Source organism: Coregonus lavaretus (genome assembly GCF_964263955.1).
Source record: "Coregonus lavaretus genome assembly, chromosome: 3".
In the NCBI taxonomy this organism is placed as follows: domain Eukaryota; kingdom Metazoa; phylum Chordata; class Actinopteri; order Salmoniformes; family Salmonidae; genus Coregonus; species Coregonus lavaretus.
Window position 1 is genome coordinate 32,350,817 of NC_139990.1, and position 60,948 is coordinate 32,411,764.

Consider the following 60,948-nt stretch of genomic DNA (forward strand, 5'->3'; position numbering starts at 1 on the left):
AGCCTGGTCCGGCCCGTCCCTGCTCCCCGCACCAATTCTGTGGTGCGCGTCGTCAGTCCGGCACAGCCCGTGCCTGGGTCACCGGTGCCTGGTCAGGTACCGGAACCGCCTCCGAGGAGGAATGCCCACCCGGCCCTCCCCTGTTCGGTTTATGTTTGGCGCGGTCGCAGTCCGCGCCTTTGGGGGGGGGGGTACTGTCACGCCCTGGCTCTGTGACTCCGTTATGTTGAGCCAGGGTGTGTTGTTTCTATGTGTTTTGTGTTCTAGGCTGATTATCTAGCTCATGTGTTTCTGTGTTGGCCGGGGTGGTTCTCAATCAGAGGCAACGAGTATCAGCTGTTGCTTGTTGTCTCTAATTGGGAACCATACTTAGGCAGCCTGTTTTCCACAGTGTTTTGTGGGATCTTGTTCCGTGTATGGTTTGTGTCTGTTACCTAGGACTTGTTGTTTTGTTTCGTGTGGTGAATCAAATTAAAAGTATGTTCACTCATCACGCTGCGCATTGGTCCACTTCCTCCAACGATCGTGACATAGGGAGAGAACAGACTCGAAAGTCAGACATACAAAGGTCAAATAAAGTGTACCTTACAAGAGTTTAGCCTGGGTATCCGACCTGTATGTACTGTCATTCCACTCCTTGACACTCTTTGTAAAGAGGTACATTTTGGTATTTGAACCGGTTCCGGTTCCGGTGGCATGCATTGAAACTCATGGCTGTCTTGTGGCTTTCTTTTGCAAAATAACTATGAATTAACAGACTTATTTTCAAATAACTGTCAACATATGACATCATATGGGACATTCACTGTATTACAAGGAACAATATCAGGTCTATTTTGTTCCAGTAGCTGGCATATTCTGTCCATTCACAAAAAAATGGCGGCTCTCAACACCAAACAACAGAAAGAGGCCACTACTATCCGAGAGATTGTTCATGAAGAAATTACCTCTTTCCCCGACTTGCAATTAAAACCGATAAATGAATCTCTTGCACTGCTAAGTTCTAAAGTGGATACCTACTCAACTGAAGTGGAAAGTTAGGAGACAGCAGCCAATGTTACAGAGGGGCGACTCCATGACCTGGAAACATCCCGAACCAAGCTAGAAGGGGAAATCAATCTCCTAAAAAAGAAATTAAAATCACTCGAAAATCATTCCTTTAAATTCAATGTGTGTGTCACAGGACTTGAAACTGGTGTGGAAGCGGGCAACCGAACTTCCTTCATGAGCAATATTTTCTATGAACTGTTTGAGCAGGAGACGCTGGGTCCCATGCCGCTGATAAATATTGCGGGGTCCTCTCCGAAACGGATCTCAGTGCATGATTGTATGAATCCCCAGTTTTGAAGTCAAACGGCAAATTGTTCAGGGGTACTGACATTCATTGCCTTCAGAAAGTATTCACACTCCTTAACTTCTTCCACATTTTGTTGTGTTACAGCCTGAATAAAATAGATTAAATTCAGATGTTGTTGTCACTGGCCTACACACAATACCCCATAATGTCAAAGTGGAATTATGTTTTTCGAAATTTTTATAAATTAATAAAAAAATGAAAAGCTGAAATGTCTTGAGTACATTCAGGAGTAAAAAAGTGCTTAAGAAGTCACATAACAAATTGCATGGACTCACTCTGTGTGCAATAATAGTGTTTAACATGATTTTTGAATGACTACCTCATCTCTGTACCCCACACAGACAAGTATCTGTAAGGTCCCTCAGTGGAGCTGTGAATTTCAAACATAGATTCAACCACAAAGACCAGGGAGATTTTCCAATGCCTAACAAAGAAGGGCACCTATTGGTAGATGGGTAAAAAAAAGTAGACACTGAATATCCCTTTGAGCATGGCAAAGTCATTAATTACACTTTGGATGGTGTATCAATACACCCATTCACTACAAAGATACAGGTCTCCTTCCTAACTCAGTTGCCGGAGATTAAGGAAAACGCGCAGGGATTTCACCATGAGGCCAATAGTGACTTTAAAACAGTTACATAGTTTAATGGCTGTGATAGGGGAAAACTGAGGATGGATCAACATCATTGTAGTTGATCCACAATACTAACCTAAATGATAGAGTGAAAAGAAAGGAGCCTGTACAGAATAAATATATTCCAAAACATGCATCCTGTTTGCGATAAGGCACTAAAGTAAAACTGCAAAAAATGGCTGTGGCGGTCACGAAATGTCGTCAGCCGGTGATTGTCAAGCAAATAACTGTCGGTCTCACGGTAATTGACCGTTAATTAACATAAACACATTTAGCATCTCCTGGCTTCCACACATAGCCTACAAGCCACTGATGCTGACCTTTGGAACATCTACATTTAAAAAGTCTAATAAATCCATGTAATATTGTCACGGTTTCGGCCGAGGCTGCTCCTCCTCCTTGTTAGGGCAGGCTTCGGCGGTCGTCGTCCCCGGAGTACTAGCTACCACCGTTCGATGTTTCATGTTTGTTTGGTTTTGTCTGTTTGTACACCTGTCCCTTGTTCGTGTTTGATTTTGTTTCCTATTTAGTTATCGTGTGTTGGGTCAGGTGTTATGTGTGATTGTTATGTCAGCTGTTAGCTGTTGGTGGGTTTTCCTCTCATGTTGTTTGTTTTTTGAGAGTCCGCACTGCGTGCGCATTTCTACTATTTTACGCACTGTTGTGTGTGTGCGTAATTGTTCATGCCTCCCGGTTGGGTTGGCCAGTTACCTGTTTGGAGTTATATTTTTGGATCACTAAAGTCTGTTGACGAACGCCCTTGTTCCTGCGCTTGATTACTCGCACCACATCCACACTCAGCATTCTTGACAGAATCACACATCACACCATGGAATCAGCAGGAGCAGCCTCGCCAACAGACATCATGGAGGACCGTCTTCGTGGGCAGGAGGACAGGATCAACCAGATCGGTCACGCCCTGGATCGGGTGATGAACACTCTCCACCGATGGGAAAGCAGCGGGGTACCCACGCCCCCACCTTCCATCCCCATCGGTCAGTCCTCCTGTTCCCCTTCCGGAAACCAGCGGGATTCGGCTCTCGCTCCCGAGGGCGTACGACGGCTCCGCTGCCGGGTGTCAAGGGTTCCTGCTGCAAGTGGAGCTCTACCTCGCCACCGTACACCCGGCGCCCTCGGGACACGAGAGCGTCTCCGCCCTCATCTCCTGTCTCACCGGCAAGGCGTTGGAGTGGGCCAACGCCGAATGGAGGAGAATAGACGCCGCTACTATTACCTATGCGGAGTTCTCCCGCCGCTTCCGTGCCGTGTTTGACCATCCACCAGAAGGGAAGGCGGCGGGGGAGCGTCTGTTCTACCTCCAACAGGGGATGAGGAGCGCACAGGATTTTGCTTTGGAGTTCCGGACTCTAGCGGCAGATGCAGGGTGGAATGAGCGGGCCCTCATAGACCACTTCCGCTGCAGCCTCCGGGAGGACGTCCAGAGAGAGTTGGCGTGCAGGGATACCACGTTGTCGTTTGACCAACTGGTCGACATGGCCATTCGGCTGGACACCCTGCTCGCCACCCGTGGACGTCCCGGGTGGGGGTTGCCCATTCCACCCTCCGGCACCTCCGAGCCGAGCCCTATGGAGCTCGGAGGTGCTGGCGCTAGAGAACGGAGGAGTAGGAACCCGAGGGGGGCCTATCCCTGCACCAACTGTGGCCGGGGAGGGCACACCGCGGCTAGGTGTTGGGGAAGGTCCCCCAGTGGAGGTGAAGGCAGGCCACGCATTGGGGAGTCCTCCCAGGTGAGTAGGCACCCTACTTACCCAGAGCTTTCTGTCGTTCACATAACCTTGCCTGTTTGTTTTCCACAGGTTGCACCTCGTTCCCAGTATAAGGCGCTAGTAGATTCAGGCGCAGCTGGGAATTTTGTAGATCGCCAGTTCTGTGTAGAGTTAGGGATTCCTCTCCTTCCCGTTGATAAGCCTTTCCCTGTACATGCCCTAGATAGCCGTCCGTTAGGATCTGGGTTAATTAGGGAGGTCACAGCGCCCCTTAGGATGAAGACGCAGGGGGGTCATGATGAGACGATTCAGCTCTATCTGATTGACTCTCCTGCGTATCCGGTGGTGCTGGGACTTCCCTGGTTGATTACCCATGATCCTACTATTTCGTGGCGAGAGAAAGCTCTTAAAGGGTGGTCTGTTCAGTGTGAGGGGCTATGTCTGGGTGTTTCCATAGGGGCGACCTCGGTGGAGAGTCCAAATCAAATGCCCGCACTGCATATTCCCCCCGAGTATGAGGATTTGACACTGGTGTTTAGTAAGACAAGGGCGGCGCAGCTGCCGCCTCATAGACATGGGGATTGTGCGATAGATCTCCAGTTAGGAGCAGCACTCCCGCGGAGCCATGTGTATCCCTTGTCTCAAGAGGAGAGGAAGGCGATGGAAACTTACATCGCCGAGTCTCTGAGACAGGGATACACACGGGCCTCCACTTCACCCGCTTCCTCAAGCTTCTTTTTTGTGAAGAAAAAAGATGGAGGTTTGCGCCCGTGTATTGATTACCGCGGTCTCAATCAGATTACGGTGAAGTACAGTTATCCACTTCCTCTGATTGCGACTATGACGGAGTCATTACACGGTGCTCAGTTCTTCACAAAATTGGATCTCAGGAGCGCATATAACTTGGTGCGCATTAGAGAGGGCGATGAATGGAAGACAGCATTTAGCACGACCTCCGGTCATTACGAGTATCTCGTCATGCCATATGGGTTAATGAATGCTCCCTCAGTCTTCCAATCCTTTGTAGATGATATTTTCCGGGACATGCAGGGGCAGGGAGTAGTCGTGTACATAGACGATATTCTGGTGTACAGTTCTACCCGAGCTGAGCATGTAGCCCTGGTGCGCCGAGTATTGAGGAGGCTGTTGGAGCATGACCTATATGTCAAGGCAGAGAAATGTCTGTTCTTTCAGGAGTCGGTCTCCTTTTTGGGTTATCAGTTGTCTGCGTCAGGGATGAAGATGGAGGTTGACCGGGTGTCAGCTGTGCGTAATTGGCAAACCCCAACCACTGTGAAAGAGGTGCAACAGTTCTTGGGTTTTGCGAATTATTACCGGAGGTTTATCCGGGGTTTTGGACAGGTGGCAGCTCCCATAACGTCCCTGTTGAAGGGGGGTCCGGTGCGCTTGCGGTGGTCAGCTGAGGCGGACAGGGCTTTTGGGAGACTGAGGTATCTGTTTACCTCGGCGCCGGTGCTGGCGCATCCGGATCCCGCTTTACCATTCCAGGTAGAGGTAGACGCGTCTGAAGCCGGTATCGGGGCCGTTCTCTCACAACGGTCTGGCACACCACCTAAACTCCGCCCCTGTGCTTTTTATTCTAAGAAGCTCAGTCCGGCGGAGCGGAATTATGACGTAGGGGACAGGGAGCTGTTAGCCGTGGTACAAGCCCTAAAGGTGTGGAGGCATTGGCTTGAGGGGGCTCAACACCCTTTCCTCATTTTGACCGACCACCGTAACCTGGAATACATCCGGGCAGCTAGGAGACTGAATCCTCGCCAGGCTCGCTGGACTATGTTTCTAGCCCGGTTTGTATTTAAAATCACTTACACACCTGGGTCCCAGAACGGGAAGGCAGATGCCCTGTCTCGGCGGTATGACACGGAGGAGTGGTCCGTTGAGCCCACTCCCATACTACCAAAGTCTTGTCTGGTGGCACCGGTGGTATGGGAGGTCGATGCAGAGATCGAGCGGGCGTTACGCACCGACCCAAGTCCTCCACAGTGTCCAGTGGGTCGGACGTACGTTCCGCTCGAGGTACGCGATCGCCTCATTTATTGGGCTCATACGTCCTCCTCATCTGGACATCCAGGTATCAGCCGGACAGTTCACTGCCTTAGCACTAAGTACTGGTGGCCAACGTTAGCCAGGGATGTGAGGGTTTATGTCTCCTCCTGTTCGGTGTGTGCCCAGTGTAAGGCGCCCAGACATTTGCCCAGGGGTAAGCTACAACCCCTGCCCGTTCCGCAACGACCCTGGTCCCACCTCTCGGTGGACTTTGTTACAGACCTTCCCCCCTCACAGGGGAATACTACCATCCTGGTCGTTGTGGATCGGTTCTCGAAGGCTTGTCGTCTCCTTCCCATGCCGGGTCTCCCTACTGCCCTACAGACCGCTGAGGCTCTGTTTACCCATGTCTTCAGGCATTACGGGGTACCCGAGGATATAGTGTCTGATCGAGGCCCCCAGTTCACCTCCAGAGTGTGGAGAGCCTTTATGGAACGGTTGGGGGTTTCGGTGAGCCTTACCTCGGGTTACCACCCGGAGCGTAATGGGCAGGTTGAACGTGTCAACCAGGATGTGGGTAGGTTTCTGAGGTCATATTGCCAGGGCCGGCCGGAGGAGTGGGCGAGATATGTTCCCTGGGCCGAAATGGCACAAAACTCTCTCCGCCACTCCTCCACCAAACTAACCCCTTTCCAGTGTGTGTTGGGGTACAAGCCGGTTCTGGTACCTTGGCATGAGAGCCAGATCGAGGCCCCTGCGGTGGATGAGTGGGTGCGGCGCTCGGAGGAGACGTGGAACGCTGCCCACGTTCATCTGCAGCGGGCCATCCGTCGACATAAGACGAGCGCCGATCTCCACCGCAGTGAGGGGCCTGTGTACGCACCTGGAGATCGAGTCTGGCTCTCGACCAGAAACCTGCCCCTCCGCCTGCCCTGCCGGAAGCTGGGTCGGCGGTTTGTGGGGCCGTTCAAAGTCCTGAGGAGGTTGAACGAGGTGTGTTACAGGTTAGAACTGCCCATTGATTACAAGAATATTAACCCCTCGTTCCATGTGTCTCTCCTCAGGCCGGTGGTAGCTGGTCCACTCCAGGACTATGAGATAGAAGAGACTCCTCCGCCCCCGTTGGACATCGAGGGGGCTCCGGCGTACACCGTTAGGTCCATCCTTGATTCGAGACGCCGGATGGGGGGTCTCCAATATCTCGTGGAGTGGGAGGGGTACGGCCCGGAGGAGCGGTGCTGGGTGCCGAGGAGGGACATATTAGACCTGTCTCTTCTGACCGAGTTCCATCGGGGTCATCCTACGCGCCCTGCTCCGCGTCTTCCTGGTCGTCCCCGAGGCCGGGGTCGGCGCACGGCTGGAGCCGCGCGTCAAGGGGGGGGGGGGGTACTGTCACGGTTTCGGCCGAGGCTGCTCCTCCTCCTTGTTCGGGCAGGCTTCGGCGGTCGTCGTCCCCGGAGTACTAGCTACCACCGTTCGATGTTTCATGTTTGTTTGGTTTTGTCTGTTTGTACACCTGTCCCTTGTTAGTGTTTGATTTTGTTTCCTATTTAGTTATCGTGTGTTGGGTCAGGTGTTATGTGTGATTGTTATGTCAGCTGTTAGCTGTTGGTGGGTTTTCCTCTCATGTTGTTTGTTTTTTGAGAGTCCGCACTGCGTGCGCGTTTCTACTATTTTACGCACTGTTGTGTGTGTGCGTAATTGTTCATGCCTCCCGGTTGGGTTGGCCAGTTACCTGTTTGGAGTTATATTTTTGGATCACTAAAGTCTGTTGACAAACGCCCTTGTTCCTGCGCTTGATTTCTCGCACCACATCCACACTCAGCATTCTTGACAAATATAGCCTACACCTTCACAATAAATCCATTATTTATTTTAGACAGGTCTAAAGAAGCATGATATGAAGAAAATGTATATTTCAGAAGAACAGAATAGCATACTCTGAGTTGTCATTATGTTAGGTCCTGATCTGGCTATGCCAAATGGCTGTGGGCTACACTAGTTCATTTAGCAGACAAGATTTGCTTAGAATTCCGTGGCATTATTTTATAGTATTGTGATGTGTGATTTCGAAGGAGTCAGGCGCAGGAGGGTAAATCACAGAATAACAGGATTTATTCCGAAATACAGAGTTACGCAGTAATGCGTCAAAACACTCCAGTGTGCAAAACAGGCACACTGGAAACAACAAGGCACACAGGAAAATGTCCCGGCGATACAAAATACAAGGAGCTCCACTGAGCTTCTCTATCCTCCACAATAAACAATCACACACAAAGACAAGGGGGCAGAGGGAACACTTATACAGGTACTGATGAGGGGATATGAACCAGGTGTGTGTAATAAACAAGACAAAACAAATGGAATGATGAGATGAGGAGTGGCAGTGTCTAGAAGGCCGGTGACGACGAACGCCGAAGCCTGCCTGAACAAGGAGAGGAGGCAGCTTCGGAGGAAGTCGTAGACCACTACAATGCACACGGTGGAGGTAGTGTCTGGACTTTCCACCGTGGTTGCACCAAAAGAAACAAATAGACACCTACCCTGACACTGTCGCGACCACCCCGTGAGAACCCTCTGCGGCCATGAAAAGGTGGGGTTGTGTAGTGCTAACCAGGGAAGACCTAACACAACATGGAAATCAGGAGACTCAATAATAAAAAAGGTGACTTGCTCTCTATGGGTCTCGTGCGTAACCATAGTGACTGGTGCTGTAACTTCCCTAACGATCCCAGACCCTAATGGTCGACTGTCCAGTGCTAGAGTACGATACTCCAGGGCAAAGTCCTGCACGGTCCTCGTCCCCTGCCTCAGGTGGACCAGCCGCTCGCCCGCCTCTCTACCTTTGGGCAGGTGATCGAAGACGGCCCTTGAAGAGGCGAGCGAACTCCCCGTAGTTGTTCAACGCGGCTCATCCTTCACTCCAGAACGCGTTGGCCCACTCCAGGGCTTTCCCCGAGAGGCAGGAGATGAGGGCGGACACCTTCTCCCGCTCCGATTGAACCGGGCTGATGGTCGATAGATATAGATCCAGTTGTAGGAGGAATCCCTGGCAGCGGGCAGCTATCCCGTCAAAATCCCTTGGTCGGGATATATGAATCCCTCTTGGTGCTGGGGTGTGGGTGGCTGGATCCGGTCGCTCAGCTGGTCCCGAAAGATCGGGTCCTCTCCTCTCCAGGCGTTGGACGACCTGGAGAACCCGATCCATCGCTTCTCCCAAGCTGGCTAGCATCGTAGAATGCTCCCGGACCCGCGCCACGACTCCAGACATGTGCTCCTCTCCTGCTGACTCCATGAACGGGTGTGTGATTCTGTGATGAGTGATTTCGAAGGAGTCAGGCGCAGGAGGGTAAATCACAGAATAACAGGATTTATTCCGAAATACAGAGTTACGCAGTAATGCGTCAAAACACTCCAGTGTGCGAAACAGGCACACTGGAAACAACCAGGCACACAGGAAAATGTCCCGGCGATACAAAATACAAGGAGCTCCACTGAGCTTCTCGATCCTCCACAATAAACAATCACACACAAAGACAAGGGGGACAGAGGGAACAGTTATACAGGTACTGATGAGGGGATATGAACCAGGTGTGTAATAAACAAGACAAAACAAATGGAATGATGAGATGAGGAGCGGCAGTGTCTAGAAGGCCAGTGACGACGAACGCCGAAGCCTGCCCGAACAAGGAGAGGAGGCAGCTTCAGAGGAAGTTGTGACAAATATGAAGAATACAATTGAACAAAGCTGAATAAAATAGAAAGGATATTTTCTCCAAACGATTTGAGGGAGTGCACACATGCAGCTATTCTGGGTGGAGCGGTTAACAGAGAAATAGGTATTCCTATATGCTTAATTTAGAGTTATGAATGTAACTTTAGCTGTTCTACAAATGTTGGGCTATATGTTTTAAAGCTGCATGATGCGACTCTAATGAGGATTTGAAAAAAGTTGCTTGAAAGGCATGAGCTCTGCTTAGTTTTTTTGCGCAGGCTACATCAGCCAATCATTCACAATCTGACAAGCACTTGATAATGCCTAGAATTTCACGGTGGCATCCCCTTTGTGTGGCCGTAACGCACCCTAAAAAGATCCATGCCTTTTGCGGCCAGTGGCGGTTGTGCCCTTCTCCCTGAGTGCTGCACGCTCCATCAAGTGATCGGGTCTTTCTCACAGGCTACAGGTGAAGACAGACATATCGGGGATGCAACTACGCATGACCTTATCCAATTCCGAGGTACATTTTGAAGATATTGGAAGAACTGTCCACATTTACCTTTCGTCAGCCAACAAGATGAGAAGGCATAACGAACAGCAAAAGCACTAGCCTATGTCAATCTACTATCCCCATAGTAGAAAAGTCAACCTATTCTATTCTGTGCGAGAAATAAATAGTCCAAACATAGTCTGGGACAGTTGTGGGATGTGATAGATCCCAAATTAATACAACCTTTTTAACGCAATGTGGCTGACGCAACAGATCAGAATGTTTAGCTTAAAATGCTGATAAACTATTAGGCTATTTCTTCACATTATAAGCACAGTAATGTGCACATGGTAGTAGGCTATAAGCATGCATGTTCAATTAACGGAAAACACCATTATCAAAAGTGACCGCAAATGCAATTATGCATGTAATGCTTTTATTATAAAGGTGCATTTCTATGGTGAAAATGATCTTCCCCAAAGTTGAAACTCACGCGCTGCTTATGTATGCCAGTTAGGCTCTACACTCCTTGTAAAGCAGATTAATGTGCTTAATTTTAAGAAGTAATTTGGCCACTTTAGTTGTGATACAAACCTTATTAAAACATAAAGGCCCAAGGGTTAGGCTACATGAGGTGTGCGACTATGATTAGAAAAAGTCGCAAAAGAAAGGCATTGTTTCTTATGCTGGGCATCATTCACAAGTGATAATATATAATTCACAAGTCGTAGGCTAATATTGTCACCCATTAGACTATACTTGATTTAATCTTGTCTTTACATATACTAAATAATATATATGTGTGACATTTGTTTTGATTTAGAATGGACCATTATCATGCTCCTGTATCGAAACAGGGACAGCGGGAAAAAATACATGTCATCTATGCACTTAAATAGCGAATGGAGGATGCTTTTCCCCGTGGTTTATTTTCATGCCAGCCAGGTAGGCTATACTCCTGTTGTAAATATAAGCAATGTGCTTAATATTAGGAAAGTTGAGAAATAAATATAGTAGGCCTAGCCTATAGAAAGCTGATGGGATCCTCCTCTTTTTAGTAGAGGCCATCACTCTGTTTTCTCGCGCAATTGCATAGCCTATAGAAATGTTGTGCAACATGAGCTCATGGGCTCTCATTAAGTGTTTGATTAGATTTTCGATTACATTGATGTCAGAGTGATTAAAGGGAAAATAGAGTGCTGAGTACCAGGCAGTTAGCAAGTTTGGTAGGCCACTAATGACCACCAGCAGCATCAGAGCTTGGAGACGCCTAATTACTGTGACTAAACGGTCACATGGAATTTGACTGCCTTCATGACTCGTGACCGCCGGTGTGGCGGTAATATGGTCATGGCAACAGCCCTAGCCATGCATCCTCCGAAACACGACCCTGCCAAGCCGCACTGCTTCTTGACACACTGCTCGCTTAACCCAGAAGCCAGCCGCACCAATGTGTCGGAGGAAACACCATACAACTGGCGACGTGTCAGCATGCATGCACCCGGCACGCCACAGGAGTCGCTAGAGCACGATGGGACAAGGACATCCCGGCCGGCCAAACCATCCCTTAACCCGGACCATGCTGGGCCAATTGTGCGAACCCGGGTCCTACCAAGTGGCGTGGCGAGAAGCTGTCTCCGCACCACGTGCTCTCACCACTGGTGTCCCCCAGGGCTCAGTTCTAGGCCCTCTCCTTTTCTCCCTATACACCAAGTCACTTGGCTCTGTCATATCCTCACATGGCCTCTCCTATCATTGCTACGCTGACGATACACAACTAATCTTCTCCTTTCCCCCTTCTGATAACCAGGTGGCGAATCGCATCTCTGCATGTCTGGCAGACATATCAGCATGGATGACGGATCACCACCTCAAGCTGAACCCTGGCAAGACGGAGCTGCTCTTCCTCCCGGGGAAGGACTGCCCGTTCCATGATCTCGCCATCACGGTTGACAACTCCGCTGTGTCCTCCTCCCAGAGTGCGAAGAGCCTAGGCGTGACCCTGGACAACACCCTGTCGTTCTCCGCCAACATCAAGGCGGTGACCCGCTCCTGCAGGTTCATGCTCTACAACATTCGGAGAGTACGACCCTGCCTTACACAGGAAGCGGCACAGGTCCTAATCCAGGCACTTGTCATCTCCCGTCTGGACTACTGCAACTCGCTGTTGGCTGGCCTCCCTGCCTGTGCCATTAAACCCCTACAACTCATCCAGAATGCCGCAGCCCGTCTGGTGTTCAACCTTCCCAAGTTCTCTCACGTCACCCCCCTCCTCCGCACACTCCACTGGCTTCCAGTTGAAGCTCGCATCCGCTACAAGACCATGGTGCTTGCCTATGGAGCAGTGAGGGGAACGGCACCTCTGTACCTTCGGGCTCTGATCAGTCCCTACACCCAAACGAGGGCATTGCATTCATCCACCTCTGGCCTGCTGGCTCCCCTTCCTCTGCGGAAGCATAGTTCCCGCTCAGCCCAGTCAAAACTGTTCGCTGCTCTGGCACCCCAATGGTGGAACAAGCTCCCTCACGACGCCAGGACAGCGGAGTCACTCACCACCTTCCGGAGACATTTGAAACCCCACCTCTTTAAGGAATACCTGGGATAGGATAAAGTAATCCTTCTACCCCCCCCCCCCAAAAAAAAATAATAATTGTAAAGTGGTTATCCCACTGGCTATAGGGTGAACGCACCAATTGGTGAGTCGCTCTGGATAAGAGCGTCTGCTAAATGACGTAAATGTGCCCTTGAGCAAGGCACTTAACCCTAATTGCTCCTGTAAGTCGCTCTGGATAAGAGCGTCTGCTAAATGACTAAAATGTAAATGTAAATGTAGTGACGCCTCAAGCACTGCGATGCAGTGCCTTAGACCGCTGCACCACTCGGGAGGCCATGTATGAATTCTTTCTAAATGCACTTAAACAATGTAAACTACGCTTTGGTCCTATTGTGGAATCCATACCATTACTGATATCATGGACAGTAATGGTTTGAGAACATTCCAAGACTGGAAAGATAGATACACATTACCAGGCAAACTACTTTTTTCTATATTTACAATTTAAGTCAGCTATGCTGGCCTATGGAGTCATTACATTACATTTTTACATTTTAGTCATTTAGCAGACGCTCTTAACCAGAGCGACTTACAGGAGCAATTAGGGTTAAGTGCCTTGCTCAAGGGCACATTAACGTCATTTAGCAGACGCTCTTAGCCAGAGCGACTCACAAATTGGTGCGTTCACCCTATAGCCAGTGGGATAACCACTTTACAATTTGGGGGGGGGGGGGGGGGGTTAGAAGGAATACTTTATCCTATCCCAGGTATTCCTTAAAGAGGTGGGGTTTCAAATGTCTCCGGAAGGTGGTGAGTGACTCCGCTGTCCTGGCGTCGTGAGGGAGCTTGTTCCACCATTGGGGTGCCAGAGCAGCGAACAGTTTTGACTGGGCTGAGCGGGAGCTGTGCTTCCGCAGAGGAAGGGGAGCCAGCAGGCCAGAGGTGGATGAACGCAATGTCCTCGTTTGGGTGTAGGGACTGATCAGAGCCTGAAGGTACAGAGGTGCCGTTCCCCTCACTGCTCCATAGGCAAGCACCATGGTCCCTTGGGAAACCCAACTACCAAACCATCCAATGATAGGATATATAAATAAATTATCTGGACTCCCGAAAGGACTGATCTCGATAATATATACTGAACAAAAATATAAATGCAACATGCAACAATTTCAACGATTTTACTGAGTTACAGGAAATCAGTCTGATTTAGCTAATTCTATAGACACCAAAGGAGTCTCCAGAGTTAACCAACCCTGTGAACGGGTTCGATAACTTGTAATTTTAAATCTTAACAGTGAAGTTAGGTAAATTGGAAGCTTGTAAAAAGAAGTGTGCAATGATGTGATCTATGTTACTTTAAAGAGGTCCAGACAACCTTTTGGTAAAGAATACAGTGATGAGTAATAAAACTCCTGTGAAAACGAAGGGCGCTATGATAAACAGCATCCAGGGGTTTAAGAGTAGTGGCAGCTGCACTTTGATAAATAGTATCACCATAATCAAGAACTGGTAGAAAGGTTGACTGCACAACCTGCTTCATGCTGACTAGATAGAGTCAAGATCTGTTTCTGTAAAAAAAAGCCCTCTTTAAAGCTAATTCATATGTTTTTTTAAAAACGTTAAATCGTTGTCAATCCAAATACCAAGGTATTTGTATGCAGGGACTCGTTCAATTATAGAACCATCCGATGAGTGAAGATGTAATCCATCTGAGACAATCTTACGAGAACTTGAAAACAACATGTATTTAGTTTTGCCCGTATTAAGCACGAGTTTTAAATCAGTAAAGGCTTCCTGCATAGCTGCAAAATCAGACTGTAGCCTGGTCACAGCCAGGTCAGCCATCGGCGCAATTGCGTACATAATAGGATCATCAGATTGACCAATAGCATTTATACAAATAGTGAAAAGAGCAGGTCCTAGTATCAACCCCTGCGGAACATCTTTATGTGCTTCAAGAAATTCAGACAATAACGATGGCCTGAGTTCTGTCACTAGTTCTGTGTTAACAAACCTCCAAACGAGCTTCAATGCCATACAACAATCCTTCAGTAGCCTTCAACTGCTCTTAAACACTAGTAAAACTAAATGCATGCTTTTCAATCGAACGCTGCTAGCACCCGCCCACCCGACTAGAATCACCACTCTCGACGGGTCTGACCTAGAGTATGTGGACAACTACAAATACCTAGGTGTCTGGTTAGACTGTAAACTCAACTTCCAGACTCACATAAAGAATCTCCAATCCAAAGTTAAATCTAGGATCGGCTTCCTATTTCGCAACAAAGCCTCCTTCACTCATGCTGCCAAACATGCCCTCGTAAAACTGACTATCCTACCGATCCTTGACTTCGGCGATGTCATTTATAAAATAGCCTCCAACACTCTACTCAGCAAATTGGATGTAGTCTATCACAGTGCCATCCGTTTTGTCTCCAAAGCCCCATACACTACCCACCACTGTGACCTGTACGCTCTTGTTGGCTGGTCCTCACTACATGTTCGTCGTCAAACCCACTGGCTCCAGGCCATCTATAAATCACTGCTAGGCAAATCCCCGCCTTATCTTAGCTCATTGGTCACCATAGCAGCACCCACCCGTAGTCTGCGCTCCAGCAGGTATATCTCACTGGTCATTCCCAAAGCCAACACCTCCTTTGGCCGCCATTCCTTCCAGTTCTCTGCTGCCAATGACTGGAACGAATTGCAAAAATCTCTGAAGCTGGAGACTCTTATCTCCCTCAATAACTTTAAGCATCAGTTGTCAGAGCACCTTACCGATCACTGCACCTGTACACAGCCCATCTGAAATTAGCCCACCCAACTACCTCATCCCTATATTGTTATTTAATTTGCTCTTTTGCACCCCATTATCTCTATTTGCACATAATCTCTTGCACATCTAGCATTCCAGTGTTAATACTATTGTAATTATTCTGCACTATAGCCTATTTATTGCCTTACCTCCATAACTTGCTACATTTGCACACACTGTATATATATTTTCTGTTGTATCTCTGACTTTATGTTTTTTTTACCCCATATGTAACTCTGTGTTGTTTTTTGTTGCACTACTTTGCTTTGTCTTGGCCAGGTCACAGTTGTAAATGAGAACCTGTTCTCAACTGGTTTACCTGGTTAAATAAAGGTGAAAAAAAAAAAAAAATAAATAAACTAAGATAATCATGAGACCATGAGCAGGTGTCAGAGCCCAGGCCAATAAAGGACAAATTGTTCATTAAAATAACATGATCAACAGTATCAACCGCTTTTGACAGGTCCACAAACAAGGCAGCACAATTCATTTTAGCGTCTAAAGCACTGACAATATCATTAACAACTAATGTGGTTGCTGTGATAGTGCTGTGCCCTGGCCTAAACCCAGATTGATTTATATCCAAAATACCATGCTCAGATAAAAAAAGAGTGAAGATGCTTATTTAGCTAGACATGGAAGCCTGGAGATGGGACGATAATTATCAAGATCACTACTATCTTCACCCTTATAGAGTGGCAGCACATAAGCAGTTTTCCATACTTTTTGAATATTTCCTTAAATTTAAGATATGGGTTACTGAGCCAGCATGAGGGGGGCAACAGACTTGAGATTGACCCAGTTCCAATTGGTCAGCCCCTGTGGATTTATTGGTATCAATAGCAATTAAGGCATCAAGGACTTATTTTTCTGTGAATTGCCTAAATGCAAAAACTTTACTACCATTCTGCAAAATTCCACAATCAACATTTAGCCCACTCTTAGAGATAATAGGGTCAGACGCTCTTTCAAAAAGATAGCCCGCTGAAAAAAATGACGATTAAATGCATCAATGATGACATTTCTGTCCGTAATTGGGCCAGAGTCTGAATTAATAGGCGTGTTGGGAAACATGGTTTCCGGGTGGGGAGGGAGGATGCGGGTGGGTGGATGAGGACTGAGATTTGGGATTATTTTTGTATGTATTTCTCTGGAAAAAAAGAAGATAAAACTAAATAAAATGTTAGTCACAAAAAAAATAGGTAATGTTTGGCATGAGTGGTAAGGAGTGGAATGACAGCACAAACAGGTCTGGTACACAGGCTAACAAGAGTGTAAATGAACAGTCAATGAGACTGCCTGCAGTTTACATTGGCATGGGTGGTGGTGCAGTGGTGGCAGTTATGAGTATAGAATACTTCTATATCCTCCGAAGAGCACAACAAGAACAAACCAGAACCAACAAGATTAAACATAAATTCCTATTTTTCGAATGTCATGCATTTTGTGGTATTTTCATTTTTGTCATCCATGTAAAACAAGTAGGCCTACAGTATGACATATGCATCAGCAGTGTAGCTATTATTGTGTGATAACCATAATGTCCAATAAATGCAAATTGACTTCATATTCAACACATTTAGTTATGAACGGAATGCATCTCTGGTAACTAGTTTGTAGATCTTTTGTTGATAAACAGATGTATAGGACTGCCCATAGACACAGTCAATTGGTTTCTCCCTATTGCTTGACTGATGAGGCCCCTATGGATACACAAAGCATCTAGCTCCTCTTCCGCTGCAATATCCCAATGGCAAAGCAGACAGCATCTACTCTCCTGAGTGGCGCAGTGGTCTAAGGCACTGCATCGCAGTGCTAACTGTGCCACTAGAGATCCTGGTTCGAATCCAGGCTCTATCGCAGCCGGCCGCGACCGGGAGACTCATAGGCGGCGCACAATTGGCCCAGCGTCGTCCAGGGTAGGGGAGGGAATGGCCGGCAGGGATGTAGCACAGTTGATAGAGCATGGCGTTTGCAATGCCAGGGTTGTGGGTTCGATTCCCACGGGGGGCCAGTATAAAAAAATATTTAAAAAATGTATTCACCAACTGTAAGTCGCTCTGGATAAGAGCGTCTGCTAAATCACTAAAATGTAAAATGTACTCCGCTCATCGAGGCCAATGCCAACAATTAGTCTGAATGGGAGCAGGCTGAGGAATGAAGTTCATCAGACAACATGTACAGTATGTTTTGCTTTGTGGGTCATGGTGGTTCAATGCAACTTGGTCATTACTTCAACTATGAGTCAACTGCATGGCAGTCACCTTCCGGCACTTTAACTTAACAGCTGATTCTGGGTGCCCAGATTGCTTTCCAGTTCTGTGCTTGACACCAAGAGTCCCCATCAGAATCTGTCCATGTGAATGACAATGCAGTATAACTGAAATACAAATGTTTACATTGACACTGACTGCTTTCACATTGACAGTAGGCATGCATTACCATTGGGTGGCCATGAAAATTCATAAAGATGGATGGACCATGAAGGAAATATCCTCAACACTTGTATAAATAATACAAATGACTGGAGAGCAACAGTAGTTTACAGCTAAAATATATTGGTGCAAAAGCATCCCCATATTTTGAATATTCAATTCACTGGCAATCTTTATCGAGTGAGAGCGAGAGGGCAATAAGTAAGGCAAGAGGGTTGCCTACTGTAATCCCTAACAGAGTACATTGTCTCCAGCTAAACCTCAGCTATGCATTGGAAGTGAGCAATTCATTGTGAGATTTCATAAGGTCAGATATGTGTGGCTAATAGTGTGGCTGCAAAATGTATATGAAATACCGTCAAGCCATACAAGCCACAGGAAAAGCAGACACACAAAATCAATGCATTGCAGGTATGTTTTTGCAGAGAACATTTATGTAAGACAATCTTTCATACAGAGACATTTAGCCTCATCTTGAAAGCTCTGCATGACCTTACTCTGTCTGTGCTCAGGTTTGTGCTGTTGCCAGGATACTATTTCCTATGGCAAAACTTGAGCTGGCGAGGTGAGCAGCATTGGACAGAACAGACGCACTTGTGTCTCCCGACCAGAAGTCCATTATGTTCAGATACCGGTGACACAAAGTAACTGAACAATTATATCTAAAAGCTACCCGAATGCTCTCAGCTGAACTGTGACAGTATGAATAGCTATTCATCCCAATTGTAAACCAAATAATCAAACATTTCTAGATGAAATCACTTTATCCAACTTTAAAATGTCAGACAACTTTTCAGGAAAATGTATATAATGATGATTCAGGAAATGTGCACCCAGAGGTGGCCCCAGGATCGAGTTTGGGAAACCCTGCATTAGAGGACACTGCCACCATTTGTTACCCTATCCTCCACTGTGTACATGGATAAACTGAGGATAATATTCAATAGAAGATGGCGTTTCATCAGCTTTGAATAGGGGAACAACAGTAACTGTAAGAAACTTTATTTCTCAGAAAATAAATGCTTTGCCTGCGATTGGATCTTGTATAGGACGATTCCACGCCAGCATAGGCCAAAAATATTTTTGGTATCTCAGATTGTTCTGGCAATTCTCACATAGTAACTTCATCGGGAGAAAGGATGTTTGACATGCTTTTTACATTTGTCTCACAAACCATTTTTTTGAAAATCATAATGAAAGTGGCCATTTTAGGACCTTTGTAGACCTATACATGCCTCCTGTAAGACCCTATGATCTGTGAACCGTACATGATATAGACAACATCTTGGGGTCAATATACTCCTTATAGTGTGCTCTAAAATATGGAGTATGTCTTGAAAGCTAGTTTGAAAAAATCGAACATATATTTTATGGAAAAGATGGATCATGCTGCCTTGTTGACAACATAACCGAGCGGAGCAGATTACTGTTCGATTTGAGCAGGGCCCTCACCGCTTTTGCCCATTCACGTCATGGTTCATAGACCAGTGCACCGCGGCTCAGGTTAATAGAATTCCATCAATGAGGAGCAATCGATGTGGCTCGGTTATGTTGTCAACAAAGCAGCATGATCCATCTTTCAGAAACATATAACATCTCTTTTCCATAAAATATACTGTATGTTTGAATTTTCAAACTAGTTTTCATTGGGAAGGCAGATACAGCGTTTTATCAAAGCAATCACTTTTGCATGTGAAAACACAGAATCCTACTCATTACTCCACGAGCCTAACCTACAACACTTTTGTTTTGAGCAGACTTTGCCGTTGGCCAGAACGGGGCAGCCGGCTCATGCCTGGGGGCAGCCAGGTTCCAAAACAAATGCAATCACTTTTCACCCGGTGCAAACTATGCCTACCCGGGCGCACAGGCCAGATTAATAGAATCCCATCAGTTCAAAGTGGAGAGCAGGAATCACAATACCTCCCATGGTCGTTGAACGTCCGCCCTCCCCAACTGTGAGGATGGAGAATGTCAGGGCAAGTGGGCTGTGTTCTCATCTGGCTGTGATGGAAACTATTTTATGGGCTTTGCCACCCAGACTGTGTCCTTTTGATTAGCTTCCATGACACATGTGTACAAAATGTGTGCAAAACACCCACCACCTCTCACATTGTGGACAGTTTACCATTGTATAATCACAATGCCACCTCCAGACCGTACTTCAGGATGAGTGATGAGTGGGATTTCGCTCAGAGTGATAGGCCTCAAAGGAACGTTCTAATCTGATTTCAAATGGACTTTGAGTCAGACCCATAATCTATGTCCCCTAAAGATAATGATCCATAGACCATGGGAATCAGGAAATAGGGCATTTTACAGCAAGGATAAGGGTTTTTGTCCAAGGAAATTGGTGATTGGGTGTCCTCATAAAGTCCCAAACAAGTATGGGTTATGTGACAAAGCAGGTCAATAAGATTGTATTAGGAAACTATAGTAGTTGTCTTGTAAACACCCCCAGGTCATGGTTCTGCTTGATAAGGCTCTCTCACAATTCATAGATTTCTTCTGATCTCTCTAATACTTGTGAATGGTACATGCAGGGATGGGCATCAATTACAAAACACAACTACAAAATACCCTAAAGACCAATGTATCAAAATCAAATATAAGATACTTTTGCAAAGTATTGTATTTAAATAAAATACAGTGAGGGAAAAAAGTATTTGACCCCCTCTCAAGCAGAAAGATTTCTGGCTCCCAGGTGTCTTTTATACAGGTAACGAGCTGAGATTAGGAGCACACTCTTAAAGGGAGTGCTCCTAATCTCAGCTTGTTACCTGTATAAAAGACACCTGTCCACAGACGTAATCAATCAATCAGATTCCAAACACTCCACCATGGCCAAGACCAAAGAGCTCTCCAAGGATGTCAGGGACAAAATTGTAGACCTACACAAGGCTGGAATGTGCTACAAGACCATCGCCAAGCAGCTTGGTGAGAAGGTGACAACAGTTGGTGTGATTATTCACAAATGGAAGAAACACAAAAGAAGTGTAAATCTCCCTCGGCCTGGGGCTCCATGCAAGATCTCACCTCGTGGAGTTGCAATGATCATGAGAACGGTGAGGAATCAGCCCAGAACTACACGGGAGGATCTTGTCAATGATCTCAAGGCAGCTGGGACCATAGTAACCAAGAAAACAATTGGTAACACACTACGCCGTGAAGGACTGAAATCCTGCAGTGCCCGCAAGGTCCCCCTGCTCAAGAAAGCACATATACAGGCCCATCTGAAGTTTGTCAATGAACATCTGAATGATTCAGAGGAGAACTGGGTGAAAGTGTTGTGGTCAGATGAGACCAAAATCGAGCTCTTTGGCATCAACTCAACTCGCCATGTTTGGAGGAGGAGGAATGCTGCCGATGACCCCAAGAACACCATCCCCACGTCAAACATGGAGGTGGAATCATTATGCTTTGGGGGTGTTTTTCTGCTAAGGGGACAGGACAACATCACCGCATCAAAGGGACGATGGACGGGGCCATGTACCGTCAAATCTTGGGTGAGAACCTTCCCTCAGCCAGGGCATTGAAAATTGGTCGTGGATGGGTATTCCAGCATGACAATAACCCAAAACACACGGCCAAGGCAACAAAGGAGTGGCTCAAGAAGAAGCACATTAAGGTCCTGGAGTGGCCTAGCCAGTCTCCAGACCTTAATCCCATACAAAATCTGCGGAGGGAGCTGAAGGTTCGAGTTGCCAAACGTCAGCCTCGAAACCTTAATGACTTGGAGAAGATCTGCAAAGAGGAGTGGAACAAAATCCCTCCTGAGATGTGTGCAAACCTGGTGGCCAACTACAAGAAATGTCTGACCTCTGTGATTGCCAACAAGGGTTTTGCCAATAAAAAATGGTCTGACGGTGAAGTGGACATACTCGGTATTCATATCCCGAAAGAAAGAAATGATCTCACTACAATAAATGTTAATAAAAAATTAGCAAAAATAGAAAAGATCTTGTTACCATGGAAAGGAAAATACCGGTCTATTTGTAGAAAAATCACCCTGATTGACTCATATCCCAATTTGCTTATGCCTTGCCTACACCTAGCGACTTATTTTTTAAATGATATGAGCAAAAAATATTAAATGTTATTTGGAACGGCAAGCCAGACAAAATTAAACAGGCCTATTTATGTAATGAATATGAATTCAGAATTGGCCCAGCGTCGTCCGGGTTAGGGGAGGGTTTGGCTTGCCGGGATGTCCTTGTCCCATCGCGCTCTAGCGACTCCTGTGGCGGGCCGGGCGCATGCACACTGACACGGTCACCAGTTGTACGGTGTTTCCTCCGACACATTGGTGCGGCTGGCTTCCGGGTTAAGCGAGCAGTGTGTCAAGAAGCAGTGCGGCTTGGCAGGGTCGTGTTTCGGAAGACGCATGGCACTCGACCTTTGCCTCTCCCGAGTCCGTACGGCGGTGGCAGCGATGGGACAAGACTAACTACCAATTGGATATCACGAAATTGGGGAGAAAAAGGGGTAAAAAGTAACCAAAGAAATTACAAAATAGAACAGACCTCTCACTAAAGGCTTCAGTCATACAAAAGTTATACTTCAATCCAAACTGGTTCTCTAGCAGATTAGTAAGAATGTCTCACCCCATGTTCAAGAATGGCCTTTTTCCCCTTTATTCAGATTACAACCTCTCACTTTCAGTTATTTGAAAATGAAATAATCTAAAAAATATAGCTATTTTTAAAACAAGCCATAGAAAGTTGTTTGCAATTTCAGTTTAATCCACCAGAAAAGACAGAACAAATATTACAGCAAATATTATGGTTAAACTCAAATATACTAATTGATAAAAAATATTTAAAAATGAAAGAAAAAGAAAACAGTATAATCTTTGTAAATTATATCATAAATAGGACTGGTGGAGTTATATCACACATGCAGCTAAAACAAATATACGGAAATGTCTGCTCTACTCAAAATTACAACCAAGTAATTGCAGCATTACCGCAAAAATGGAAGAGGCAAGTGGAAGCGGGAGAGAGTAAGGAACTTGTCTGTCGGCCCTGCATTATATAGACCAAAATTGGTTAAGGAAAATGTTGATAAATAAAAAAGTATACCAGTTTAACATTTGCCATATAGATTGCAAAATAGTTGGGAAGACATTTTTGATGTACCGATTCCATGGCACATGGTTTATGAACTGATACACAAAACGACGCTGGATTCAAAACTTAAGAGTTTTTCAATTGTAATTATTATACAAAATTCTTGCAACCAATAGAATGTTATATACACTGAACAAAATATATTACTGAGTTACAGTTCATATAAGGAAATCAGTCAATTGGAATAAATGAATTAGGCCCTCATCTATGGATTTCACATGACTGAGAAAACAGATAAGCATCTGTTGGTCACAGATACCTTTATAAAAAAGGTTGGGGCGTGGATCAGAAAACCAGTCAGTATCAGCGCAACACATCTCCTTCGCATAGAGTTGATCAGGTTGTTGCCAAGGCAGCAGCTACTTTTCCTGGGGTCCAAACATATTAAAGCACTTGCATTACATATAAAATAAAATATAAAACAGTACATCATATGACATTATTACACCACTACGTATCTACAACACAAAATGTTTAATACCACCATACAACAATATCACAATGTGTGCGTACAATGGCTTGTGAAAGTATTCACCCCCTTGGCATTTTTCCTATTTTGTTGCCTTACAACCTGGAATTAAAATTGATTTTTGGGGGGTTTGTATCATTTGATTTACACAACATGCCTACCACTTTGAAGATGCAAAATATTTTTTCTTGTGAAACAAAAGAAACAAAAACAGAAAACTTGAGTGTGCATAACTATTCACCCCCCCTTGCATGGGTGTCCGAGCTGTATGCCAGTATTCCAAACAGACAGCTCGGTACCTCTTACAAAAACAAGCAGTGATGAAGTCAATATCTCTTCCACTCTGAGCCAGGAGAGACTGACATGCATGTCATTAATGTTAGCTCTCCGTGTACTTTTAAGGGCCAGCCATGCTGCCCTGTTCTGAGCCAACTGCAATTTTCCCAAGTCCCTCTTTGTGGCACCTGACTGTAAGCATGCCAATTACATTGACGGAAGCCACAATCTAACTACTATGAACTACTCAGTCATAGCAAGAAACGTATTTCTTGCTATGACTGAGATATGTTGTTATTTATCTACCTTAGTTGAATGCACCGTCACTCTGGATAAGTGTGTCTGCTAAATGACCAAAATGTATATGTGAAAATTAACAATGGCAAAGCACACTGGCTATTGTCATTGGCCTTGTTTCGGGGGCGGAGCTCATTAGAGTAATAGTCAGCATGCTTTGCAGTTGTTCATTTTTACATATACATATATATATACACGTATTTAGACCCCATGGGTTTCTTCACATTTTATTGTGTTACAAAGTGGGATTAAAATTGATTTAATTGTCATTTTTTACCAACAATCTACACAAAATACACTGTAATGTCAAAGTGGAAGAAAAATTCAATTTAAAAAAAAGATGAGTAATAAATTCATAACTAAAATAGTTGTTGCATAAGTATTCAGTCCCTTTGTTTAGGCAACCCTAAATTAGTTCAGGAATAGAATTTGGCTTATCAAATCACATAATAAGTTACATGGACTCACTCTATGTGAAATAATAGGGATTTACATGATTTTTGAATGACTAACCCTTCCTCTGCCCACCATACATACAACATCTATAAGGTCCCTCAGTCAAGTACTAAATTTCAAGCACAGATTCAACTACAAAGACCAGGGAGCTTTTCGAAAGCCTCATAAAGAAGAGCAGTGATTGGTAGATGGGTAACAATAACAAATAAGACATTGAATATCTCTTTAAGCATAGTCAAGTTGATAATTATGCTGTGGATTATGTATTAAACCACCCAGACACATCAAAGATACAGTCTTTCTTCTGAACTGAGCTGCAGGACAGGAATGAAAATGCACAGAGATGTTACCATTGGTGATTTTAAAACAGCTACAGAGTTCAATGGCTGTGATGGGAGAAAACTGAGGATGGATACATTATAATGACTTCACATTAATGACCTAAATGACAGAGTGAAAAGAAGAATACAAATATACAGAATAAAGATATTCCAAAACATGAATCTTGTATGCAACAAGGCACTAAAGTAATACTGGGGAAAAAATACAGCAAAGGAATACACTTTTTTGTCCTGAATGCAAAGCCTTATGTTTGGGGCAAATCCAACACAACACATCACTGAATAACTGCCTTCTTATTTTCAAGTATGGTGGTGGCTGCATCATGGTATGGTTATACTTGACATCGGCAAATACTGGGACGTTTTTCCAGGATAAAAATAAATGGGATGGAGCTAAGCACAGGCAAAATCCTAGAGGAAAACCTGATTCAGTCAGCTTTACACCAGAGACTGGGAGAGGAATTCCCCTTTCAGCAGGACAACAATCTACAACACAAGGCCAAATGCACACAGGAGTTGCTTACCAAGAAGACAGTGAATGTTCCTTTTTTTCTATTAAATTTTTTAACAATACAAAACATCCACAACATCACTCCTGCTCACACCCCCATCTCCAGCGCCCGCATCACTCTCTGCCATATGGCCTTAAACTGTACCACTTTGTTTCTCTCCGTCACCCATGCACTTTACATGTTTAGATAATAAAGCATTTGACCTTTCCATTGTGTTAACAATGGAGGATTGGTTGATTTCCAGTTTTTAAGTATACGTTTTTTTCAAGATGATTGACGAGAAATGTATCGTCCAACCCATCGGGTACGTCACTGCACCCTCATATGCCATGTCTTGAAATATGCAGACAGACGTATTAAAAGTAAATTTACATTGTAATACTTCTGACAGCCAACTTTCTAACTCCACCCATAACTTTTGGACTTTATAGCATTCCCAGAAGTCATTGAGTCATTGTTAGTTTTACACTTAAGACATGACACTGCTGTTGTGCTGTAGAATTTATGAATTTTGTCTTGTGTAATTAATTTTATACATTAGTTTATACTGGATTAAGCAAACATTTTTGTTAACTGTAATTTCGTTAGTTATGTTCAAACATTTCCTCAATCTTGTGCCAATAGTTTATATATTTTACTAAGAGATTGTCAGTTGGACAGGCTCTCTGCAAGGTTTTGTATATCTTACCTATCATATGAATATCATTTTCTGACTCAAATAGGATTCCCTCAAGATTCCCTCAAAAGTTTTAGAATACCTACTCATTCAAGGGTTTTTCTTTCTTTTTACTATTTTCTATATTGTAGAATAATAGTGAAGACATCAAAACTATGAAATAACACATATGGAATCATGCAGTAACCCAAGAAAGTGTTAAACAAATCAAAATATATTTTATATTTGAGATTCTTCAAATAGCCACCCTTTGCCTTGGTGACAGCTTTGCACATTCTTGGCATTCTCTCAACCAGCTTCACCTGGAATGCTTTTCCAACAGTCTTGAAGGAGTTCCCACATATGCTGAGCACTTGTTGGCTGCTTTTCCTTCACTCTGCGGTCCGACTCATCCAAAACCATCTCAATTTGGTTGAGTTCGGGGGATTGTGGAGGCCAGGTTATCTGATGCAGCACTCCATCACACTCCTTTTTGGTGAAGTAGCCCTTACACAGCCTGGAGGTGTGTTGGGTCATTGTCCTGTTGAAAAACAAATGATAGTCCCACCAAGCCCAAACCAGATGGGATGGCGTATCGCTGCAGAATGCTGTGGTAGCCATGCTGGTTAAGTGTACCTTGAATTCTAAATAAATCACAGACAGTGTCACCAGCAAAGCACCCCCACACCATAACACCTCCTCCTCCATGCTTTACGGTGGGAAATACACATGCAGAGATCATCTGTTCACCCACACCGCATCTCACAAAGACACGGGGGTTGCAACCAAAAATCTCAAATTTGGACTCGTCTAATGTCCATTGCTCGTGTTTCTTGGCCCAAGCAAGTCTCTTCTTATTATTTGTGTCCTTTAGTAGTGGTTTCTTTGAAGCAATTCGACCATGAAGGCCTATTTCTCCACTGAACAGTTGATGTTGAGATGTGCCTGTTACTTGAACTCTATGATGCATTTATTTGGGCTGCAATTTCTGAGGCTGGTAACTCTAATGAACGTATCCTCTGCAGCATAGGTAACTCTGGGTCTTCCATTCCTGTGGCGGTCCTCATGAGAGCCAGTTTCATCATAGCGCTTGATGGTTTTTATGACTGCACTTGAAGAAACTTGTTGCATATTTGAAAATAACTACATTGTCCAGTCCAAATGTGCTTTTTAATTATGTCATGGAAATAAATGTATTTCCTATTATCAAGTCATTTACAGTTTTTGAAATGTTCCGTATTGACTGACCTTCATGTCTTAAAGTAATGATGGACTGTCGTTTCTCTTTGCTTATTTGAGCTGTTCTTGCGATAATATGGACTTTGTCTTTTACCAAATAGGGCTATCTTCTGTATACCCCCCTACCTTATCACAACACAACTGATTGGCTCAAACACATTAAGAAGGAAAGAAATTCCACAAATTAACTTTTAAGAAGGCACACCTGTTAATTGAAATGCATTCCAGGTGACTACCTCATGAAGCTGGTTGAGAGAATGCCAAGAGTGTGCAAAGCTATCATCAAGGCAAAGGGTGGCTATTTGAAGAATCTCAAATATAAAATATATTTTGAAATGTTTAACACTTTTTTGGTTACTTCATGATTCCATATGTGTTATTTCATAGTTTTGATGTCTTCACTATTATTCTACAATGTAGAATGTAAAAATAAAGAAAAACCCTTGAATGAGTAGGTGTTCTAAAACGTTTGACCGGTAATGTACATGATACTCACATTGTCCCTGTAGCCATCATGAGGTTGCTAAAACCTAGCCTATGAATGAAAGTTTATAACGTAGAGAATGTTGAGTAATCAAAGTGACAGACAGTGACACTTTCAATACCGCCTTACACACTCTTGCCTGCATCTAGCTGATCTAGGGAGTAATCATTAGTCCAACAGTTGCAAATGTGCATTTTTATTGGACAAATTCAGGTATTTTTATCCCTGTTTTGTTCCGTTTGCTTCCATTTAAGAAACGTTTTTCAACAGAATTGGCGGAATGAATACACCCCTGATCATACGCAGACACAGTTCACTTTCATAGCAGCCACATAAAAATAGCATGATCACTTTGCTCGTTGTATATATAATTCCTTCTCGCAACTATCTACGCGCTCTCCTCCTCTCACCTTTTCCCTTCGCTTGTGGACTTCAGTGCATAACACATCAGCTGTCTGTGACCAGGCAAAAAAAACTTTCCAAGCCAAACCTTCATATCATGACCGCTATAACCGCTACACACAGCCAACATCGTTGTCACATCATAGTCAACATAGTTACTAGAACTAACGGATTAGTAAACCCGCTAGCTACAATCATGCAGTACAGTGTACAGTCAGAAAGCAGTTTAGCAGTTACACTGGTGGGCCCCAGTAGCAATAAATTAATAAAACCAAATGCTTACCTTGACTTGGAAGAGTTCCAGTGTTGGATAGCCATAGTAAGCTAGCTAGCATAGCATCCCTATCTGTTTGAGCCGGGTGTTTGAGTACGCTAAACTAGCTAGCTGCATTCACTAGCTAAGTGAAAGTGAAAGTAAAAAATAATACAACCAAATATAGCTCTCTCTCTCTCTCTCTCTCTCTCTCTCTCTCTCTGTTGCTTCTCCTTAATTTTGGAACAAATTCATTTGTTCAAAACTGTTCAACTATTGTATTTTTCTCTCTTTGAGTCAACTACTCACCACATTTTATGCACTGCAGTGCTAGCTAGATGTAGTTTATACTTTCAGTACTAGATTAATTCTATGATCTTTTGATTGGGTGGACAACATGTCAGTTCATGCAGCAAGAGTTCTGATAGGTTGGAGGACGTCCTCCGGGAGTTGTCACAATTACTGTGTGTCTATGGAAGGGGGTGAGAACCATGAGCCTCCTAGGTTTTGAATTGAAGTCAATGTACCCAGAGGAGGACAGAAGCTAGCTGTCCTCCGGCTACACCATGGTGCTAACCTACAGAGTGCTGCTGAGGCTACTGTAGACCTTCATTACAAAACAGTGTGTTTTAATCAATTATTTGTTGACATGTGAATATATTTAGTATAGTTTTATCTAAAAAGGATAACTTTTTTAATGTTTCACTATTTATTTATTTTTTAAATTCACTGAGGAGGATGGTCCTCCCCTTCCTCCTCTGAGGAGCCTTCGCTGCTATGAAGTTGTTGATGTTCTTAGCTTTATCCTTTGAAAATAGACATGTGAAAAAACTCTGGGGATGAGCATGATCATTTTCAATATGTACCCACTGTTCCTCTTTAGTGCATTTAACTTAAATGTCGCAAGTAAAAGCCCTGGGTGGCGAGCTCAGACCACCCTCAGACTTATGAAGATGTAAAACTTTCCTTTGTATTCTATGAGTTTTATTTGCCCATATAAAGTCTGTTATGACCGAGTATACTTTTTGTAAGAATGTCTTCGGTGTGGTAAATGGTATTACAAACAATAAATACAAAAACTTTGGGAGCCATACCATTCTGAAGAGGTTTATTCTACCAGTAAAATACAGTATACGGGAAGATTGTTCCATTTAATTAGATCTGCTTTCATATTGTTGAGTAATAGGATAAAGGTATCTTTACATACACTACATGACCGAAAGTATGTGGACACCTGCTCGTCGAACATCTCATTCTAAAATCATGGGCATTAATATGGAGTTGGTCCCCCCCTTTGTTGCTATAACAGCCTCCACTCGTCTGGGAAGGCTTTCCACTAGATGTTGGAACATTGCTGTGGGGACTTGCTTCCATTCAGCCACAAGAGCATTAGTGAGGTGGGGCACTGATATTCGATGATTAGGCCTGGCTCGGAGTCGGCGTTCCAATTCATCCCAAAGGTGTTCAATGGGGTTGAGGTCAGGGCTCTGTGCAGGCCAGTCAAGTTCTTCCATACCAATCACTACAAACCATTTCTGTATGGACCTCGCTTTGTCCACAGGGGCATTGTCATGCTGAAACATGAAAGGGCTTTCCCCAAACTGTTGCCACAAAGTTGGAAGCACAGAATCGTCTAGAATGTCATTGTATGCTGTAGCGTTAATATTTCCCTTCACTGGAACAAAGGGACCTAGCCCGAAACCATGAAAAACAGCCTCAGACCATTGTTCCTCCTCCACCAAACTGTACAGTTGGCACTATGCATTCGGGGAGGTAGCGTTCTCCTGGCATCTGCCAAACCCAGATTAATCAGTCGGACTGCCAGAGAACGCGTTTCCACTGCTCCAGAGTCCAATGGCGGCGAGCTTTACACCACTCTAGCCGACGCTTGGCATTGCGTATGGCGATCTTAGGCTTGTGTGCGGCTGCTTGGCCATGGAAACCCATTTCATGAAGCTCCCGATGAACAGTTCTTGTGCTGACGTTGCTTCCAGAGGCAGTTTGGAACTCGGTAGTGAGTGTTGCAACCGAGGACAGACGATCCCCGTTCTGTGACCTTGTGTGGCATACCACTTCGCAGCTGAGCCGTTGTTGCTCCTAGACATTTCTGCTTCACAATAACAGCACTTACAGTTGACCAGCGCAGCTCTAGCAGGGCAGAAATTTGACAAACTGACTTGATGGAAAGGTGGCATCCTATGACGGTGCCACATTGAAAGTCACTGAGCTCTTCACTAAGGCCATTCTACTGCCAATGTTTGTCTATGAAGATTGCATGGCTGTGTGCTCGATTTTATACACCTGTCATCAACGGGTGTGGCTGATATAGGCAAATCCACTAATTTGAAGGGGTGTCCACATTCTTTTGTATATATAGTGTATTTGTTGTTTGTTGTCACTTATTAAGCATATAAAGGATTTCCTATTGACATTATTTCATTTTTTTCCACGTTAATGTTATCCTGAGATTTTAGAGTATTCTGAAGAATTTTTTTTGTGCAAGTTTTCAATATTGGTCAGATATATCAGGAGATCATCTGCAAATAAGTTTTGTTTATATTCATGTTTACCAATACTGATACCTGTTACGTTTGGGCCCCGTCTAATTCTTTCCGCAAGCGGTTCAATTGGCAGTGCAAACAGGAGGGGGAAGAGAGGACATCCCTGTCTTCTACCCCTTTCTAAAGCAATTTAATCAGATAATGTATTATTTGTGGGGGGGTTTTCTTTAGGACATTCATGTAATATTTTTATTAAATGTATTATTTCAGCTGAAAAGTTGAAGGCTTCCAAAGTTTTGAATAGAAAAAGCCATTCAAGACGGTCTAAATCGTTTTCGGCATCAACAGCTGTTATTGATGAATCTACATCTCGATTTCTTGTGTAATGTATTAAACTGAAACATGTTCTTGTATTTGTTTGTAAGTGTCCTTTTTTTTGTTTTCTACTGTTTGATTGATATGTATCAAGTCTGGTAAGACTTTTGCCATTCTATTGCTTATGAGCTTTGTTATTGTTTTATTGTCATAATTTATTAAACTTATGGGTCTGTAATCAGCAGGGGACACTCCAGATCTTCCTGGTTTTAATATAACTGAAATAACTGTTTGATACATGGAACTAGGAAGTACTGAATTGAATGACGTGTTTTGTCATTTGTGTAAATAGGGGCACTACTTTGTCCCAAAATGTTGAATAGAATTCTATGGGAAAGCCATCCATTCCTGGTGCTTTTCTACGCGCGAATGTTTTAACAGTATCTAATATTTATTTTTGGGTGATCTCTGTTTTTAGTGATTATTTTTTGTCTGCTTGTCATTTCTTCAAAGTTGTTGAGTCTAGGAAGGCTATAGGATCCGTCCAACTGTTGTTAAATTTATATAGATTTACATAGAAGCTTTTTATTACATTGTTGTTTCTAATTAACACATTTGTATATGGAGGACCAAAGCTGCTGTAATTAGAATTAAATGAATAAATAAATCCACACATAAATAGATAAATACATAAATAGATAAATAATTATTGAAATAATTATTCGCACTTTCTTTCATTTTATTCATTCATATTATTTCTTCCTCCAATATGATAATGCGGGGTTGTCAAGCAAACCTATATGGGTGGTATCTAACACACCATTGGTTGATCAATGCCACGGCGCGACGATCGATTGCATTTGCCTTGGCTGAGTTCAGTATGACAGAATGTGTTCAAAGTTTAGAGGCCATGTTTCACATTTGCACCCCTCAATGTTCCTAAAATACTTTGGTGTTTTAGGTGTGAAGTTTATGGGAATGTTGCAGCAGTATATAGGAGGGAGAGTCCTAGATGTGAGAAGTGTGCAGGATACGAAGGAATGTGTAGTTTCGGTGGAGAAAGTTATTTGTGTTAGTTGTGGGGGTACTCATGGGGCTGGAGATCGGAGGTGTCCGGTGAGAGAAAGGCAGGTTGAGGTTGCTAGGATCAGAGTAGTACATAAAGTGTCATATGCTGAAGCAGTAAAGAGAGTGGTAGAGGAAGATGGGTACAGGGTGGTGGTGGAGGAAGACGGGAAGAGGGATCCTGAGAGGATTCCTGTGAGTAGGCAGACACTAATCAAATCAAATCAAATTGGTCACATACACATATTTAGCAGATGTTATTGCGGGTGTAGTGAAATGCTTTTGTTCCTAGCGCCAACAGTGCAGTAGTATCTAACAATTCACAACAATACACACAAATCTAAAAGTAAAAGAATGGAATTAAGAAATATATAAATACAGTGGGGGGGAAAAGTATTTAGTCAGCCACCAATTGTGCAAGTTCTCCCACTTAAAAAGATGAGAGAGGCCTGTAATTTTCATCATAGGTACACGTCAACTATGACAGACAAAATGAGGGAAAAAAATCCAGAAAATCACATTGTAGGATTTTTAACGAATTTATTTGCAAATTATGGTGGAAAATAAGTATTTGGTCAATAACAAAAGTTTCTCAATACTTTGTTATATATCCTTTGTTGGCAATGACACAGGTCAAACGTTTTCTGTAAGTCTTCACAAGGTTTTCACACACTGTTGCTGGTATTTTGGCCCATTCCTCCATGCAGATCTCCTCTAGAGCAGTGATGTTTTGGGGCTGTCGCTGGGCAACACGGACTTTCAACTCCCTCCAAAGATTTTCTATGGGGTTGAGATCTGGAGACTGGCTAGGCCACTCCAGGACCTTGAAATGCTTCTTACGAAGCCACTCCTTCGTTGCCCGGGCGGTGTGTTTGGGATCATTGTCATGCTGAAAGACCCAGCCACGTTTCATCTTCATTGCCCTTGCTGATGGAAGGAGGTTTTCACTCAAAATCTCACGATACATGACCCCATTCATTCTTTCCTTTACACGGATCAGTCGTCCTGGTCCCTTTGCAGAAAAACAGCCCCAAAGCATGATGTTTCCACCCCCATGCTTCACAGTAAGTATGGTGTTCTTTGGATGCAACTCAGCATTCTTTGTCCTCCAAACACGACGAGTTGAGTTTTTACCAAAAAGTTATATTTTGGTTTCATTGTATATGACATTCTCCCAATCCTCTTCTGGATCATCCAAATGCACTCTAGCAAACTTCAGACAGGCCTGGACATGTACTGGCTTAAGCAGGGGGAAACGTCTGGCACTGCAGGATTTGAGTCCCTGGCGGCGTAGTGTGTTACTGATGGTAGGCTTTGTTACTTTGGTCCCAGCTCTCTGCAGGTCATTCACTAGGTCCCCCCGTGTGGTCCTGGGATTTTTGCTCACCGTTCTTGTGATCATTTTGACCCCACGGGGTGAGATCTTGCGTAGAGCCCCAGATCGAGGGATATTATCAGTGGTCTTGTATGTCTTCCATTTCCTAATAATTGCTCCCACAGTTGATTTCTTCAAACCAAGCTGCTTACCTATTGCAGATTCAGTCTTCCCAGCCTGGTGCAGGTCTACAATTTTGTTTCTGGTGTCCTTTGACAGCTCTTTGGTCTTGGCCATAGTGGAGTTTGGAGTGTGACTGTTTGAGGTTGTGGACAGGTGTCTTTTATACTGATAACAAGTTCAAACAGGTGCCATTAATACAGGTAACGAGTGGAGGACAGAGGAGCCTCTTAAAGAAGAAGTTACAGGTCTGTGAGAGCCAGAAATCTTGCTTGTTTGTAGGTGACCAAATACTTATTTTCCACCATAATTTGCAAATAAATTCATTAAAAATCCTACAATGTGATTTTCTGGATTTGTTTTCCTCAATTTGTCTGTCATAGTTGACGTGTACCTATGATGAAAATTACAGGCCTCTCTCATCTTTTTAAGTGGGAGAACTTGCACAATTGGTGGCTGACTAAATACTTTTTCCCCCACTGTATATTATTGATTGATTTACTATGACTTTTCAGATCACCCAGTAGTGCTATCTGCAGGGTAAGCTCCAGGTAAATATTGCAATCCTTTAGCCATTCCTGGACCTGTGTCCAAAAACAAGCTACAAATGGACAATACCAAAACAAATGATCTAATGAAATGTAACTCTTGCAGGAAAACCACATCTGCTGACAATCTCTTTAAGAGTTCAAGAACCATGTGCTTTTTTCCCATCATGGAGCCTGTGCACATTCCATGTAAATAATTTGATTTTGTTGGTCTTTACTACAAAGTTAACCTTGTTTGTTCCGTCTACATTGACGAACCAGATAAAACATAAAACATATGAGGGTGGTGGGCATTCCATGGAATGGGAGAGTCATAGTATGAATACATAGTTATTGTATACATTTAAGTGATAATGCCCAAGAAGCCAGTGTTTGGAGGATATATAGAGGAGCTAGCCAACAACACAGCTACAGTAACATAATCACTTCAAACTGAAGCTGGAAAGAATGCAAATTAGCTGCGTTTCATTTTACCTTTTTTCAATTTACCTTTTTTTGTATATATCCATAAAAATGATGCCAGCTTATCATTGATTTCGACTGGCTAAGAAACGCTGTCTGTCTGTCTCGTCCCGACTCCAGACACTTTCATTACTATGGGACAGCAGAAGATCTAATTTGAATATTGAAACAATGTTGCAAATGTCGTAGAGACAGATGGCAAGGTTTATACAAATCTTCGTTGTTGAAAACAAAATGTTAGTCTAAAAGAAATGTGAGATACTGTCTAGATGCTTTTTATAGTGGAGATCAAGTTTATAAATTGCCTGGCTGGACTGATGAGATAGTGGATTGCGCAGTCAGATGGAATAGTGTAAATAGGCATTTTAATGTCATAGATTTAGCCAGTGGCAACTTGTGGAATAGACACCGGCTGGAATGCGGTTTTAACCAATCTGCATTCAGGATTAGACCCACCCGTTGTATATAGAGCATGTGAGCTGAGCAGACATTGAACAAAAAATACAGATAAAAACATAAAGCAAAGTACTTCTTTGTACTTTGAGGCACTATGGCTTTTTATGGCTTTTATTAAGCTCCAACTTACAGCTTTTAAAAGTATCTGGTTGCAAAATAAATTAGTGTAGTTCAGCCCAGTGTAATACAACATATAAAATAAATATTTCAAATACATGTAAGTCCCTCGCACTTAGTAGAGAGAAAATCAATCAAATAGGACTTTTCTTCCGAGTCAGTGCTGATGAAAAACCTAGGCCTCACGTTGAACGTCTACAATATCACGTCTCAAAAAAATCCTGACATGAACCCTGGGGACAATGTGAAAGCACAGGTGAACAATACTCACAAACCTTATTTGTATACAGTCAGACACAAAGACCCATGCTTGAAAGTTTTAGCAAGCCTACACACAGCCAAATGTTCACTGTGACAGGGACAATAATATGATTAATGCAAGACTGACTTTGATTACATTAGATTACATTGCAGTGCAGAAAACACGGTGACGGATAGAATGGAAGTATTACTTCTTCTCAGAATCAGAGCATGAGAAGTGGCATTTAGAGCTCCATAGTAGAGGTGTCATAATACCCGTAAAACCTAGCGGTCAAACATGGAAATGGTTCCAATCGTTTTTTCACCATTCATTTTTCCCATTGTGGATTTTAGAAACCCATCAATTAAGGACTGTGTTTTGTGTAGGCTTGCCCTGGCGTGAAGTTTTGATAACCATGTAAATCTCTCTCGGACAAGGTGACTTTTAATCAATATATTCGGCTCTATTTACTCTCAGATTCGAAAATGCTAATTAGCGTCAAAGTAGACATCATGCAAAACTACAAATCACTGTGGGACACTATTATGCTGGCATTTGCTCACATGATTAAAACAAAGATTCCACACACTGTCGCTAGATGGCAGCAAATCGTTTTTCTAGCCACGCCCACATTGTGACATTGCACATTTCCGCATTTGAAAGTACACAGCGAAGTACTTTCTGCTGCAGTAGGACTGTTGATCTGCGTAGTTGAGAAATTGTAATGGCGAGACTGCTATTAAGATACAACTTTAGGGGCTTCTTTGCCACCCAATTCAGGATGGTATCCGAACAGGTAAATGTAAATGACGCACTGACAGTTGTGTTGTTTTGTATAGCTTGCTGGTTAATTTTGTTGCAGCTCCCATAGCTAATAAGTAGCCTAATAAAACTGATAGCAATTTCCTCGAAATAATCCTTGTACTGTTTGTTTTATATTGATAGATTTTATATTGCCAATGTTTGACCATGTTTCCGTTTTATTGTTTTGGTTAACTTGTAGACAAGCCAAGACCGCAATCTTGAACTGTAGTAAGTAACTCAGTATGTGGCAGTGTTGTATATGTTTTGTCAGGAAATCAGAAAGGGGATTTTGAATTTGTCTACGACCGTAGGACCACCATGAAGGCGTAGTCCAACCATGGATGATGTCTAATAAATGCTATGCTATGCCCGTGGGAGTCCCGAGTTCAGATTCCGCCTGTGATTTGTGAGATAAATAAAAAAAATCTCTCTCCCCTCTCTAGCTGGGTGAGCTGGGCAAAGGAGCAGGAAAGGGAGGGGGTGGAGGAGGCTCGGTGAGGGAGGCAGGTGGTGCCTTTGGAAAGAAGCAGGCTGCAGAGGAGGAGCGTTATTTTCGGTAAGTGGATCCTTTTTGTAACCTGGATGACCAGACATATTACTACTATGCTTATGAACCAGGCTATCCATTTTGGAGGAAGGTATGCAAAACTCTTGCCTTTTGACCCCAGTGGACAATGTATGATCATAGTAAAGAAGAATCCCTTTCTCGCGTATGGCTCATGTTAAGCCCACATGAACGCAAGAGTAAATTGTTTCCGTTGCAAAACGTTTAGCAACATAATGGGCGTAATGAATGCACCCCTGGTTTCACTTTTGCCTCATTGAGAAATCAACCAACCTTTTCTCTCCCTCTCGCTCCTCAGTCAGAAGGAGAAGGAGCAGTTGTCTGCCCTACGGAAGCACCATGAAGAGGAGATTGACCACAGCAAGAACGAGATTGAGCGTTTGCAGCGTGAGATTGACCGTCACAAGGGCAAAATCAAGAAGCTGAAACATGATGACTGAGCTCAGTCTTCAGTCCCAGTCACACTGCTTACATTATGCCAAATATCACTCATTGCCTGATTTGGTGTCTGTATGCAGTTGTATATGAAAAAAAATATATGTATGCACTCACTAATAATAATAATAATAATAAGCCATTTAGCAGACGCTTTTATCCAAAGCAACTTAGTTATGTGTGCATACATTTTTACGTATGGGTGGGCCCGGGGATCGAACCCACTACCCTGGCGTTACAAGCGCCATGCTCTACCAATTGAGCTACAGAGGACTACCACTAACTGTAAGTCGCTCTGGATAAGAGCGTCTGCTAAATGACTAAAATGTAAATGTATAGAAGTTACATTCAAAACATTAATAAAGCATTAAAGTTGTATTCCAACTAGGAGAGGTTTTTGTGATTCCTTTCAATACCACTGTAGAATGTTTATCTTGAAATCAGGTACATTTATTTATTATGACAGATGAGCGTTTAATTTCAGGTGTGCAATATTTTTCAACGCGTGAGCTTTGAACTGCACACATTTAGCTGTGACAGGCAGCCCAATCAAATCAAAACCAGTTCTAACACTGATTACAATAATCACATCTCTTCCTCATCCATTTCAAATAAATCTGATGTTTTCACACAGTCCGGTCAGTACGTTAATGCTGTAATTCAATCACAGCATTGTGCAGTATCGAAATCCAAATATATGCTCATTATGAATTTGTAACATGGGACTTTTTATTGGTTGAAAGTAATGTCAATACCGGATTAACCACTTCGATTGGTTACGATTGTGAGGGGCTACATAGTTAGGTGGGGGCGTACTTCTTCGTCGCGGAGTGGTGCTGGCGTTTTGCGAGCGACTGGACCGTCTCGAAAACTGTCTCGTGGGTAGACTCAAACATACTATTCATATTTACCATATTGGATAACTATTTTGGTTAATAGTTGCAAAATATATTTTACGATACTGTTATTTACCTGGAAAAGATAGGTAAGCGTTTGCGAATTATTCATCTTCCACCTCTTGGCGGGTGATTTTGTTTGAATTCTGAAAGGTGTCCAGCAAGCTAACAAGGCCTTTAGCCAACCCTGCTAGCTAGCTAGCTATTTGCTTGGCTAAGTTCATGAACTTTGATACAGGCTTTTATGTTGTTTTTTTTTAATGTTGGTATATCTAACGTTAAACGTTTATTTTTCTGGTTGTAAATGTTCCAAATTGTGAATTCAGTCGAATTCATCTAGCTATGTAGCTAACTAGCTAGCTATTGGAAGGGGGCGGGGCGGGACGGTACTAGCCAAAAAAGACACACCACCCAGCCAAGCTAGCTTCAAAAACATTGTTTACTTGACTGGCTAGCTAGCTTAATCACTGTTTTTGTTTACTGGCTTTTGGCGTTCACTAGCTAACTTGCCCGCGATATAAATTTACTTTTCACTTGTCCCCAGGTATTTGATCTTTCAGACCTCATTGCCTGCATTAAAATGTATGGTTCTGCTTTTCGAATGCATTTATAATATCTTCGCCAATCTGAACTAGCTAGCTGAACTATTTAGAATACTTGCAGAGGTTTAGCTAGAAGTTCCTATTGCAGCATGATCAAATTTAAACCATGTATGTTAGAAAAGTGAACGTTTATGTTCCATACAAGTTGCTAGTGTCTTGATCTGTAAAAGGCAGCTGAAACAAATGTATGTTCTAATGTGGAACAATCTAACTGAAATCCTGTTTTTGTCTTGTCTATTTTCTCTCAGGAGAATGGCTGCCGCTGAGGTGAATGGTAGTTCTGCCCAGGTGAGGGAGGAAGAGGAGCCTATGGAAGTCACCGCTGAATGCGAGCACACCGAGAACTACCAGATACTCATCGATGCCGGACTGCCGGAGAAAGTGGCAGAGAGTCTTGACAATGTATTCTCAACCGGTGGGGAATCTGTCAAACAATGGCTGAGTCTAATGCATTTTCCAAAGAAGCATGATGTTGCTTGAGGTTCCATGAAGTGAAGATAGGCCGGGTTCTAATGGTAGGAATCTGTCTTGTACCCACAGGGTTGGTGGCATATGCTGACCTGGACGAGAGGGCCATCGATGCTCTACGGGAGTTCAATGAAGAGGGAGCGCTGTCTGTACTGTTGCAGTTCAAAGAAAGTGACCTGTCCCATGTGCAGGTGAGTTACAAGGGGAGCGGAATGAAAGAGAATGAATGCAAGTCATTTTGTATGATGAATCATTAGTCATAAGACATTTACATGGAGGGGTCTATACATTTTCCTCTGCTCATAACTCCAATACATTAATCAACTGTGCCTTGGTTTGCTTTCCAGAACAAAAGTGCTTTCCTTTGTGGAGTCATGAAGACGTACAGACAGAGGGAAAAGCAAGGAAGTAAAGTACAAGAATCCACCAAGGGGCCTGATGAGTCCAAGATCAAGGTAAAATGAAGCTGTTTGAAAGTTGATTCAGTTGCAGGGGTTAAAGTTCTCCGTCACTGCCATGGATTTCCATCATATGGATTCTGGAGAGGTCCTTAAATATAGAAAAATCAGTGTAGACCCACAGTAAAAATCTCTGGGGGCTGGTTTGGCAATGACAGCCTAATGAGCCAACAAAAGCATGTCTGTTCTACAACAACAAACATGCCTGATTGTTTGCCGATGTTCAGATAAAGGGAATTAAAGAGTTTTATAATGCGCACCTCCGTGGCGCTCAACTCACAGTGATGTGTAGCCTACTGTGGCTGTTGGCAAAGCAATTCAAAGCCTATACTTTATAGGGATGGGTTTCCCAAAACGGATGGACGATCTTAGTGCTACGATGCGTTTGTGAAACCCAGCTCTGTTCTACTATTTTTGCCATGTAATGTTATTAAAACAAAATCTGAGAACCCCATAGTAGAATAGTTTACCTATTTACCTAGTCTGCTTGTTGTTGTGTGTTCAATTTGAGATAAATATTCCTCTCGTGGCCCACAGGGAGGGTTAAACATGTATTCCTACAAGCAGTCGATGCACAATTAATTTAAATGCAATTGGGGAGAAAAAAACCTTTTGAAAGCCGTTTTGGCCTTTGTTAAAAAAAGAGGTGGATCCCATCTTTCCATTGCTACCACGTTTATTTCTCTACTCATACAATTGCACGTGGCATTGTAAAAAATAAAGGCAGTTACAACCAGAGTTTCAAGCATGGTTTAAGAGCTCTGCTGTGTCTAAAGGGGCAATGACATACTTTGTAATAGAAACCCAAAAAAAATTTTTTTGAGTGAATAATAATTGTAAATAATTATAATTTGAGGCCCTCTTGTTGACCATGGTGGGAATATGTAGCTGTTTTAAAGCTAATTTCTTGCAATTCTACACATGGACGCCGATGACGTTGGTTAAGGAAGCCCCCCGCACCGCTCTGATTTAGAGTGGTTGGGTTAAATGCGGAAGACACATTTCGGTTGAATCGATTCAGTTGTGCAACTGACTAGATATCCCCTTTCCCTATCTGAGTGACTCAAACATAACAAAATAAATGGGGGCCCTATGCCATGACAAAAATACTCCCGAATGCCACATTTTTTAAGTGTTTGATTCTACCTGAATGTCTAGCTTTTATTTGGGTGATTGTTACTTCTCAAAGATGATCTTAATACACTACATGACCAAAAGTCTGTGGACACCTGCTCGTCGAACATCTAATTCCAAAATCACGGGCATTAATATGGAGTTGGTCCCGCCTTTGCTGCTATAACAGCCTCCACTCCTCTGGGAAGGCTTTCCACTACATCATTTTACATTTACGTCATTTAGCAGACGCTCTTATCCAGAGCGACTTACATATTGTTGGAGCATTGCTGCAGGGACTTGTTTCCATTCAGCCATGAGCATTAGTGAGGTCGGGCACTGATGTTGGCCGATTAGGTCAGGCACACAGTCGGCATTCCAATTCATCCCAAAGATGAATTAGATGGGGTTGAGGTCAGGGCTCTGTGCAGGCCAGTCAAGTTCTTCCACACTGATCTCTACAAAGCATTTCTGTATGGACCTTACTTTGTGCACGGGGGCATTGTCATGCTGAAACAGGAAAGGGCGTTCCCCAAACTGTTGCCATAAAGTTGGAAGCCCAGAATCGTCTAGAATGTCATTGTATGCTGTAGCGTTAAGATTTCCCTTCACTGGAACTAAGGGGCCTAGCCCGAACCATGAAAAACAGCCCCAGACCATTATTCCTCCTCCTCCATTCCTCTACAGTTGGCACTATGCATTCGGGCAGGTAGCGTTCTCCTGGCATCCGCCAAACCCAGATTTGTCTGTCGGACTGCCAGATGGTGAAGCGTGATTCATCACTCCAGACAATGCGTTTCCACTGCTCCAGAGTCCAATGGCGGCACGCTTTACACCACTCCAGCTAACGCTTGGCATTGCGCATGGTGATCTTAGGCTTGTGTGCGGCTGCTCGGCCATGGAAACTCATTTCATTAAGCTCCAGATGAACAGTTCTTGTGCTGACGTTGCTTTCAGAGGCAGTTTGGAACTCTGTAGTGAGTGTTGCAGCTGAGGACAGACTATTTTTACGCGGCCTATAGAAAAGTTTGTGGTCATACGCACATCCTTAAAAACATAGGTGCTGGGCTAGTAAAGAATACTAGTAAAGAACAGAAAGGCCCGCACACTGTAAGCTCCCAATGCTCCGCTTTATTGACTACGTTTCGATTCTAAACGGATCTTCGTCAGGTCATAAAACGTAGTCAATAAAGCTGTGAATTGGGAGCTAGCTTAAAGAGTGTCTTGGCTTTTCTGTTCTTTACTAGCTTGTGTGGTCTACCACTTCGCGGCTGAGCCGTTGTTGCTCATAGACGTTTCCACTTCACAATAACATCACTTACATTTGACAGGGGAAGCTCTAGCAGGGCAGAAATTTGACAAACTGACTTTTTGGAAAGGTGGCATCCTATGACTGTGCCACGTGGAAAGTCACTGAGCTCTTCAGTAAGGCCATTCTGCTGCCAATGTTTGTCTATGGAGACTGCATTGCTGTGTGCTCGATTTTTATACACCTGTCAGCAACGGGCCAAAATAACTGAATCCACTCATTTGAAGGGGTGTCCACATACTTTTGTATATATAGGTCCTTTATCTTTTCTACATACATTATCTCTGGTTTTAGTCGTTTAACTTTACACTGAAAAAGGTTTTCCAGCCCACCGAAGATTTTTCTATGCAGAAAAAGCCCTGGGATGTTGTCCAATGGGGTAAATGCAGATTGACAAACCCCATACTTCAGCCTATGTATTTATAGCCACTATGCTGCATCAGTTGGGCTACAGTTGATAATGCTTATTGCTAATGGCACATCTTATAATATAGACCATACATAGGCTATATCAAGGATCATCAATTAGATTCAGCCACGGGACCTATTTTTTTTTTTCTTTTCTTGAGCTGATGGTCAGAACATAATTACAAATAATTTGTAGACTGCAAATTGACCACAAGAAGCCCAAACAGATATATTTTCTAACTGTACTTACATTTGTATACGATCACATGCACTGAGTGTACAAAACATTAGGAACACCTTTCTAATATTGAGTTGCACCCCCTTTTGCCCTCAGAACAGCCTCAATTCGTTGGGCCATGGACTACAAGGTGTCGAAAGCGGTCCACATGGATGATGGCCCATGTTGATCAGGCCTGGAATTTTGTGATTTGAGGTGCCCAATCTACCAGGGCACTAAGGCCATCCGCTAGGGCACCAAAGCCATTAACCATAATAGGCTATTTTAAATTGATTTGAAAACTGAAAAACACTAGCTATTCTGTTAAGAAAAGCATAAGTGTATGTAAATGTACATACAACTGACGCACAAAATGTGTTTGATGCTGAAAATAAGAAGCATTTTAGATCTGCGTTTACCAAACGCAGCAAGATATTTCTTATGCGTTATCTTTTCTTTCCCGTATGAAAAACGAAAAATTATGCGTTAGGGCGTCCCCTATGTTTAACCTGCTAGTTATCTAAGTGGCTGAATTAATAAGGTCACGGGCTCCATTGAAGATCTCACCTCGTGGCGTTGCAATAATCATGAGAACGGTGAGGAATCAGCCCAGAACTACACGGGAGGATCTTGTCAATGATCTCAAGGCAGCTGGGACCATAGTCACCAAGAAAACAATTGGTAACACACTACGCCATGAAGGACTGAAATCCTGCAGCGCCTGCAAGGTCCCCCTGCTCAAGAAAGCACACATACAGGCCCGTCTGAAGTTTGCCAATGAACATCTGAATGATTCAGAGGAGAACTGGGTGAAAGTGTTGTGGTCAGTTGAGACCAAAATGGAGCTCTTTGGCATCAACTCAACTCGCTGTGTTTGGAGGAGGAGGAATGCTGCCTATGACCCCAAGAACACCATCCCCACTGTCAAACATGGAGGTGGAAACATTATGCTTTGTGGGTGTTTTTCTGCTAAGGGGACAGGACAACTTCACTGCATCAAAGGAACGATGGACGGCGCCATGTATCGTCAAATCTTGGGAGAGAACCTCCTTCCCTCAGCCAGGGCATTGAAAATTGGTCGTGGATGGGTATTCCAGCATGACAATTACCCAAAACACACGGCCAAGGCAACAAAGGAGTGGCTCAAGAAGAAGCACATTAAGGTCCTGGAGTGGCCTAGCCAGTCTCCAAACCTTAATCCCATAGAAAATCTGTGGAGCTGAAGGTTGGAGTTGCCAAACGTCAGGCTCGAAACCTTAATGACTTGGAGAAGATCTGCAAGGAGGAGTGGGGCAAAATCCCTCCTGAGATGTGTGCAAACCTGGTGGCCAACTACAAGAACCGTCTGACCTCTGTGATTGCCAACAAGGGTTTTGCCACCAAGTACTAAGTCATGTTTTGCAGAGGGGTCAAATACTTATTTCACTCATTGAAATGCAAATCAATGTATAACATTTTTGACATGCGTTTTTCTGGATTTTGTTGTTGTTATTCTGTCTCACTGTTCAAATAAACCTACCATTAACATTATAGATTTATCATGTCTTTGTCAGTGGTACGTACAGCAGGGGATCAAATAATTACTTTTTTCCTCACTGTATATCTCTCTCTCTCTTTTTGGGAGACCCGACCCATGTGGGTTAAAGATCTGTAATTGTCATTGAAATGAAGCGGTAGATCTGTTCTATGTGCTCTTTCTTTTTCGCGTCTTTTACTTTCGGTTTTGGACACCAGCTTCAAACAGCTGAAAATACAATATTTTTGGTTATTGAAAATAAATTTCATAGAGGTTTAGATGATTCTCTACACTTGCTGGTTTTGTCACAAACTGAAATTAGGCAAACTGCATATTGCATCTTTTTTAGAGGATCTCTGTCTCACGATAGCACATTGGTAGTAATCGGTGACAAATATCAAAGCTAAACATGGATGGGTTTGGTTAACACCCTGCATGGGAGACCAAATGGGATAGCTGTACAGAGACTAACTCTCCCATATGAGCTGCCTCCCAGCCTATTCTTTCTGATAGTGGATATGATGTTGAAGATCTGTGTTTCAAAGCTGCAAATTCAACACTACAAGGTTTATCTATGTTGAAAATTGGTAACCATGGTGATATCATCCTGTGGTTTTAAATTTCACCCTCAAACATTTACATTTTAAAATTCTATGTACTTTCCACTTCACAATATGTTGACAAATTACGTTGAAACAACGTTGATTCAACCAGTTTGTGGCCATTGAAGTTTCCGTCATATTTTTTTTTTGCGGGGCTTTAATTTGTGTGTTCCCGCTCATGTGGTGTAGTTCTGTAGTGGTTATGCTGATGTCTATGTGTTCCCCAGGATCTGCTGGAGCAGACAGGATACACCCTGGACGTCACCACGGGACAGAGGAAATACGGCGGGCCCCCACCAGAGGAAGTGTTCCAAGGAGCACAGCCTGGGATTGGAACTGAGGTAAAGCTGCCGGAGATGCACTATTTTCAAGTAACGTTATTTGAAAGGGTCATCGTGGCAAAGCCTTTGACGGATATAGAGAAGATAAAGGAGTTTGAAAGACTGTGGTCCCAAGGAAGTCAACAGAGGTTTACAGCAACACTACAGTAGTCTTCCCCTGCTAAAGTATCAAAGGAGCTCATCCGATCACATTGTGGAACCCTCAATGATCTAGTCTCTGTTTTCTGCCTTCAGGTGTTTGTGGGAAAGATCCCCAGAGATCTGTATGAAGATGAGCTGGTGCCACTGTTTGAGAAGGCGGGCCCTATCTGGGACCTGAGGTTAATGATGGACCCCCTGTCGGGTCAGAACCGGGGCTACGCCTTCATCACCTTCTGCAGCAAGGATGCAGCAGCTGAGGCTGTGAAACTTGTAAGTCCCTGCAGTCAGTCAATAGTCTTCACCTTCAAAGAACCAAGGGGCTGGTTTCCCAGACACAGATGAAGCCTAGACCTGGACTAAACATCACTTTCAATAAAGAATCTCCATTAAGTGTGCTTTTTTTTGTCTAGGGCTAGGCTTAATCTGTCTGGGAAACCTGCCCAAGATGTGATACATATTTCATTTTGGACCAGTCGTAGGACCTTTTCCAGCTTCCATATCAACCCTGACTAGCAATCTTTCCTCTTGTTGTTTTCAGTGTGATAACTATGAAATCCGGTCTGGGAAGTACCTTGGAGTGTGCGTATCTGTAGCAAACAACCGCCTGTTTGTCGGATCAATCCCAAAGAACAAGACCAGAGAGAGCATATTGGAGGACTTCGGCAAAGTCACAGGTCAGTGAAAGTGTAGACACCCCAATTTGGTTTACATTGTTTTATGTTCTGTGGTTTATCATTGGTCAGATATCAGTCATGTGACGCAGGTCTCTCGTTCTTCCTCCAGAGGGGCTTCAGGAAGTGATCCTCTACCACCAGCCAGACGACAAGAAGAAGAACCGTGGCTTCTGTTTCCTGGAGTACGAGGACCACAAGTCTGCAGCCCAGGCCCGCCGCCGCCTCATGAGCGGCAAGGTGAAGGTGTGGGGGAACCCGGTCACTGTTGAGTGGGCCGACCCGGTCGCTGAGCCCGACCCGGATGTCATGGCTAAGGTGAGTCATGTCTCGCTCGCTCTCTCACAAGCATACTCACTCTAATTTTTCTTGTCTTAAAATAACCTCTTTCTGCATAAACTGGGATCAATATGGAGTTGAATTGTAATGTTTGTGTCATCAGGTGAAAGTCCTGTTTGTCAGGAAGCTGGCCACCCCGGTCACAGAAGAGCTACTGGAGAAGACCTTCTCTGCGTTTGGAAAGCTGGAGCGGGTGAAGAAGCTCAAAGACTACGCCTTTGTCCACTTTGAGGACAGGGACGCAGCTGTGAAGGTGGGTTACTCTTGGTAAAAACATACTCCTTGTTTTCTGTTTTTTAACCTTGCTTTGTATGTGTGATAATGTTTTTGCTGCTTTTCTCAGGCAATGGCAGAAATGAATGGGAAGGAGCTTGGGGGAGAGGAGATTGAGATAGTCCTGGCCAAGCCCCCAGACAAGAAGAGGAAAGAGCGGCAGGCTCAGCGCCAGACCACCAGAAACCCAGGGTGAGGCCACAGAAAGCAACTGTGCTTGACTAATATCAGTTATATCTAATTGAGTAGTAATTGAGTAGTCTCCCATCATGGGATTACATTGAAGCTGATATGTTGTTCCTGTATTCTGCAGGTATGATGACTATTATTATTACCCACCACCACGCATGCCTCCACCAGGTAGGGGCCGGGGCCGTGGTGGCCGAGGGGGCGGTGGCTACGCAGCCTACCCCCCAGACTACTACAGCTACGAGGACTACTACGATGACTACTACGGCTATGACTATCACGACTACCGCGGGGGTTACGAGGACCCCTACTACGGTTACGACGACGTGTACAGCATGAGGGGCCGTGGCAGCCGGCCAAGCAGGGGAGGTCCGCCCCCACCCAGGGCCCGCGGAGCACCACCCACACGGGGCCGAGGCGGCTATGCCCAGAGGGGGCCACCCATCGGAGGGCCCAGGGGTGGCAGAGGAGGGGGCCGGGGGGGACCCTTCCAGCCACAGAGGGGCCGCGGTACCCGAGGAGCCAGGGGGAACCGCGGGGGCAATGTGGGCGGGAAGAGGAAGGCGGACGTCTTCAACCAGCCTGACTCCAAGCGCCGGCAGACCAACCATCAGAACTGGGGGTCTCAGCCCATCGCCCAGCAGCCCCTGCAGCAAGGGGCCGACTATTCTGGTAACTATGGTTACAGTAATGACACCCTGGAGTTTTCACAGGATTCTTATGGGCAGCAGTGGAAGTAGACGCATCAAAAACGGTATTTGGCAAAATAAAATAAAAAGACAGAGTAAAAACGTAATGTTTTTTACTTTTTGTTTTGTTTTTTTGACTTTTTATTCTTCATACCTCGTGGGGGGGGGGCGAGGGGGTAGATATTTCCCTGAGAGAAAAAATGGAAAGACCCCCAGAATTGGCACAACATGATTGGCTGGAATTGCATTTTGGCCTGAAAATGTGAATGTAACCGTTTTGCTGAATCATTTCTTACGGTTACATGGGACGTATGTCTTAAAACGCACATCACTTTTACCTTCCAACATTTTATTTGTTTATTTTAAAGCCAACAATGAGCATTTTAAATGTGGACATTCATTTTCAAAAGTCTGAGAGGCCGTTAAAATCATGATATTGCCTTGCAGGAAAGTTTGTGTCCAAGCCCCTCCCTCCCATTCCTGTATTCCCCTTATTTCTGGTTTCTAATAGTAGCATAGGGACTTGCTTGTAAATAATTGCTTATGGCTAGAGCTTCATATTCATTTTTTTGCCGTGATGGAGAAAATCCACAGGAAGGAGAGCATTTAAAAGTTTTGTAACGTTAAAAGTGTATGTCTAGCATTTCTAGAGGTAGATCAATTGTGTTTTTTTAAACTGATATTATTATATAACTTCGTGTTTTCTTTGAACTTGCCGTTAGAATTTGGCTTACCTTAAAAGCCATATCAGTTTGTTCTCTGATGTTTGTATTTATAACTTTTACCTTTGTTCCATTTCAATAAAACTCAGTTGAGCATCATTCAATTGTCAGATACCTTCAAATTCAATGGTGTCATTCAGTATATGAGTCTACTTCTAATCCTACCTCAAATTTCACATTTGAAAAAAGATTTTGTCTGCTTTTTGCTCAAAGAATAAATCAAGAGACGATTAAATTGTCATACCTAAAGACTGGATGTCAGAGAGCACAAATGTTTGAATGACTGAATAAAAAAAGGATTATAACCCTTTATTTTCCAGGATATCCCACCCTCTTATGATGATCTGATGAAAGTTAAAAGATATACAAATGAAATTAACATAATAGTTGTACATTTGTACACCGATGCAGATTTTTCTACCTCACAATCTTTTACATTGGACTCTACATCAAGACCAGAACAACCAAGAATGTAAATGCATTCCCCTTCCCTGAAGGCACTGGATCAGTTGCAACTCACCTCCTCTCAAACACCATGAGGCCCAATTACACAGTAAAATAAAATAAACACGCAATTTATCAGAAGTAACGTCTGTGCTGCTGCTGTACGTTTTGTCTTTTGCTGCGGTAGCAATGACCCTTCAAGCCCTGCTGCTAATAGTAAATGCCTTTGGTCCCATGATATTATTATTATTAGTCTTTTATGTTTTGTCCTTTTATTCCAACTTACCCAGGTGGTGAAGCAAGAGCGGCATCGCTTGAGTGAGGAACGAACTCACCCTGAACTGTGTTCCTTACAAAAGGCCCGGGTGAGCTAGTTTAGAGTACTGTCTCTCCTCGCCTACAGCTGCGACTAAAATCAAAGGGGAGCGATTTCCAGCTGAAGTCATGCCATGCTTGTTATTGTTGCTAATAATATACTATTGTGAATGATGTAGGCCTACATTTAAATTGATTATTTTTGTGGATATCAATCCTTGCATCCTCAAACTAGGGTAATGAAGCTTCTAAATAATTGCATTGTTATTATAAATCTAGACAAGACAATTACTTTCTCCAGATTTGAAGTTGGGATGTAGCCTAGTCATCCTGATTGACCAAGGAGTGGGTGGTAGGTCACAGTAGTATTAAAGCCATTTGGCCACATTACTCCGAAGCAGATTAGACTTTTTAATGCACGGAATGAAGTGGACAAAAGCAGACAGTCAGACACTAGGCTTTTATAAAGGAGATGGGCCTAAACCTCCAAACCAAACGAACACCTGTCACTTAGGCTGCGTCTAAAATGGCACCCAATTCACTACTTTTAAACAGCCCATAGGGCCCTGGTCAAAAGCAGTGCACTACATGGGGAATAGGGTGCCATTTGGGATGCAAGCCTTAGCGACACCCCATTGTGATAATCGCTTCAGCTGTCCCCATGCCACATTCTTTTGAAAAAGGATTTATTGTCTTAATCTCAAGGCAACTTGCTCAAGGAAAGCAAGGGGGACTAGAATTCCTTTTTTTTAAATGACAAAGCATATGTTTTATTGGGCAATTATAAACTCTGACATTGACCTTCTGTATGATGGATACCTGTTACTACTGTGGTAATTGATAACTACACTGATCCCAATGCATTTGAAGATTACAATTTAGTCAACGGCTGGGCAAGCGATAGACAAGACGGTGCCTGGAAATTGGTATTTACATTTCAAATCCACAAGAGAGCAGTGTCTGTATTTGTTTCACAGGTGTGCCTTATCGCACAAGCAAATTTTATTCATGTTGCCCACAATTTAGCTTTGTATTAATGTCTAATTGAAGGTATATCAAAAGGATGCTATTTAATAAGAGTAGTTGTGTTTTATATGTTGCTTCTGTCACCAGACTGTAGGGGAGCTTCCCTCAAGCTAGCCCTCACCCTACCCTACCTGTGGACCAGTTAGGTTCATACAAATGGAGTAGACTTATGGGTAAGGTGTCATTTGTTCTTTTTCTATTCTGTTGTGTATTATTCATCTATAACATTTGAAATCGGAGCCCTTAATTTATATTACAGTATTTTAAAGTAAATCCATTGAAGATGCTCTGAGATATGTGATGTCAATCATTCACTGATATTTGCGTAGAATATTCCAGTAGGATTCCATTGATAACCTAGCATTCCATATTTTTTTTTTGATTCCATTGAGGTGTTGCCAAACCTATGCTATGTTTCACAGGAATGTCTGATATTGGTTGATTATGGCGTTCTCTGTGGCTCTTTTACAGCCCTCCCCCTAAGGAGACCTTATTTTTTTCCCAAACTTTCAGCCTGGGCCACAGTGGGCATAGACATCTCCCCTGATGAACTCGTGGCATATTTGCGAGCCCAGGCTGATGAAAAGACTCCAAGGCTACTCTACTATGTTGAACTTCCTGTCCCCATACCTATTGTCTCTGATGCTGGTCTGTCATGGCTGCTGCTGGCTACCATGCTTACAGAAATGGAAGGTGAAAATAATATTTTTCAATATATAATCTTTATCTTTTATAAATTATATTTATTTGTATGGACACTGAGTTGCACTGATTAGTCTGTGGATTTGTTCTGGTGATTTAATGTTTTCCACATCCCTATGCAGGAGTGGTCAGAGGCAGACTCCCTGTCTAAGCAGCTACATCAAGGCCTGGACCTTAAGGATAGCCTGGCCGCACGGGTGAGGGAGGTCATCCAGCGCCTGGAGACCCTGTAGGAGGCCAAGAGAGCCGTCCGCGACAGGCACCGTCACCACCACTGTCGCTCTGGCTCCTCCACCCGACAGCCTGCTTGGACACCAGCCGGAGACCCGGCAGAGACTATGAAATATGAGGGGAACGTTGGACCATGTTTTGCATTGAAAATGTAGGCAGACATTTTTTGGGGTCAAGTAAATTGACTCTTGTTATACTTTGGGATTTCAAGACTGGTGTTGATGTATGTGAAAGGTGGGATATGACTTGACAAAAAGTGACAGTGCCCTTTTCCATTGAACATGTACACCTATATGACACTGGGGCCTGTTTGGCTCAGTTGTTAGAGCATGGCGCTTGCAACGCCAGGGTTTGATTCTCATGGGGGACCAGTACAAAAAATGGATGCACTCGCTACTGTAAGTCTTTCTGGATAAGAGCATTTGCTAAATGACTTAAATGTAAATCATTTGTCATTTTACATTTAGCAGATGCTCTTATCCAGAGCGACTTACAGGAGCAATTAGGGTTAAGTGCCTTGCTCAAGGACACATCGACAGATTTTTCACCTAGTCAGCTCGGGGATTAGAACCAGCGACCTTTCGGTTACTGGCACAATGCTCTTAACCACTAAGCTACCTGCCGCCACCCCTCTTATCCAGAGCGACTTACAATTACTGAGTGCATACATTTTTCATACTGGCCCCTGTGTCTAGCGCTTACATTTTAGAAAAGGGTTTGAGGTTGTGGAAATTTCATCTTCTCAAGTCTGAATTTACAAACTCTGGTTTCTCATGAGCATACACCTCATCATTTGACCAGAGAAGAAAAAGAGGACACTATCGGAGATGGTGTGATCCCAAGTTGGAATGGCGTTTCGGGACACATCTGTCCATGGAGCTTGAGGTGATGCCATGTTCTGGGCACTTCATGAGTGGCCCAGTGTCACCTTTGCTCTGGTTGTTGGCTTGCTTGTCATACTATTCATCAGCAAAAAAATAAAATAAAAAATCAGCCATAGAATCATCAAGAGGATTCAAAACCAGGTGACTGACCAATAGGTTTCTTAATAGATTTGTCTGGGGGTTTATAAGATATTTCTCCATACAGTACACATGAGCATAACTCGTATTTTGGAGAAAAAAAATTATATAACTTGCAGCAATGATTAAGATAGTGATTTTCATTTCAACCTCTGCCGCCTCAGATGCAGTACACTGCGGACATGCAGTCGATGTTTCAACAAGGATTTAGTAGTTGATCGTGCAGCTGTTGACTGTCCTGTACAGGACTGCCCAACCTAGAGGACGTTCTCTATGGACTGGCGTGGAGGAAACTTCACGGGCTCCGAATCTGACGAGAGCTCCCTTCCCATGAACGCGCATATACTTCGATGTGTCCGATTGAAAACGGCTTTTTCTGTGCACAGGCAGTGAATGGTAAATGAGGGAAATGTGGTATATTTTTGAGCACCCAAAAATATTTTCGCCCATTTCTATGTTTTAATCAACAACAACTAAAAAATAGAATAATGTTCAAAGTATTGTCAGTTTTATAGTGAAGCTTTTACATCAACTAGCCATGTTTTATGCAGTTTATTGAATGGTTTGGAAAATAATTCAAAGGGCAACATGAAACCTGACCTGTACTATTAGCGATCACAAATCTTTATGTATTATATATTTGATTGACATGTAGGGCCGGTTTCCCAGAGACAGATTAAGCCTAGTCCAGAACTAAAAAGCATTCTCAATGGAGATTCTCCATTAAAATCATTTTTTTGTCGAGGACTAGGCTTAATCTGTGTCTGTGAAATCGGCCCGTAATGTTTATTGAAGGTCCCTATTTTTATGTGTGTATTTGCGCGCAAAAAAACTGCATTGAGTCATGTGATAGTGGATGTTGTGACGTCAGATGAATGAAGCCGAGATGGCGGCTGCTGGAGGAGAGCCCTCTGCCCAAAGTGGTCCGGATGATTTGTTCAATCATTTCTACACAGAGGTAGGATACGTTTAGGAAATATATGCTACTCAATTTGTTATGTAACCTAATGCTATAGATTTGACAAATTCCGATCATTAATGCTCTGGATTTGTATTTATGGGGCCTATAAGCATCTGCTGGCTAAAAAGCTCGAGAGGCTAACGTTAGCTAGCTCAGTAGCTGACACTAGTTAGCTCGTATAACATGGTGTGCATTTACTAGCTAGCAATTGCTAACACTAACAGCTGTGTTGTTGATTCGCCAGAACACTTCTCTGTGATCCTAATACGCATATAGTTTGGTAAACCACTATTTTGTTTTGTCAGTGTAGATGAATTTTGTTTCGCTTTCTTAAACAGTGGTGAAATGTTTGTACTTGGTCTGTTCTCTTTCAAGTATTCGTTTCGGTATTTCACTTATGGGATACGCCCCCAACGTATTCGTCAGAAGCCTTTATTACACTACGTGCTCTAGCTAGCAGCAGATCCGACCTGCTTGTTTACAGCTGTACTAGGGTCTTACAGGCTTCCTGTGTAGATTAAAGACACTGCAGAGCCAGCGCGAGATATGGCTTGGAAAACGTACCAGAGCAGTGTCATTGTGCAAAATGGTACACATTATCATCTGGATATGTGAGCAACATTCACATTCTTCTACCATTTCTGTCCCATCTATGTATATAATTTGATTCATATGTTTGATAAATCCAATGTACACCACGCAGAACGTACTGCAACACAATGCTGCAAGGCAAATGCAGCGTTCCATTGGGAATGAATGTTCTTCTGGTGTACCAAAACGCAATAACGCTGTCAGTGTTAATCTCACTCCGTGGTGTTTTATGCTGTGTTTAGACGAGGTATTCAAAAGCTGTCATACCAGTCGGCATAGTGTCTTCCGTAGCGGCTGATGGTATTCACCGCCAGCCTCAACGGCATTTACCGTCGTGCTCTCATTGAAAACAATGACATCCGGTTTGCCGTCTAATGCGTACCATGTAAACACAGCATTAATCTACGCTGGAAGCCTGTCGGATCTGCTGGCTAGTGCTCTGGCATGAATGTAAACATGCTCAGTTCCGTCTATCCAACCTTCCCCAAGTGGACTCATGAGTCCTGACAGATAATGCCAGCTGGCTAGTGAGAGGGATCAAGATTATGTAAATGTCCACGAGTGAACTTCTGTGACCTTACCTAATATGACATGACCTTGTCCAACAGGTAAAGCAGATAGAGAAAAGAGACTCTGTGCTAACCTCGAAGCAGCAAATAGTCAGGCTGCTCAGACCTGGGTCGTCCTACTTCAATTTAAACCCCTTTGAGGTAAGTGGCTAGTTCCTGTCACATGCAGCTGTAGTTGATCTGTTATTATTGTAACAAGATTGATATGTAGAACTGCATTGAAGGGTCCTTAGTACAACACCAGCGACCTCATCAAGAAGTTCAGGCCTCTTGGCATAATGACTTAGGTGTTGTGCTGACATGCATCGTTGCAGGTTTCAACCCGTTTGAGATCATTGCTGAAGGTGCTGACATGCATCGTTGCAGGTTTCAACCCGTTTGAGATCATTGCTGAAGGTGCTCTATTGGTGTCAGAAGTTAAATGGCTTTAACGTTGTGTGACCATTGTGTCTGGGCAAGATGATAAAGTGCAAGAGTGTTTCTCAAAGGAAAAGGGGTAGTGTAACATCCTTTGTACAACACCAGCGACTGTCAAGAGGTTTGGATCGCTTGATGTAAATAGGTATTTTACTGACATCTGTGTTGCTTAGGCTATGCAGTGTCAACTTTGCTTTTAGTGAGATGCCTAATTTAAATTTCAGGTGTTACAAATCGATCCAGAGGCAACAGATGAGGAGTTGAAGAAGAGATTCCGAGCGGTAGGTATACTACATCTCTGACAGAAGGTACCGGAGTATCTGATCTTGGACCAACAGATTCCTTGATAGCTTACAGGCCATAACACTGTTGAACAGCTAACCCTAGCTGTCCACCTGCACATACCTGCTGTTCACATTCACCCTATTAAGAGACTATTTGCACTGACTCTTTACACCCATCCCATACATGCACACACACACTTCACTCACTACCATCACTGCTGCTTTTATTTATTAGTACTGATCACTTTATCTACTGTACATAACGGTCATATTGACATAGTACATGTCATAGTACATACTGTATATTCTATAGTTTATATTTCCCATCCCGAGTAGCGCAGTGGTCTAAGGCACTGCATCTCAGTGCTTGAGGCGTCACTACAGACCCCCTGGTTCTATTCCAGGCTTGTTTGGCCGGTGTAGGCCGTCATTGTAAATAAGAATTTGTTCTTAACTTGACTAAATAAAGGTAAAATTAAAAAATATATCTTAAAACTGAAAGCCTTAATGGTGAAACAGCCACGTCCGTTTGCGATAGATATTACAACAACAAAGAAGTTACTGCAAATAAAAAGCCTGACCGATATGGACGTTTTGGGTCCGATATCGATTTTAGGGAGGCAAAAGTCAGATTATCGAAATATCTGCCGATTATAGTTTTTTTGAGGTCGAATGAAAAATACCTTTTTAACACCATTGATGTGCCAAAAGATGAACAGATACTCTAAATTATGATTTCTTAACTAAATATTAAAATTAACATTATTTAACATTTTTATTTGTGGTTTACATGATGACCACCAAAAGCAACGATATCCTCTATAACTACGAATGTAAATACAAAACACTTGTTCAGTTGACCTTCTTAGGTACAACGTAAAGGTTTGTCTGTGGCAGTGGATAAGAATCCAGAAGTATATGTGCTGAAACACCACAAGCACATTTATTAACAAGAAGGGCTGAATTAATTAACCTTTGTCTCAAAGTAAATCTGAAGCTGCGCTGTTCACAACCTATGCAGTGAAATGGTGTAACTTGCAGTTTGTGGTGTCACCACTAGATGTCAGCATTTGTATTGAGTAGATTCATTACAGCGCTTTACAACAGTCAAAGGTCATGTAAAGAAACACTTTATGGCAACCTAGCAATGATGGTCGTCACTAGTTACCACAGCCACAACGTCATAAACCCCGCCTATTTCTACAATTTCTCTTCTTAAAATGTGATTTTAAATCTAACCTTGTTACCACACTGTTAACCTCATGTCTAACCTTCAAATAAGACCAAAAAAGCATGATTTCTTTACGATATAGCCAATTGTGACGTTGTGGCTATAGTAACTAGTGGAAACCCAATGAGAGCTTGTTACGACAAGCACATGCTAGCTATTTTTTAGGACAATGTTTTCTTACTGAAACCATAATGTAAATCAGGGGCGCAACTTTGGTTTTAGAAGTGGAGTGGACAACTTTTTATTTGTATTACATTTTTTATCCAGTTGGATAACCACTCCAAACTGCCTACCCGACCGCTCGGTGGCGTCCGCATGGTCCTAAAGAACACTCTTGCCTGGTTTTGTATCACATTTAAATGATAAAACTGGGGACAAAAATGCAATTTCTGAATGTGGGGGGACATGTCCCCCTCATCCCCAGTGAAAGTTGTGCCCCTGATGTAAATTACACTGTTATTCAATACAAAATGTATTAGCTATATTTCAACTGCAAATGGCATGACTGAAAACGTTCATGCAGTAAAATGGTTGCTGCGTTGGTTTTAGTCGCACACATTATAATTTAGAAAGCTAACAACAATCTTATCTCATTATGAATGAAACATTATTAAATGGAAGAAGTTTAGAACCACCATGACTATTCCTAGAGCTTGCCGCCTGGCCAAACTGAGCAAACGGGGGAGAAGGGCCTTGGTAAGGGAAGTGACCAAGAACCCGATGGTCACTCTGACAGAGCTCCAGAGTTCCTCTGTGGAGATGGGAGAACCTTCCAGAAGGACAACCATCTCTGCAGCACTCCACCAATAAGGCCTTTATGGTAGAGTGGCCAGACGGAAGCCACTCCTCAGTAAAAGGCACGTGACAGCCCACTTGAAGTTTGCCAAAAGGCACCTAAAGGACTCTGACCATGAGAAACAAGATTCTCTGGTCTGATGAAACCAAGATTGAACTCTTTGTCCTGAATGCCAAGCATCACTTCTGGAGGAAACCTGGCACCATCCCTACGGTGAAGCATGGTGGTGGCAGCATCATGCCGTGGGGATGTCTTTCAGCGGCAGGGACTGGGAGACTAATCAGGATCGAGGGAAAGATGAACGGAGCAAAGTACAGAGAGATCCTTGATGAAAACCTGCTCCAGAGTGCCTAGGACCTCAGACTGGGGTGAAGGTTCACCTTCCAACAGGACAACGCAGGAGTGGCTTCGGGACAAGTCTCTGAAAGTCCTTGAGTGGCCCAGCCAGAGCCCGGACTTGAACCCGATCTAACGTCTCTGGCGCCTATCACTTATTTTCTTGTGTTATTTTTATTTGTACTTATTTCACTGCACTGTTGAGAAGTAGCTTGCAAATAAGCGTTTCATTGCACTGTTTACACACCAACATATCCTGTGTATATAATGAATAAACTTTATAATTGATTCTCACACTGACAAAAGCTAACTATTTTTCTCCTTCCATTTCAGTTGTCCATCTTGGTCCATCCAGACAAGAACCAGGATGATCCAGACAGAGCACAACTAGCCTTTGAAGGTAGAAATATGAACGCAGGCACAATATGTCTACATCCATTAGCCGAATACATTCAAAGAGTTCTTAACAACCCCAATCCCACTGTATTTCTAGCTGTGGACAAGGCATACAAAAACCTGCTGGACCCGGAACAGAAGAAGAGGGCAGTTGATGTAATCCAAGCAGGAAGGGAATATGTTGAGCATAATGTGAGTAACTGACCGCCTGTCCCTCTGTTCACACGTCTCATAGGTAGCTACCCAAATGGCTCCCTATATAGTGCACTACTTTTGACCATGACCCATAGAGTGCACTATAAAGAGAATAGGGTGCCATTTGGGACATAGATTTACTGTACAATTGTATTAATAGTATTGAAGCTACTATTACAGTTTTAAAATTCATGTTTTGTAGTAAAAGTGTCATGTGATGTGGCATCTTCCATTGCAACAGATGAAAGAGAAGAAGAAACAGCTGAAGAAGGATGGGAAGCCTCAATTCGTGGAGGAGGATGACCCAGAAATGGTATTGACAAGTGGTTAAATATAATTTGTAACAGATGTAAGTCTGTTTGTTTTAATATTGGGCTTATTGTTATTTTACTAAGGAAACCACTTCTCTTGATCTAACCCTCAGTTCAGACAGGCGGTGTACAAGCAGACTATGAAGCTGTTTGCAGAGCTTGAAATCAAGAGGAAGGAAAGGGATGCCAAGGACATGCATGAACGGTAACAGTGCCATTTCAGTCAACTGAATATTGTACATGAAGCATTTGGAGGTATATCGTTGAAATACAGAACATATCAGCACAGAACACTCAATGTTATTGCATGGAAGGTGGGTATTGTTTGTAATACTTGTCAAATATTTTGGGGAGAATTCTAGGAATACATGGCCCTCAGAATGTCTGTGGTCTTTTGGTGTCCATAAGGAGGGAATACCATTCAATGTTTCATGTTATTTTTCTCCTCAGGAAAAGGGCAAGAGAGGAAGAAATTGAGACGGCAGAGAAAGCTAAGAGAGAGAGAGAATGGCAGAAGAACTTTGAGGTATGTTGAAAAAAGGTTGTAATTACATTTGAGTGAAAATTATATTTTGAGCAGTAAACTTTGATCAACATCACCCAAAATAAGCTGGGATGAGGAGGGACGAAGTACCTAGTGTTGAATAGCTTCTGGCTCTTCAGCTGTATAACTGAGATTCAGGGATATGGCGTTACCACCAGCAGCAGGGTAAACTGCAGATACTCATAGTTGTTGTAGAAGTCGTCCCGATATTGCGGTTTACTTCATGCATCGCTGACTATACCTTACATCTTTTGCCATTTTGTCACAAGGAAACAAGGGATGGCCGAGTGGATAGTTGGAGGAGTTTCCAGGCAGGCAAAAGCAAGGCTAAAAAAGAGAAGAAACCCCGGTCGTTCCTGAAACCTCCTAAAGTCAAGATGGAGCAGAGAGAGTGATGTCTGTTGAGGTGTGATGGTTAAGGATACTACCCAAAGTGTGTACTTGCACACTCCACTTGTTTAAAAGCATAGGAGTGGTGTTTAAGTATTGGTTGGAGGGAGTTTCCACCATTGTAAAAATCCATGCGAGAAGGTTTGCAAGTGCACACTTCGGAAGAAGGGTGGAGAATCGCGACTCAACCCAACATTCTTACTTACACTTGACAGTGCATCCACCCTCCTGAGAAATGTACTTTTGTGCTCGTTTTGTAATGTACATAATTGTGATCTGCAACCTCCATGAGAGCATCACTGACTTGCCTCAATTAAAGTAGGAAAGATAACAGGATATCTTCCATTTCTGTAACCACCTTAGTTTGCCTGGACTTCTTGTGCTGTATTCTTTTTTTTTATATACCTTTAAATAAAAGCTTGTTTGTAACAAGTCTATTTTGTGGTCTTCCAAGTATTGACTCCGAAACGAGGCAGTCTAGTTGAGGGTAGAATAATGACATCCTTAGGTAATGACTGCCTGGTATGGGTTCGTCAATAGGTACTAGATACTATAACATATGAAGGAATTCTTCCCTTACTGTGAAACACAAGGAGACTGTCCAGCCGCTCTTGGAGGACAATGGAAGTAGATTTCAGAAATGCTTCTTTATTATTTCTGAAAGAGTGCCTGAATATTCTCTTCTCTTCAGTTTACTCCTCTATCCATGCACCTTGGTTGGAGAGCGAGGTAGCGACAGCATCTCATGTATCCCTTTCTTGCTTTGCCTTCATCAGAATGTCAAATCCACAGTGGGTTGGGATTCCACTACACAGAGGCAGCGTTCTATTCCCTATATAGTGCACTACTTTTGACCAGAACCATATGGCTCCTGGGCAAAACACATGACAAAATAGGGAATGGGGTGTCATTTGGGACAGAGACATAAAGTCAACTCTTATTCCCATGTTGATGCCCCTGCACTCTTTTCTTTAATACATTGAAACGAGTTGCCCCAATTGACCAATGGTTGTGACCCTCTAGCCATCATCTTTATCGTAAGCACAGTGTTCTTCCTTAGCAGTAGCATTGTGCATCCATTCTGTTTTCATATCAAATGTTTGAGTGCAACACTGCTGCAATTAATCTACAGTACCACAGAAAGTTGGGGCCTAGTCTGTCAGAGCTGTTTTTGTCAGTTGAACTCTAATCGTTACACTATATCAATAGAAATGTCCAATATATTCTTATTGGTCATCTATGAGTGATCAAGTTATAAATGTCCAAAGAGAGTCGCCAGTTTATGCTCTTGCAACATTGCCTTTAATAATCATTAATTGAAAATACATTCAATTGCATTTGGCAGAAAGACAAATTGTGACAAGGGCCCAAAATTATACAAAGTACATTTACTTAGTGCGTAAGTTGTAAATCCGTTCAATGACACATATAGGATACAACATCAGGCTATTCAAGTCAAGGGCCCTGACACGGTAGTCTAGTCTAGAGCAGAACATTAACAAGTGAGCGCACGACAAGACAGGACTGACTTACCAGCACTAAATGACAGTGTTCTCCACTGCTACAGAAAAGATCAAGCAATTGAAATGCATCTTCACATTCACTTACCCACTGGCATAATGCAGTTTCTCTGAACCCCCGCAAGGGCAGAGTTCTTTTTGGAGGGTTACTGTGAATTATCTATTAAATAAATAAAAAGTAGACGTCGATGACAGGTGCCTGGGCCCCCCTGCTTTGCAGGGGTGTCCGGTATGCCAGTGCACTTACCCCTTTCATCTTTAAACAAACTTAAAAAGGTAGACTCAGCAAAATGATGTTGCCACAAGCAGCAGATATTGAGATGAGTGGGATGCAAGATGAGCTCACACACTATCTGCGCATGCGCACATGTTCGCTTTATGCCATTAGAGCATGGTAGGTACTTGACCAAAACAGGAGTTGAGCCTCGCGCTTAGTTGTTGCGGAAATTGACCGAC

General features: G+C 43.3%; 3 protein-coding genes and 1 long non-coding RNA gene across 7 annotated transcripts; all 4 read left to right on the plus strand.

Moving 5' to 3' along the window:
- The first annotated feature begins 36,095 nt into the window (after window positions 1-36,095).
- Window positions 36,096-37,644, plus strand: LOC311112353 (ATPase inhibitor A, mitochondrial-like). The gene is made up of 3 exons (XM_084155435.1): window positions 36,096-36,249; window positions 36,701-36,813; window positions 37,121-37,644. The coding sequence occupies exons 1-3, from the start codon at window positions 36,178-36,180 to the stop codon at window positions 37,260-37,262; spliced, it is 327 nt and encodes a 108-aa protein (XP_084011561.1). The 5' UTR covers window positions 36,096-36,177; the 3' UTR covers window positions 37,263-37,644.
- Window positions 37,645-38,084: 440 nt separating this feature from the next.
- On the plus strand, window positions 38,085-48,310 carry LOC311110859 (heterogeneous nuclear ribonucleoprotein R-like). 3 transcript variants are annotated; one of them, XM_084153452.1, is made up of 11 exons: window positions 38,085-38,242; window positions 39,004-39,170; window positions 39,296-39,414; window positions 39,571-39,678; window positions 45,074-45,187; window positions 45,422-45,598; window positions 45,867-46,002; window positions 46,112-46,317; window positions 46,442-46,591; window positions 46,682-46,803; window positions 46,925-48,310. In XM_084153452.1, exons 2-11 carry the CDS (start codon window positions 39,008-39,010, stop codon window positions 47,538-47,540), a joined length of 1,911 nt encoding a protein of 636 aa, XP_084009578.1. In that variant the 5' UTR covers window positions 38,085-38,242; window positions 39,004-39,007; the 3' UTR covers window positions 47,541-48,310. The 3 variants fall into 3 exon arrangements, with proteins under 3 accessions (XP_084009578.1, XP_084009580.1, XP_084009579.1); XM_084153454.1 differs by having other exon boundaries at window positions 38,088-38,135; XM_084153453.1 differs by having other exon boundaries at window positions 38,091-38,139.
- Window positions 48,311-48,947: 637 nt separating this feature from the next.
- LOC311120049 lies at window positions 48,948-51,896 on the plus strand. Its single transcript, XR_014612067.1, has 4 exons — window positions 48,948-49,020; window positions 50,084-50,169; window positions 50,510-50,689; window positions 50,821-51,896. It is a non-coding gene; the product is annotated as an uncharacterized lncRNA (long non-coding RNA).
- Window positions 51,897-52,210: 314 nt separating this feature from the next.
- LOC311106520 (dnaJ homolog subfamily C member 8-like) lies at window positions 52,211-59,407 on the plus strand (the record flags this gene model as incomplete). Of its 2 annotated transcripts, XM_084148873.1 has the most annotated exons (10): window positions 52,211-52,347; window positions 52,823-52,909; window positions 54,112-54,213; window positions 54,714-54,770; window positions 57,470-57,536; window positions 57,630-57,724; window positions 57,969-58,040; window positions 58,152-58,243; window positions 58,489-58,564; window positions 58,852-59,407. In XM_084148873.1, the coding sequence occupies 10 exons, from the start codon at window positions 52,345-52,347 to the stop codon at window positions 58,975-58,977; spliced, it is 777 nt and encodes a 258-aa protein (XP_084004999.1). In that variant the 3' UTR covers window positions 58,978-59,407. The 2 variants fall into 2 exon arrangements, with proteins under 2 accessions (XP_084004999.1, XP_084004998.1); XM_084148872.1 differs by lacking the exon at window positions 52,211-52,347.
- Window positions 59,408-60,948: the final 1,541 nt, after the last annotated feature.

Excerpts from the sequence above, each read along its gene's own strand:
- LOC311112353 (XM_084155435.1), top strand. The coding sequence starts at position 36,178 with ATGGCGAGACTGCTATTAAGATACAACTTTAGGGGCTTCTTTGCCACC. Across the intron at positions 36,250-36,700 it reads TCAGGATGGTATCCGAACAG|CTGGGTGAGCTGGGCAAAGG; the intron begins GTAAATGTAAAT and ends TCCCCTCTCTAG. Across the intron at positions 36,814-37,120 it reads GAGGAGGAGCGTTATTTTCG|TCAGAAGGAGAAGGAGCAGT; the intron begins GTAAGTGGATCC and ends CTCGCTCCTCAG.
- LOC311110859 (XM_084153452.1), top strand. The coding sequence starts at position 39,008 with ATGGCTGCCGCTGAGGTGAATGGTAGTTCTGCCCAGGTGAGGGAGGAA. Across the intron at positions 39,679-45,073 it reads CTGATGAGTCCAAGATCAAG|GATCTGCTGGAGCAGACAGG; the intron begins GTAAAATGAAGC and ends TGTGTTCCCCAG. Across the intron at positions 46,318-46,441 it reads ACCCGGATGTCATGGCTAAG|GTGAAAGTCCTGTTTGTCAG; the intron begins GTGAGTCATGTC and ends TTGTGTCATCAG.